We start from the raw sequence: 72089 nt of genomic DNA, 5'->3' as shown, positions 1-72089 counted from the left end.
TTGCCTGGAGAATCCCAGGGTCGGGGGAGCCTCATGGGCTGCTGTCTATGGGGTCGCACAGAGTCGGACATGACTGAAGCGACTTAGCAGCAGCAGCAGCAGTATGAATTCTAAGATGAAACATTTAATAATAGATAAGAGAAGGTTTGTCCAAGACTTCTGAAAATAGTTACTAGCCCACTGATGTTCTCTAAGACTTTAAATGGTTCTTCCAGGAACTCTAATCCCCCAAAGCTCATTGCAGATTCTCTAACACTGGCTATAGAGTGAGGAGAGAGAAAGTAATACTAATGTACATGAATTCAATGATGGCAGTGGGAAATAGTTATTCATGGGGATACATCAGATGCCCAAAGAAATATTTGTGGAAAGAATACAAGCACCACTGGTTTAAACTTCTGTGTGAATAGGAAGTATGAAGGGAAAAGTTATTATATATGATTGTGGAGTTCTATATGGGATAGGATATATATTTGGTCTGCATGCATGACTTCTGAATCAGAAATAGAAGAATGAATCTTAAGAGAAAGAAAACCTGAGTTTCTTGATCTTTTCTGAAATGTAGAAACTTCAAAGCCCATTTTCTGTCTCCAGTCTGTTTCATTGCTAATTGTCTAGTGACAGTCTGGACAGGACAGGAATCTGAGAGGCTGAAAGGGAGGGAAACTGTTCAGAGACCAGGGTCAGTTCTAAACCCTGGCCTCCAGGTCAGAAACAATTCATTTTTCTTTGACAAGTATAAAGCTTAGTCATTGGTAATGTGAAAAACTAAAGTGCTGCAGCTGAATGTCTTTATAGCCAATGAGCTTAGAAAAGGAAAATTAGATTCTGGGAGCATTCATGAGCTGGACCAAGCTGGCTTAAGCATCTCTGCAGATGGCATACTTGCTGCTGGTGGGAATGTGAAAGTCTGTGAAAAGGTCTTTGAAAGGCTCCAGGAGAGCTCTGTGTTTTGCTTCTAGAGAAGTCCCCAGCCAGGCAAACTTGGAGGGTCTAGAATTTACTGGAAACCAAGGTCTTGCCATGACTCAAAGAAGCTTTTGCAGTTGCTCGTTATGGAGTCTCCCCTTGAAAGGTCTCCATGTTTTTATTTAGCTTGATGTTTTAGTTGGCCTGGGGTCACTTTAGCTAGAGGATTTCTGTCTTTTCTTTAGGTTGTTTTCTGGAGAACAAAGTCACTCTTTCAGTTCCCTTTACAGAGGTCTCAGCAACCCCCAGGCTGTACTGGGCTCTGCAAATCTCTGTAGGCCTCCCAGTATTCACCTCTCTTTTTGAAAGGAGATGGTCAGAATGGCCAAGGATTTACTTACTACCCTTGCAAAGATATTTATCTGAATAAATGAGTGATTTTCTGCTTGCATTAAAAGGAGTAAGTAGAAATCCTCCTAGGAGGGCACCTTCTAAATTATCTGCCTCTTGTCTTTTTACAATTCTTGATCCCCTGGACTTTATCCATTACCCAGTACTATGTCATCATATGATTTTGTGACAGCTAGTATGTCTGGTCTCCGTAGTAAAATGGGTGCTGATTGGGAAGCAGAGTTACTCTGATGGAGATGGAGACATTACTGGCCACAGCCAGACACCAAAGACACCCAAGCCCTCTCATTTAAATGCAATCATACTTTTTTCTTTTCTTTTTTTTTCTTCCAGTTTTAGTGAGATATGACTGACATACAACTTTGTGTAAGTTTAAGGTATGCAGCATAATGATGTGACTTACATATATCATGATGTGATTATCACAATAATTTAGAAGACATTCATCATCTCATATGGATACAAAATTAAAGTTTTTTCCTTGTGATGAGGACTTTTAGGATTTATTCTTTTATCAAATTTCATATATATATGTATATATATTAATTATATTTATGATTAACTTACAAAACTATGTTAGTTTCTGTTATACTACATAGTAAATTGATATTTCTGTATATTTCAAAATGCTCACCCTGATAAGTCTGGTTATAATATGTCTCCATTTGCTATTGTTGTTCAGTCACTAAGTCATGTCCAACTCTGTGATACCCCATGGACTGTAGCATGCCAGGCTTCTCTGTCCTTCATGTCTGTTGAGTCAGTGATACTATCCAACCATCTTATGCTCTGCCATGCTCTTCTCTTTTTGCCTTCAATCTTTCCTAGCATCAGGGCCTTTTCCATGTGTCGATGCTTCTCAACAGGTGGCCAAAGTATTGCAGTGCCAGCATCAGTCCTTTCAGTGAATATTCAGGGTTCATTTCCTTTATGATTGACTAGTTTGACCTGCATACTGTCCAAGGGACTCTTGAGAGTCTTCTCCAGTACCATAATTCAAAAGCATCCATTCTTTGGTATTCAGCCTTCTTTATGGTCCAGCTCTCACATCTGTATATGACTGCTGGAAAAACAATACTTTGACTATATGGACCTTTGTCAGCAAAGTAACATCTTTGCTTTTTAAAATGCTGTCTTAAGTTGGTCATAGCTTTCCTTCCAAGGAGCAGGTGTCTTTTAATTTCATGGCTGCAGTCACTGTCTGCAGTGATTTTGGAGCCCAAGAAAATAAAAAAATCTGTCACTGTTTCCACTTTTTCCCCTTCTATTTGCCATAAAGTGATAGAACCAGATGTTATGATTTTAATTTTTTGAATATTGACTTTTAAGCCATCCTTATCACCCTCCTCTTTCACCCTGAAGAGGGTTCCTCTTCACCTTCTGCCATTAGAATAGTATCATCTGCATGTCTAAAGTTGTTGATATTTCTCCTGGCAATCTTGATTCCAGCCTGTGTTCATCCAGCCCAGCATTTTGCATGATGTACTCTGCATATAAGTTAAATAAGCAGGGTGACAATATATGTATAGCCTTGTCTTACTTCTTCCTCAATTTTAAACCAATCAGTTGTTCCTTGAAATTTCTAACTGTTGCTTCTTGATCTGCATATAGATTTCTCAGGAGACAGGTAAGATGGTCTGGTATTCCCATCTCTTTAAGAATTTCTACAGTTTGTTCTGATCCATTCAGTCAAAGGCTTTTGTGTAGTCAATGAAGCAGAAGTAGTTTGCTACTTGTTTCTCAGTTTTTCTGAAATTCTCTTGCTTTCTCTATGATCCAACAAATTTTGGTAATTTGATCTTGGTTCCTCTGCCTTTTCTAAACCCAGCTTGTACATCTGGAAGTTCACCATACAGAGATATTATTTAGTTATTGACTATATTCTCCTTACTGCATATTTCATATCCATGACTCATTTATTTTGCAACTGGAAGTATGTACCTCTTAATTTCCCTCATCCATGTCTTTCCTCTCCTCACCTCTGGCAACCACCTGCTTGTCTTCTGTATCTATAATTGTTTCTCGTTTGTTATATTTGTTCATTTATTTTTTCAGATTCCATATATAAGTGAAAACATACATTCTCTTTCTCTGACTTATTTTACCTAGCATAATACCCTCTAGATCCACTCACGCTGTCACAAGTAGCAAGATTTCATTCTTTTTATTACTGAGTAATATTCCATTATATATCATATCATTAACATATTGTTATATATTATTAATATAGGTATATTATTAATATTATATATTATACACATACCACATCTTTATCCACTCATCTATTGATGGGCACCTGTTGTTTCCATATCTTGCCTATTGTAAATAATACTATAATGAACATAGGGGTGCATATATCTTTTTGAATTATATTTTTGTTTTCTTTGGATAAATACCCAGGAGTGGAATTGCTGGATCATATGGTAGTTCTCTTTTTAATCTTTTTGAGGAATCACTGTACTGTTTTCCACTGTAGTTGCTATAGTTTCCATTCCCACCAACGGTGCGCAGGATTCCTTTTTCTCCACATTCTCATCAACACCTGTTATTTGTTGTCTCTTTGATAATAGCCTTTCTGACAGATGTGAGGTAATATTTTATTGTGGTTTTGATTTGCATTTCCCTGACGATTAGTGATGTTGAGCATCCTTTTATGTGCCTGGTGGCCATCTGTATGTCTTTGGGAAGATGTCTATTCAGTTCCTCCGCTCAATTTTTAATTATTTTCTAATGTTGAGTTGTATGAGTTCTTTGTCTACTCTGGACATTAACCTTTTACTGAATGTACTGTTTGAAAATATCTTCTCCCATTCAGTAGGTGGCCTTTTCAATTTGTTGATAAAGCAGTCGTGCTTTTGAGCATCATCCTGTTCCAGTCTAAACTGCTGAGTTTTCATCAGTTCTCTAGACTCTAAACTTGGGAATTTTGAACTTAACTCTGAAATTTCACATTTCCTCTGTTTCTGTTCATTGTGGTGTTATCCCAGAACCTATTTTTCCTGTTTCTCACTCTAGACTTCAGAGCTGATTTCCAATTTTGATCTGCCTGGAGATGGTGTTTCAACAGGATTTTTTTTCCTCAATACCAACAATCTTTGTGAGATAACTTATTTTTAGCTGTTGTGGGGAGATATTTTAAATAGAAAGAAAGAGAAAATGGCATTTTTAAAGGAATATTATGTGTTAAAGAAAAACTATAAAGATTTTCTTTCCTTTGGCATGCTGTAAAAACAGAATAACAAACACCACTATGGAATGTAGACTGGTACAGATTTCCTGAAGGGCAATATAGAAAAAATATTTTAGGAACCTTATAAATGTGCTTATCTGAAAATCCCCCTTCTAGAAACTTTGTCCATATAAAACTGTTTAAGAGGCACTAAATATTTATTTAAACTAATTTCATCATGAGTAATTAATATACTCATGATTTTCTAAATTAGTTAGATATTAAGTTGAATCATATGAAGTTTCTGATAGCTGACCAATGTTGACCTACAAAACAACTTTTTGTATGGTTCAACCTAATGAATTATGGGAGGTTCACATGATAGACTTCTATATGGCTATTGAAAATTGCATTTTAAAGGAATATTTAATGCTCATGAATAAACATACCAGACCACCTGACCTGCCTCTTGAGAAACCTGTATGCAGGTCAGGAAGCAACGGTTAGAACAACAGACTGGTTCCAAATAGGAAAAGGAGTACATCAAGGCTGTATATTGTCACCTGTTTATTTAACTTATATGCAGAGTACATCATGAGAAACTCTGGGCTGGAGGAAGCACAAGCTGGAATCAAGATTGCCGGGAGAAATATCAATAACCTCAGATATGCAGATGACACCACCCTTATGGCAGAAAGTGAAGAAGAACTAAAGAGCCTCTTGATGAAAATGAAAGAGGAGAGTGAAAACGTTGGCTTAAAGCTCAACATTCAGAAAAATAAGATCGTGGCATCTAATCCCATCACTTCATGGCAAATAGATAGGGAAACAGTGGAAACAGTGGCTGACTTTATTTTTTGGGGGCTCCAAAATCACTGCAGATGGTGATTGCAGCCATGAAATTAAAAGACGCTTACTCCTTGGAAGGAAAGTTATGACCAACCTAGATGGCATATTCAAAAGCAGAGACATTACTTTGCCAACAAAGGTCCATCTAGTCAAGGCTATGGTTTTTCCTGTGGTCATGTATGGATGTGAGAGTTGGACTGTAAAGAAAGCTGAGTGCTGAAGAATTGATGCTTTTGATCTGTGGTGTTGGAGAAGACTCTTGAGAGCCTCTTGGACTGCAAGGGATCCAACTCGTCCATCCTAAAGGAGATCGGTCCTCAGTGTTCATTGAAAGGACTGATGTTGAAGCTGAAACTCCAGTACTTTGGCCACATGATGTGAAGAGCTGACTCATTTGAAAAGACACTGCTGCTGGGAAAGATTGAGGGCAGGAGGAGAAGGGGACGACAGAGGATGAGATGGTTGGATGACATCACTGACTCAATGGACATGAGTTTGGGTGGACTCCAGGAGTTGGTGGTGGATAGGGAGGCCTGGTGTGCTGCGATTCATAGGGTCCCAAAGAGTCGGACATGACTGAGCGACTGAACTGAACTAAATAAAGGTAGGGCGTGAAAATAAGTATATAGCATGAAATCTCCATTTTATTTGATTAAAATACAGATTTGTGTATATGTGTATATACATGGTCAGAAAGATCATTTAAATTTCTTCATATTATTAGTAGTTCTATGATTGATTGAATTATATTAATCTTTTGATTTACTTTTGTCTTATACTTTACTATCGTCTCCAAATTTGTATGGTATGATAACACTAATATTCTGCATTTCCTTCAAAAGTCATATAGTTAGCATTTTCCACAGTATTGCATTTCTCAAAAATCATTTTTTTCCAAACTGTAAACTTTTAATTATTTATTGGGATATAGGTGGTGTCTAGTGGTAAGGAACCCACCTGCCAATGTAGGAGACATAAGACACATGGGTTTGATCCCTGGGTTTGGAAGCTCCCCTGGAGGAGGGCATGACAACCCATTACAGTATTCTTGCTCGGAGAATCCCATCGATAGAGGAGCCAGGCGGGCTATAGTCCAAAGTGTTGCAAAGAACTGGGCAAAACTGTAGTGACTTAGCACACATGCATAGCCAATTAACAATGATGTGGCAGTTTCAGGTGAACAGAGAAGGGACTCAGTCATACACATACATGTGTCCATTCTCCCCCAAATTCCTCTCCCATTCAGGCTGGCACACAACACTGAGTAGAGTTCCCTGTGCTATACAATAGGTCCTTTTTGGTTATCCATTTTGAATATAGCAGTGTATACATGATGTTCACAAATTCCCTAACTATCCCTTCCCCTGGCAACCATAAATTTGTTTTCTAAGTCTATGAGTCTTTCTGTTTTGTAAATAAGTTCATTTGTATAATTTATTTTTATATTCCGCATGTAAGGGATGCCATATGACATTTCTTATTCTCTGTATGACTTACTTCACTCAGTATGACACTCTCTAGCTCCACCCATGTTGCTGCAAATGGCATTATTTCATTCTTCTTAATGGCTGAGTAGTATTCCATTGTATATATGTATCATATCTTTTTTATCCACTCATCTGTTGATGGACATTTACATTGCTTCCATGTCTTGGTTGTTGTAAATAACACTGCAATGAACATTGGGGTGCATGTATTCTTTTGGATCATGTTTTTCTCTGGACATATGCCCAGGAGTGGGATTGCAGGGTCATATGGCAGCTCCAATTTTAGTTTTTTAAGGAATCTCCATACTGTTCTCCATAGTGGTTGTACCAGTTTACATTCACACCAATAGTGTAGGAGGGATCCCTTCTGTCCACACCCTCTTCAACACTTGTTGTTTGTGGACTTTTTTTTATAATAGCCATTCTGACCCCTGTGAGGTGATATCTCATTGTAGTTTTGATTCTCTAAAATCATTTTAATGTATTCACAATAATCTCTGTAAAATTTCATCAATTATTTAATTATCTCTTAATAATGGGCTTTAGGCCCTCCCTTCCTTCCTACCTCCGTCTTTTCTTTCCTTCCTTCCTTATATAAATAAGGCAAAACTCCCCTTCCCACATTTTGGATTATTTCCATAAATTATAGACCCAGAATTAAAGTATGGGCTTCCCAGGTGGCGCTAGTGGTCAAGAATCCATCTGCCAATGCAGAAGATGCAAGAGATCAGGGTTTGATCAGGGTTCAACCCCTCGCTCTAGTATTCTTGCCTTGAAAATTCCATGGACAGAGGAGCTGAAAAGTCCACGGGGCTGAAAAGAGTTGGACATGACTGAGTGACTGAACATATACACATGAAGAATTAAAGTGTCTGTTAGGCATGGAAGAGAGAGGTGGAGAGAATATACTAGATGCTGAATATCACCCGTGTACTTCTTGAGAACCTTACCCGAATCCTGTTAGCCTTTTGAAGCACTGGAAAGACACTGTTGTACAATGACACTGCTCTTGTTAGTGCAAATGTGATCATTTCCCACAGCTCTGATTCCAAGGCAGCAACTTTTAAAAGCTCAGCTCAGGTGGAACAGCTTAGTGTTTGCATTCCTGCTGAACCTCGAGAAAAACTCACAGAACTGGATAAAAACATTTCCAATCTGTCGGCACACATAACTTTCCAGTTTTTTCTATTAGGCTTTGTTCAAGTGACACTTATATACGTTTTGCTGCCCAGTGACATGAACCTGCCTGGTAGTCTGTGGCTGAGGGATTTGGAGGGACACTGTGGCAATGCTAGGTTGCACAGAGGCCTTGTGTGTGTGTGAGGAAGTTCTGCTGTGTGGTGAGGATCCATGTGATGAAAGAGGCATTGTATTCTCCACGCACTGGTAAAACGTGGGTTGGAGGAATACTGTCTCCCCATCAGACAGTGCCAGGACACATGACTCTCAACTGGTAGTGCATCTTGTTTCTGTTGAACACAGGAGGGTGTAAGGAAGCCACAGGACACACAAAGGAGCGTCCTATAGCCTTCATTGTATTTGGGAGATAAACCACCTCCATCCCTCAAACCTGGCTGGCACAGGTGAATGGGTATCTGCTGAGGGCCTGACACAGCTGGGGGACTGCTAGGCCGACTGAGCTGCAAGAGAACTTAGGGGTGTGGAAGCTTTCTTAGGGGAAAGTTAACAGCTGTATGGCAAAGCCTGGGAGATGGCAGCTGCTGTCTGCTGGTTTGTTTACAAGCATATATTGAATTTTTTTTTTCTTTCTTTTTTTTTTTTTTAGCTTTTAATTAATTTTATTTTATTTTTAAACCTTACATAATTGTATTAGTTTTGCCAAATATCAAAATGAATCCACCACAGGTATACATGTGTTCCCCATCCTGAACCCTCCTCCCTCCTCCCTCCCCATACCATCCCTCTGGGTCATCCCAGTGCACCAGCCCCAAGCATCCAGCATCGTGCATTGAACCTGGACTGGCATCTCGTTTGCTATGTATTAATATCAGATGATATTCTGGGTCTGGAAAGAGCAGTTGAATGAAACATGCTTCCTGCTTTCCAGGAGGTTGTGTGAATGGATGAGACAGGCAAGTAAATGGAACATTTAGAGCCCAGGAGAGGACACAAGAGAAATAAGAAAGTATCATGGGGAACACACAGGAAAAACACCAGGATTGGGATGTTTTCAGGGGAGGTAAGCAATAGAGGACAGAAATGGTATGGACCTAACAGAAGCAGAAGATATTAAGAAGAGATGGCAAGAATACACAGAAGAACTGTATAAAAAAGATCTTCACGACCCAGATAATCATGATGGTGTGATCACTGACCTAGAGCCAGACATCCTGGAATGTGAAGTCAAGTGGGCCTTAGAAAGCATCACTACGAACAAAGCTAGTGGAGGTGATGGAATTCCAGTTGAGCTATTTCAAATCCTAACAGTTGATTCTGTGAAAGTGCTGCACTCAATATGCCAGCAAATTTGGAAAACTCAGCAGTGGCCACAGGACTGGAAAAGGTCAGTTTTCATTCCAATCCCAAAGAAAGGCAATGCTCAAACTACCACACAATTGCACTCATCTCACATGCTAGTAAAGTAATGCTCAAAATTCTCCAAGCCAGGCTTCAGCAGTACGTGAACCGTGAACTTCCAGATGTTCAATATGGATTTAGAAAAGGCAGAGGAACCAGAGATCAAATTGCCAACATCCGCTGGATCATCGAAAAAGCAAAAGAGTTCCAGAAAAACATCTATTTCTACTTTATTGAGTATGCCAAAGCCTTTGACTGTGTGGATCACAATAAACTGTGGAAAATTCTGAAAGAGATGTGAATACCAGACCACCTGACCTGCCTCTTGAAAAACCTATATGCAGGTCAGGAAGCAACAGTTAGGACTGAACGTGGAACAACAGACTGGTTCCAAATAGGAAAAGGAGTATGTCAAGGCTATATATTGTCACCCTACTTATTTAACTTATATGCAGAGTACATCATGAGAAACTCTGGGCTGGAAGAAGCACAAGCTGGAATCAAGATTGCTGGGAGAAATCTCAATAACCTCAGATATGCAGATGACACCACCATTATGGCAGAAAGTGAAGAAGAACTAAAGAGCCTCTTTATGAAAGTGAAAGAGGAGAGTGAAAAAGTTGGCTTAAAGCTCAACATTCAGAAAACTAAGATCATGGCATCCAGTCCTATCACTTCATGGGAAATAGATGGGGAAACAGTGGAAACAGTGTCAGACTTTATTTTTCTGGGCTCCAAAATCACTGCAGATGGTGATTGCAGCCATGAAATTAAAATACACTTACTCCTTGGAAGGAAAGTTATGACCAACCTAGATGGCATATTCAAAAGCAGAGACATTACTTTGTTCTATGTTCAACAGTCCAGAACTGTTGCTTCTTGACCTAAATATAGCTTTCTCAGGAGGCAGGTAAGGTGGTCTGGTATTCCCATCTCTTGAAGAATTTTCCACAGTTTGTTGTGATCCACACAGTCAAAGGCTTAAGTGTAGTCAATAAAGCAGAAGTAGATGTGAAGGTGGGAGGAGAAGGGGATGACAGAGAATGAGATGGTTGGATGGCATCACTGACTCGACAGATATGAGTTTGAGTAAGCTCCAGGAGTTGGTGATGGACAGGGAGCCTGACGTGCTGCAGTCCATGGGGTCACAAGGAGTCAGACAGCAACTGAACTGATACTGACTGAGAGTTTCCTTCATTGTGCAAAAGCTTTTAAGCTTAATTAGGCCCCATTTATTTATTTTAGTTTTTATTTCCATTACTCTGGGAGGGGGATCATAGAGGATATTGCTGTGATTTATGTCAGAGAGTGTTCTGCCTATGTTTTCCTCTAAGTTTTATAGTTTCTGGTCTTACATTTAGATCTCTAATCCATTTTGAATTTATTTTTGTGTATGGTGTTAGAAAGTGTTCTAGTTTCATTCTTTCACATGTGGTTGAACAGTTTTCCCAGCACCACTTGTTAAAGAGACTGTCTTTTCTCCATTGTATATTTTTGCCTCCTTTGTTAAAGATAAGTTGTCCATCAGTGTGTGGATTTACCTCTGGACTTTCTGTTTTGTTCCATTGATCTATATTTCTGTCATTGTGCCCATACCATACTGTCTTGATGATTGTAACTTTGTAGTCTGAAGTCAGGATGGTTGATTCCTCCAGTTCAATTCTTCTTTCTCAAGATTGCTTTGGCTACTTGAGATTTTTGTGTTTCCATACAAATTGTGGAGTGATTTGTTTTAGTTCTGTAAAAAATACCATTGGTAGTTCGATAGGGGTTGCATTGAATTTATAGATTGCTTTAGGTAGTGTACTCATTTTCACTATATTGATTTTTCCAATCACAAACATGGTATATTTCTGCATCTATTTGTGTCATCTTTGATTTCTTTCATCAGTGTTTTATAGTTTTCTATATACAGGTCTTTTGTTTCTTTGGTCAATTTATTCCTAAGTATTTTATTCTTTTCTTTGTAATGGTGAATGGGATTGTTGCCTTAATTTCTCTGATTTTTCATTGTTAGTGTATAGGGATGCAAGGAATTTCTGTGTATTAATTTTATATCTTTCAATTTTACTATATTCATTGATTAGCTCTAGTAATTTTGAGTGGCAATAGTCTTGTTAGCTATCTTTAATTGTGAAAATGACTCTTGCTTATCATAAAATTTCAAACAATACATGAAAATATAAGGGAGAAAGTAGGTATCAACTCAGATCCTTCAACCTAGAGTATGCCACTTTAGCAAACATCCTTCTATGTAAACTTGCATATACCCACACTGAAACACTTTTGTAGGAATGGTATGCAGTTTAAGTTAACAGACACTTATTGTGCAAGGGCTATGCAAGGCATTTGGCATACATGAACAAGCAGTGAACAAGACAGGGAGGAGCCCTGCCTAATGGAGTTTCACTCTCAGCCTTCATTTAAGGCAGGTTCCCAGAAAATTGATGCTGATTACAAAACCCCATGTGGGCCAGGAGCCCTGTGCTTGATAGTGGAGCCTTTGAACAAGCTGGCTTCTCTGCCTGGATTGCTTCTCTCCCTTCCCCCTACTGTGGAAGGATTTCCACATTAAAAGATATAATTCTGCTGTATATGAAATGGAAGTCTGTTTTCTTTTGTATGGATGAATCATTGATTCATTTTTACTTTTAACCAATGACTTTATTATTAGATTTTAGATTGTTTCAAATATTTTTTCTATTATAAATAGCTGTCTAACAAACATTCTTTTGTATACATCCTGACCATTTATTTTGGGGTACATTCCTTAAAGTGGAATTACTAGATCAAATGATATAGACTTGAAATTTTTAATACGTGTTGCCCTTCTGAAAATTCTAGCAATAGTATGTAAAGTCATTTTCCCATACCTTACCAATAGTTGGAATCCTCAGTTTATGAAACCTTTGACCATCTGATGAAAGTTACTTTTACTTGTTAGTAAGTTGATTGTTATCTGTCTATTCATTCTTTATATATCTTCTTTTGTGAACCTTCTGTTCATATCCTTTGCCTATTTTTTTCTATTGAGATTCTGGTCTTTTCACATTAATGATTTACAAGTGCTCTTTGTATATTAAGGGCATTGACACTTTGCTGCTGTTGCTGCTGCTAAGTTGCTTCAGTCGTGTCCGACTCTGTGCAACCCCATAGACGGCAACCCACTAGGCTCCTCTGTCCCTGGGAGTCTCCAGGCAAGAATACTGGAGTGGGTTGCCATTTCCTTCTCCAATGCATGAAAGTGAAAAGTGAAAGTGAAGTCGCTCAGTCGTGCCCAACTCTTAGTGACCCCATGGACTGGAGCCTACCAGGCTCCTCCGTTCATGGGATTTTCCAGGCAAGAGTACTGGAGTGGGGTGCCATTGCCTTCTCCGGAAACTTTGCTATACCTATTACTAATATCTTTTCTATATATTATTTCACATTTAATTTTTTATGTTGTCTTTGTCATTGAGAGGTTAAAACAAACAAACAGAAAAGCCATGGTCATATCTAGTCACCTTTTTTTTTCATGGTTTTGTATTTTTATGTTTTATCTTCATTTCTAATTATATTGTCTCACTGGTTGTACCCAACTGAATTTGAGGCTTGGGTGAGTACCAGATGGCTAAGAATTCATTCCAATAAGACAAGGGACCATGCAGGTAAAAATGGGAAAATAACTAGAAAATGTGTTTGAGATCACCTCTGTTCTCTCATATAAAGGCATGACCCCATGGATTGTAGGATTTTCATATGGTGGTTTCTGAACAGTCTGAGAGCAGGTGTGTGTAAGATGACCTTTGTACAAACACACAAAATGAAGAGAACCATCTCTTCTATAAGAATAGGGTCCTCTACCAGTCCCGGTGTGGGTATGCCAGTGTCAGTGTGGACGGGGCGGTGCTAAGGATTGTACTGAGCTTAACAGGGGAGTCTGAGGAAAATTGATATAGAAGGTAAAATTCATTCTGAAGAGTTAAAGTAGTCATGACTTGTGTTTCTACTCTTTGATCTCCACCTTCATACATGGTAGATAATCTTGTCCTCATTTTCCATATCTTAAAAACAAACCAACAAACAAGGCTTTTAGAGATGAATGATTGGCCCAAGGTACATAGCTAGTAAGTAGAAGAGCTGGGAGTTGAACTCTGAGTTGAGCTGAGTCCAAAGCTAGAAATAGCAACCAAAAGCTAATATTGTAAAATTGAGTACTCATCTGGACAAGTATTGTGCAAAGTGCTTCCTATCTATTAGCTCTTTTAATATAACAGTAACCATTTGAGGTAAGCATTTCTATCTTCAAGAGAAGAACACAGAAGCCCAGAGCAGCTAAGTAACATGCCCAAGGTCATGTAAGCTAGTAAGTTGCAGAATCAGGAACTGAACCAACACATTTTGACTTTGACACTTGTACTTTTTTCTTCATGCATATCTTTCTTTTTAAATTTTAATTTAAAAGAAAATAACTATTTTTTATAATTATGAAATGATCATTCTTGTTAAAATTGCAAAGAATTCATGAAATAAATCATTGTTGTTTCCATTGCTCCATGCTGCTTACTCCTGACATATGTTTTGAATCAGCAGTACCTCTGGGAGAATTTAGCACCCTATTTCCACTACCCATGCTTCAAAAGTTATCTTTTTTTCACGAAAATTTATTTTTAGAGTAACTACTGAATGGAGAAAAGGAATAATTTATATAATTACTAGGCAATCTTGGTGTTGTCAAGCGTGACCAAAGTACCTGGAAAAGTTAATAAGTGAGTGATTGTTTAATTACTTAACTACTAATGATTTTCCAGGAATTGAACCATTTGGTTTTGCACCTGAACATTTTTTATTAAGTCGATTAGAAACAACCTATGAGACAGCAGAGTTCTGAGCTCCAAAGGTCATTGCATTTGGGTCACCATTATTGATTCCACTTGGGGTTCCACTAAAATATTGATTGAGATTATTGACCAGTTATTTTAATACATTCTCTCCTTCAGTGGGCATGAGTAACACATTGGATGATCAAAAAAAATTGTGCTTTCCAAATCTTGCTCCCTAGACTAGAGCCCTTTTCTTTGATGTGCTTACATTTTCTTTCAATTCATGATCTTACTAGAAAATATTTTCCTAAAGCTTAGTCATATATTACATTTGATTTTATAAATGATGAACACCAGATTTCAGAAAGCCTTTTGATGAACAGAGATCCTTTGTACTTGGACACTTTCCCCAACTCTTTTCCCAGCGCATACTCACACCCATATATATTATACATCCCTACCATTCCCTCATTTTTTCCCACCCTTCAACGAATTGATTTTTAACTATTCAGCAAGGACTGGAAGATAAATAGTTCAACGAGAGTTGTTAGGAAGAAACAAAGGGGACCAAATATGTATTCCTGGATACAAAGAGAGTGTCTTTTATCCTTACAGTTGGGCTTGTTATCAGGTGCCAGAATTACCTGTAGGGCTTGTTAAAACAGATTCCTGGGTCCCACTCCTGGAGAGTCTGGCTTGGTGGGTCTATAGTGGACCCTAAGAGTATGCATTTCCCATAAGGTCCATGCATGTGCTGCTGATTGTAGTGGTTTTTAAAAAATGGCCACAAATTATTCAGCCTTCCTCCCTCCTTCTGAACTACCCCATACCTCTACTCAGGCTTCCCAGGTGGCTTGGTGGTAAAGAATCCTTCTGCCAATGCAGGAGACACAGGTTTGATCCCTGGATTGGGGAGATCCACTGGAGAAAGAAATGGCAACCGACTCTAGTATTCTTCCCTAGGAAATCCCATGGATTGAGCAGCCTGGTGGGCAACAGTCCATGGAGTCACAAAGAATCAAACATGACTTAATGCCTGGGTACACACTCGTGCATACCTCTACTCTCCAACACCTCCATATTCAATAAGGCCAGTAGATTTTACCCTTTAAACGTTTCTCATGACTGCTGATTTCTTTGCCCTGACTTCCCACTGACCAAATTCCTTCCATCTTCATCTCTCACCTGGATTATTATAATCATCTGTTTGTACTTCTTCATGCCACAAACACTCCTGTTAAAACCGTCCACCACTCTGTAGACAGTGTAATCATTTAATTCTAAAATCAGTTCCTTCTTGTCTTTCTTTCCTGTAAAATTCTCATTTATCTTCTAAAACTTCAGAAATTATCTCCTCAAGGAAGCCTTCCTTGAAACCCTGCTGGTTAGATGGCTCTCTCTGTCTTTTTTTTTTCTTTTTAAACTTTACATAATTGTATTAGTTTTGCCAAATATAAAAATGAATCCGCCACAGGTATACATGTGTTCCCCATCCTGAACCCTGCATACTTTTAGCTTAGTATATTTTCCATTTATTGGAATTGTGTGTAGTAGTCTCTTCCATTAGAATGCAAATCCCTTCAACTAGAAACCATAGCTTATTCATCTTCCTACTACAACCACCTGAGATAGGAACACAATGGTTACTTAATAAATGTCAAACTGCACTAAACAGTGACACTGGATTAAACAGTGAAGACTTGTTGGGCAGCATGCAATTCATTCATTCAACAAATACTTATTGTCACCCTGCTTATTTAACTTATATGCAGAGTACATCATTAGAAACATTGGGCTGGAAGAAGCACGGGCTGGAAGAAGCACAAGCTGGAATTAAGATTGCTGGGAGAAATATCAATAACCTCAGATATACAGATGACACCACCCTTATGGCAGAAAGTGAAGAGGAACTAAAGAGCCTCTTGATGAAAATGAAAGAGGAGAGTGAAAAAGTTGGCTTAAAGCTCAACATTCAGAAAAAGAAGATCATGGCATCTGGTCCCATCACTTCATGGGAAATAGATGGGGAAACAGTGGAAACAGTGTCAGACTTTATTTTGGGGGGCTCCAAATCACTGCAGATGGTGATTGCAGCCATGAAATTAAAAGATGCCTACTCCTTGGAAGAAAAGTTATGACCAACCTAGATAGCATATTCAAAAGCAGAGACATTACTTTGCCGACAAAGGTCCGTCTAGTCAAGGCTATGGTTTTTCCAGTGGTCATGTATGGATGTGAGAGTTGGACTGTGAAGAAAGCTGAGCACCAAAGAATTGATGCTTTTGATATGTGGTGTTGGAGAAGACTCTTGAGAGCCCCTTGGACTGCAAGGAGGTCCAACCAGTCCATTCTAAAGGAGATAAGTCCTGGGTGTTCATTGGAAGGACTGATGCTAAAGCTGAAACTCCAATACTTTGGCCACCTTATGTGAAGAGTTGACTCATTGGAAAAGACTGATGCTAGGAGGGATTGGGGGCAGGAGGAGAAGCGGGTGACAGAGGATGAGATGGTTGGATGGCATCACCGACTCGATGGACATGAGTCTGAGTGAACTCCAGGAGTTGGTGATGGGCAGGGAAGCCTGGCGTGCTGCAATTTATGGGGTCACAAAGAGTTCGACATGACTGAGCGACTGAACTGAACTGAACTGAACTATGTAAGTTCTAGTGGTACTTAGATGAATCTTACACACTGGGCCCCTGCCCTCACAAGCTTGCAGTCTACTGGGTGTCTCTTATATGTGAATGAATATTCAACACACTAAGTGGGCTCTGAATGCATGACCATGTGTACACACAAGGGTGACACAATCAGATAACTGATCTCAGGGAATATGCAACAGAACTGCAAAGACAGTGCTTAACATCTCAGAAAAATGAAGAGACAATTCCAGATCAACTACTGCAGAGAAAACTGTCCTTAGAAATCCCAAACTGGGGATGAGTTGTTTTGGAGAGATTTTCTTAAAAGACTTAAAGGATGTAGAACTTCTGATAAGCAGGGCTTAGGCTGAGAGGAACAGGGTCTTTATCCAGAGAAAAGAATAGCAGGAGCAAAGATCCAGAAGTGGTTACCTGATGCTTTCAGTGGGTGGAGTGAAGACTGTAGCAAAACCATCTGTTAGAGAATAATGAGAGTTACTAACAGTAATTGCCACTGTTAATATTCTATATGCCAAGCACTATGATAATGCTTTGTAAATATTGCCTCATCTAGTTTTTAAGGCAAAGTTATAAGTAGATATTATTATCCTCATTTTACAGTTGAAGCCCAAGACTCCACACAGTTAAGTGTTTATCAATAATTATTACAGGTCATTTGTTAAAAGAGTAAATGAAAGAAGAGATGATATGTCCTTCCTGAGGCTGACCATGCCAGGAGATATTTGCAAGACTTACGATGTTTTTACTTTACTTCCTTACTTCCCTCTTCTCTGTTATGTAAAAGAAGCTGGCATCCAGACCCCAGTTTGTTGTTCAGTCACTTTGTTGTGTCTGAATCTTTGAGACCCCATGGGCTGCAGAACACCGGGCTTCCCTGCCCTTCAGTATCTCCCAGAGTTTGTTCAAACTCATGTCCACTGAGCTGATGATGCCATCCAATCGTCTCATTCTCTGTCATCCCCTTCTCCTCCTGCCCTCAATCTTTCCCAGCAGCAGGGGCTTTTCCAATGAGTCAGTTCTTCAAATCAGGTGGCCAAAGTATTGGAGCTTCAGCTTCAGCATCAGTCCTTCCAATGAATATTCAGGACTGATTTCCTTTAGGATGGACTGGTTGGATCTCCTTGCAGTCCAAGGTACTCTCAAGAGTCTTCTCCAACACCCCAGTTCAAAAGCATCAATTCTTCAGCGCTCAGCTTTCTTTGTGGTCCAACTCTCACATCCATACATGACTACTGGAAAAGCCATTGCTTTGACTATATGGACCTTTATCAGCAAAGTAATATCTCTGCTTTTAAATACACTGTCTAGGTTTGTCATAGCTTTTCTTCCAAGGAGCAAGCATCTTTTAATTTCATGGCTGCAGTCACCATCTGCAATGATTTTGGAGCCCAAGAAAATATAGTCTGTCACTGTTTCCATTTTTTCCCTATCTATTTGCCTTGAGGTGATGGGACTGGATGCCGTGATCTTAGTTTTTTCAATGCTGAGTTCTAAGTTAGCTTTTTCACTCTTCTCTTTCACCTTCATCAAGAGGCTCTTTAGTTCCTCTTTGCTTTCTGCTGTTAGGGTGGTGTCATCTGCATATCTGAGGTTATTGATATTTCTCCCAGCAATCTTAATTCCAGCTTGAGCTTCATCCAACCTGGCATTTTGCATGATGTACTCTGCATATAAGTTAAATAAGCAGGGTAACAATATACAGCCTTGACATACTCCTTTCCCAATTTTAAAGCAGTTCATTGTTCCATGTATGGTTCTAACTGTTGCTTCTTGACCTGCATTCAGGTTTCTCAGCAGGCAGATAAAGAGGTCTGGTCTTCTCATCTCTTTAAGAATTTTCCACAGTTTTTTGTGATTTACACAGTCAAAGGCTTTGGCATAGTCAATAAAGCAGAAGTAGATGTTTTTCTGACATTCCTTTGCTTTTTCTATGACCTAACAGATGTTGGCAATTTGATCTCTGGTTCCTCTGCCTTTTCTAAATCCAGCTTGTACATCTGGAAGTTCTCGGTTCACGTACTGTTGAAGCCTAGCTTGAAGGATTTTGAGCATAACCTTACTGGCTTGTGAAATGAGTGCAATTGTGTGGTAGTTTGAACATTCTTTGGCATTGCCTTTCTTTGGGATTGGAATGAAAACTGACCTTTTCCAGTGGTCACTGCTGAGTTCTCCAAATTTTTGGCATATTGAGTACAGCACTATAGCAGCAGCATCTTTTAGGATTTGAAAAAGCTCAGCTGGAATTCCATCCCCTCCACTAGCTTTGTTCATAGTAATGCTTCCAAAGACCCACTTGACTTCACACTCCAGGATGAAGTCTGGCTCTAGGTGAATGACCACACCATCCTGGTTATCTGGGTCATTAAGAGCTTTTTTGTATAGTTCTTCTGTGTGTTCTTATCACCTCTTCTTAATCTCTTGTGCTTCTGTTAGGTCCTTGCCTTTAATGTACCTATCTTTACATGAAATATTCCCTTGGTATCTCCAATTGTTAAAAAGAGATCTCTAGTCTTTCCATTTTATTGTTTTCCTCAGACTGGACGGGATGGTTATTTGGAGACATTAGTCTGCCATCTTCTCTGTTTGCTAGCTTTCTGAATAAAGTCATATTTCTTGCCTTAAAGGCTTTGTAGGTGGCTCAGTGGTAAAGAATCTGCTTACCAATACAGGAGATGCAGGGGATGAGGGTTCAGTCCTTAGGTTGGGAAGAATCCCCTGGAGAAGGGAATGGCAACCCACTTCAATATTCTTGCCTGGAAAATCCCACAGACAGAGGAGCCTGGTGGGTTTCAGTTCAGGAGGTCGCTAAGAGTTGGACACAACTGAGTATGCATGCATATGTACAACTTGCCTTTATAAAAAAAAGAGTGGGCAGGGAGATGGGAGGGGGTTCAGGATCAGGGGACACATATAACCCGTAGCTGATTCATGTCAATGTATGGCAAAACCCACCATGATATTGTGAAGTAATTAGCCTCCAATTAAAATAAATTAATTAATTTAAAAAAAAGAATAGATAATACCTACTGAATAATTGGGAAGGAAACAATGTGTGGTCTTTTAATAGAGGAAATAATAAAATGAAAATAGTTGAAAGCTTGATCTGATGGCCATTTTTAGGGTAGTAGAGGTAAGTGGTTCTGAGATTTGACTGATAGGATCATCTGAAGAGCTTTGAAAAATCCAGATTGTCCCTCAATACACAAATTCTTTACCAGAAATCTCTCTGCCAAATCTTCTTTGCCTGTCTTCTCCTCTCTCATATGCACTGCCCCTTCAGCCTGTTTTCTCACCTCTTCCATTTCCATTGTGGTTATTTTTATTTTGCCTACTCACCCTATCAGACTAGCTCTTTTAAAAATGTGGTCCCAGTACGCCCATTCCTCTTGTGGCAAATCTACTGAGTACTGACCATCTCTTCATTAGTATTACCAGATTCAGAAGAATCAAGTCATTGATCTCTTTAAATTTTCTCCCAGTTCCTGAGCAAATGTGGAGTCGGTGTCTGTCTTTCTGTCCATCCGTACATCTGTCGATCTCTTTCCTTCCTTCTATCCATCTATCCATCCACTCAACTTTGGCACTTGTAGGGTAGGGTAACTCTGGTAAAGATTATAAATATTTAATCCTCTCCTCTTAATTAATTGATGTCTCTTCATAGTTATCCTGTCTCCGGCTATAGACTTCTTTTTGTTTGTCTGCCTATTTTGCTTATTTTGCTGACAGAATCCTGCAAGTGGTAAGAGCCATGCCTTTTTTATTTATTTAAACAACAACTAGCACAAAGCAGCTTCATAGGTAGTAGTAAATATTTTTTCAAGAAAGATATCAATAGCCCTTTCTGAAAGGAAGGGTTGAGAGCTCGCATAGCCCAGCTGAGTGTATTAACTCTAGCTTCAGTGTGAATTTTAAATTAAGATGGAAGACACAGCTGGCAGGGTGAGAGCTTGTGTTTTCCTCTGCCCACCAAGGCAGGACATGACCAGATGCTCTGTGTTTGCAGGAGGAGCACGTGTACATGGGCAGGCTCAGAGAATCTTTTGATCTGGCTTGCAGCACAATGATTCTGCCTGATTGATTCATCTTCACTCTATTTTCCTACAGGCAATACAATCAATCCTCTTAAACAGTGGTTCTCAGATTCTTTACCCCAGGAGTTCATACAGGCTGAACATATAAACAGGTTCAAGAACAGTTTAGATAAATTAAAGAAAGGCAGGTCCATTGATTTGTGTTTCTGAAGGGAAAGGGAAGTTAGAGATGTGAATTACCCCTACCTCTGACATTATCATTCAGAGTAGCCCTCTCTTTGGGCCCTGCTCTCAGACTTGCCAGCCTTAATTTCCTATATGTTGGGAGTACAGACATACAGTGAGGTCACTTATTCTACATATATCTGGGAGAGTTTCAGTCTGAGACCCTCCCGTGTGAGTAAATGATGCTGTCATTCATGTCATCACAAAATCTCTGACAAGGAATGGAGATTTTAGAAAGTCCTGGAGGTGTTTTCTAATAGTCCTTAAATTTTTGTTTTGTTTTTGGCATAAAAAATAGAAATGTACCCTCTCATAGTCTTGGAGGCCAGAAGTCTGAAATCATTTTCCCTGGGCTGAAATCAAGGTGTGATCAGAGACACTCTACCTTGGGTGGGGCTAGGGCAGAAAGTGCCTATTTCTTCTAGCTTCTGGTGAGATCCAGCATTCCTTAGCTTGTAGTCACCTCACTCCAATCTTTGTTCCTGTCTTCACATCAACTTCTCCCCAGTGTGTCTAATTTCCTTCTGCTTCTCTCTTATAAGCACTTGATGGCAATTAAGATTCACCCAGATAATTCAGAATAACCTCATCTCAAGACCCTTAACTTAATCATACCTGCAGAATCTTTGTCACTTAAGGTAACGTTCATTAGGACCAAGGATTGAGGCATCTTAATATGGGGATTATGATAGACTTTTATTTCTTTCATAAAAGAAATCTGGAGTTAGGCAGCCAAAGGTAGCTGTGCAGTGTCAGCAGAGTGTTGCATGTGTGCACTTAGTCTCTCATGTCTGATTCTTTGCAACCTCAAGGACTGTAGCCTGCCAGGCTTCTCTGTCCATGGAATTCTCCAGGCAAGAATACTGGAGTGGGTTGCCGTTCCCTTTACCAGAGGATCTTCCTGACCCAGGGATCAAACCCGGGTTTCCTGCATCACAGACAGATTCTTTACCATCTGAGCCACTAGAGTGGCTAGTTCTTAAATAATTGGCCAAATGCATTATGAGATAAATTTCAAGTCAGATTGTACTAATACCTAACAAACTACTGAGCAAGCAATCTGTGGTTGATTCTATTAATACCAATGAGAAAATCATACAGGAGAACCTAAAGGAACATTCTGAAGAAGATGTCCAAGTTTGGGCTAATAAACCCATCCAAAAAGATTCTTAAAAGTGGAAACTTTAGTTTACCATCAGGTCACTTCAGTAACTCCCTTTCTGGTAAAATGGAGAGGACAATGTAAAGTTTCTTTTAAAAAGTGTGACTTTAGGCCTCATTATTTTACCTTTCAGAAATGTTCCAAACATTGCAAATAACATATGCAGAGTGAATGCTGACAGGTCAATTAGCTGCCAAATCAAGAATGAGGAGACTGGGGGACACTTGTACTGGAAAATTCCACTTACCTGAGCAGCCAGGGGAAGCTGACATTTAGGAGAAGAGAAACACAGACAGTGCTTGCCTAGTGCCTTTCATAATGTGGTAGCAGAAAGAACAAACTAAAGAAACTCGACCCAAACCAGACAACAGCAACTTCCTGTGGCTTTAAAAAATAATAATAACCACAACAAGCTACAAGATGAAACTCTAGCAGTAACAATAAACAGAAGACAGGAAATATGCCTTTGAGACTTGGGGTTCAAAATGGCAATACTCACTTGCCAGGGATTATTGTGTGACTGCTGACCGCAAACTATTTCCTTGGCCCAAAGTGAGAGCTGAAGAGCACGAGGGCACAGGGTACTCTTCCTGTGTGAGAGGTGGGGCTGCAGAGGCTCAGATGTTCACGCGGCCTCACATGCAAACGCAGAGAAACAGCCTTTATTTTCTTAGCAACTGAATTGTCAAATGGGTGGAGGGGCATAGGGGCTACTTTGTTAGGAGGAAGCATTCATAATCCTGGATTTAGTTAGAGAACAGTTCTTCATATTCTCTGAAATTAGAAAAGCAAAATGCTTGTTCTTTAAGGAAATAAACTCAAAACCAGGAATGGCAAATATCATTAGGATATTCAATTTAATATATTGGTTGTGAATGCTGGTATCATTGAACAGATGGGAATAGGCTGCAAAATTATATATTTTTCTCCAAGTTCTCATGGCCTAGTTCGTTTGTTTTATTGGAGTGAGTCATGGTGCTATAAGAATTTCCTGCTGCCTAAGCCTCCACCCCCCTAAAGCAGGGGTGTGCCCCCTAGCAGTCAGGGCCTGTTGCAGCCTTAAAGTTACTAGCTGTTCTTTGCTGCCAACTGGAGGGTGATTTTTCCCTGGATGTGGGATAAGCAGTGATAAAACTGCCCAGTCTGAGCTTTTATTGTGAATAAAAAGTGAAAACTACTTCTTCATGAGGTAACACAGCATCTTAATAGTGGATCCAGATGACTTTATAAAAATGATCCTGTGATGTAATGATAATGAAAAAGAGAGAACATGATGCTGTTGCTGATAATTGTGGTCCAGGAGGCGAAGTGGTAAATAGGCTGAAAGATGCTACAAGTAGAAGTTAGGGTGATAATTATTCTTTTGAATCATATTTATCTTTAAGACTTTTCTCTTTGGAAAAAGTTTTTTTTTTTTTTTTTAGTTTGCAACATCGATTTAAACTCTAGACATTTAAGCAAAATTTTATGAAGTCAAGCTCTGAAAAAAATCCCATGTATTTATTTTTACATATGCTAGGAAAGAATGGGGTAGAGTGTGGTTATTCTTAGGTCCTATTCAAGATGTCTGCTTGAAGTCAACTAAAATTGTAAAAGTTCACATGAATTTCCCTGATTTATTTTTAACTGCGTTGTCAAGGTTGACATATAATAACTGCACATATTTTAAATTGTGCAAGTTTGATACATTTTGACATATTCATACACCCATGAAATTATCACCACAATCAAGCTTGTGAACATAGCCATCACCCCTAAAAGTGTGGATCTGTTGGTAATCCCTCCTTCTCTCTCCTCCCTACCCCCACCCTTCATTCTAGGCAACCACTGATCTGTCATTATCGATTAAGTTTGCGTTTTCTAGAATTTTGTATAAATGGAGTCGTAAAATATATACTCTGTTTTGCCTGGTTTATTTCTCTCAGCATAATAGTTTTGAAATTCACCCATATGTGTGTATTTCTTTCTATTCCAGATAGTGTTACACTGTACAAATATACCACAGCTTGTTTATATTTTTTATATTACACGTAGTATTCTGTTATATGGATACAGCAACATTTACATATTTACCTTTTGATAGATACTTGGGTTGTTTTGAAATTTTGTCAATTACAAAAAATTTTAAGGACATTTGTATAAAAGTTATTGTATGGACACAGTTTTCTTCTTTCTCATGGCTAAATGAGAATGGACTATCTGGGTTGTATGGTAGGTGTATGTTTCTTAAACTTTGTTATATTTTTCATTTTATGAGTTCAGATTATTTGAAAATTTCTCTTGAGATGTCATTGATTCGTGGGTTATTTAGAAATTTGTTGTGTAATTTCCAAATATTTGTGAGTTTTCCAGATACTCTGATTATGATTTCTAGTTTAATTTCACTATGTTGTACAGTTGCTATTCTTATAAATTTGTTAGTGTTTGTTTTATGACACGGAACATGGTCTATCTTATGAATATTCCCTGTACACTTGAGAAGAATGTTCTCCTGTTGTTGGATGAGTGATCCATAAATGTCCATTAGGTCAGGTTGTGTTGTTAGTCTCTTCTCTATCCTTACTTATTTTCTTACCACTTTTTGTATTAATATCTAAACCCAAAATAGTAGAAATACATTGTGTGTTTTAAGCATATATAAAAGTAAATTGTATATTAATAATGACACAAAGGATGGGAGGAAGGAACCAAAAAGACACTTTTACAAGATCTTTATATGACATATAAGATTTTATAATATTATTTGACTTCTGATTAATCAAATACACCTGTTGTAAATCCTAGGGCAGAGACTATAAAGGATTTTTTTTTTGTTTAGAAGTAATAGAAATAAAAAAATCAGCGGTGGAGACGTGATCAGATCAGATCAGATCAGTTGCTCAGTCGTGTCCGACTCTTTGCTACCCCATGAATCGCAGCACGCCAGGCCTCTCTGTTCATCACCAACTCCCGGAGTTCACTCAGACTCACGTCCATCGAGTCAGTGATGCCATCCAGCCATCTCATCCTCTGTCGTCCCCTTCTCTTCCTGCCCCCAATCCCTCCCAGCATCAGAGTCTTTTCCAATGAGTCAACTCTTCGCATGAGGTGGCCAAAGTACTGGAGTTTCAGCTTTAGCATCATTCCCTCCAAAGAAATCCCAGGGCTGATCTCCTTCAAAATGGACTGGTTGGATCTCCTTGCAGTCCAAGGGACTCTCAAGAGTCTTCTCCAACACCACAGTTCAAAAGCATCAATTCTTTGGCGCTCAGCCTTATTCATAGTCCAAGTCTCACATCCATACATGACCACAGGAAAAACCATAGCCTTGACTAGACGAACCTTTGTTGGCAAAGTAATGTCTCTGCTTTTAAATGTGCTATCTAGGTTGGTCATAACTTTCCTTGCAAGGAGTAAGCGTCTTTTAATTTCATGGCTGCAGTCACCATCTGCAGTGATTTTGGAGCCCCCAAAAATAAAGTCTGACACTGTTTCCACTGTTTCCCCATCTATTTCCCATGAAGTGATGGGACCGGATGCCATGATCTTCGTTTTCTGAATGTTGAGCTTTAAGCCAACTTTTTAACTCTCCTCTTTCACTTTCATCAAGAGGCTTTTGAGTTCCTCTTCACTTTCTGCCAAAGAGTGGTGTCATCTGCATATCTGAGGTTATTGATATTTCTCCCGGTAATCTTGATTCCAGCTTAAGGCATAAAAATAGTCAATCAAAAAGAAGAAAAGAAAAGGAATAAATAATACAAATGGGAAACATTTAATAGGATGATAGATTTAAAACTTACCATATGAATAATATTAAATGCAAACTAAGCATCTCAGTAAAAAGACATAAATTATATAATTAGACAAAAATTAAATCAGACCCAACTGTATACTGTCTACAAAAATCAACTTTAAGCATAAACTAATAGCTACATTAAAAGTGAAAGAATGGAAACATATTACACACAAACACTAATAAAAAGGAACCTGGAAAACTAGATTCTTGGTGGTCAGCACGTTACTAGTATATTCAGAAGCCGAATTATAATTTTGTACAAGTGAAAGATACAATGTTATAAACCAATGCTGCTGCTGCTGCTGCTGCTGCTGCTGCTGCTAAGTCACTTCAGTCGTGTCTGACTCTGTGGGACCCCATTGACGGCAGCCCACCAGGCTCCTCCGTCCATGGGATTTTCCAGGTGAGAGTACTGGAGTGGGTTGCCATTGCCTTCTCCGATGCTACCTCAAGGAAAATAATTATTATTTGTGGGAAAAAAAAGCTATATTGATATCAGGAAAAACAGACTTAAGAATGAGAAATATTATAGTTACCTTCTAAAGCAATTTTTAAAAGATAAAAATTATTTTTGCCTTCATTTATTCCATTTACAATGCTGTTCATTTCTCAGTGTGGATTCAAATTTTTGTTTGATATTTTACATCTTCTACCATAAGAACTTCCTTTAACATATCCTGTAGTGAAGAGCTAGCGGCAAAGAATTAGTTGAGATTTTGTTTGTGTGAGAAAGTCACTATTTCGTCCTTCCTCTTTGAAAACTCTCTTCTCTGGGTTTTAGGGTTCTGAATTGACAGGTTTTTCTTTTTCCTTTCAGCACTTTAAAGGCATTACTGCATTGTCTTCTGGCTTGCATGGTTTCTAATGAAAAGTCTGCTCTCATTTTATTTTTGTTTTTCTGCATTTAATGTGACTTTTCCTTCTAGCTGCCTTTAAGGTTTTTCTCTTCATTGTTATTGTTTTCAGCAGTTGGCATATCTTCTTTGATGTTTTCTGGACTTCTTGAATCTGTGGTTTGGATTTTGTCATCAAGTTTATTAGACCATCTGACATTATTCTCTATCTCTTAGATGCTCTTTATTTTTCCACTATTTTTCTTTGTGCTTTTGTTTGAGTTATTTCTATTGATTTATCTTCAAGGTTACTGATTTTTTTCAACTATGTGACATCTACTGATAGGCATGTGAAAGGCATTTTTAATCTCTGATTTTGTTTCTAGCATTTCATTTGATTATTTTCTTACAGTTTTCATCTCTCCACTAATAGTACCCATCTGACCTGTTGTTTTCACCTCTTCTATTACCGTCTTTGACATCTTAGTCAGTATTTTATATTTTCTTGCTACTTGATTTCTGTTTATCCCATTTGTCTTTTTTCCTCTTTCTCCTCTTCACTGCTTTCTTTTAAAGTATATTTTACAATTTTACTCTGTCTCCTTTATTGGCGTATTAACTGTAACTCTTTGTTATGTTAGCAATTGCAATAGGATTAACAGCACACTTAAATACTTAACTTAGTACAGTTTACCTCAAGTAACATTTTATGTTTCACGTATAGTAAAAAAAAAAACTTCAGAGTAATATATGTCCAGTTCTCACCTTCTGGCTTTAATCTACAGTTGCCACATTTTTTATTTCTATATGTGTCATAAATCCCACAATATGTTATTATTATTTTTTTGCTTTAAATCAGGGATTGATATATAATATATTATATATATTATATAATATATTGATTTATATATTTACAATAAGGCCGAGGGTCAAACCAGCCTCCCACCTGTACTGGTAAGTAAAGTTTCACCATAACACACCCATGCCAATTTATTTACATGCCTTTTAATGGATGCTTTCATACTATAACAGCAGAGCTGAGTAGTTGCCACAGACTAAACATCTCACAATGCCTAAAATGTTTATTCCTTAACCCTTTCCAGAAAAGTTTTTCAATCCCTGTTCTAAACAGCCAGTTATCTTAAAGATATTCCACTAGTAATAAATAAATCATATTTACCCATGTAGTTACCATTCTGATGCTTTTCATTCCTTTTGGCAGAAACATATTTCTATCTGATATCATTTTCCTTGTGAGTGAAAGATTTTCTTTAATGTTTCCTATACTGCAGGTCTGATGCTGATGGATTTTTTTTCAGCTGTTGTATATCAGCAAACTTTTCTTTATTTCACCTTCATTTTTAACACATTATTGACCTGAGATGTATTAATGTCACAGGTGTTAGTTTCTGCAAAAATCCCCTAGTCAGTGATGTGTTAAAAGATTTTGCTGGGTATAGAATTCTATGCTGATAATTTTTTTTAATACCTTAACGATGTTCCACTATCTTCTCATTTGCATTGTTTTGATGAGAAATATGCTTTTATCCTTATTTTTGTTACTATGAACATATCATGACTTTTTTTTTCACTGCTTTAGGGTTTTCTTTTTATCACTGATTTTAAGCAACTGGATTATGATATGCTTGGAACAGTTTTCTCATACATCTTATGCTCGAGGTTGCATGAGGTTCTTGGATCTGTGGGTATATAGTTTTTTTTGTTTTTTTTTTTTTAATTTGAAAGTTTTTCAACCATTATTTCTTATATTTTTTTTCCTGTCCCTTCAAGGAGTCTAATTATATAAATGTTAGGCATTTGAAGTTGCCTACATCTCCTTTATTGTTCCCCAGAGATGAAACCCAAGTCTTTCACATTGCAGGTAGATTCTTTACCGTCTGAGCCACCAGGGAAGCCCTAAAACACATCTCATTTATGTTCTCTTAATTATTTATTTGTATGCACTTTTTCTCTGTGCTTTATTTTGGATAGTTTCTATTGATATCTTCCAGTTTTCTTTTGCAGTGTCTAATTTGACATCAATCCTACCTAATATATTTTTAATCTTTAAAAGATCATTATGAGTCTTTTAATAAATATATTTTATATTTCTACCTAATATGTTCTATCTGCCCTGCAGCTTTTTGGTCATGTAGAATATAGATGTAATCACTATGTTAAGATCTTTTTCTATAATTTTATTATTGCTGTCAGTGCTGAGTTGGTCTTGATTTATTATTTATTTCCTCATTATAAGTCAAACATTCCTGCTGCTTTGCATACTTGATAATTGTTTAGCCAGCACTTTAGGAATCAGTGAACTAAAATGGACTGGAATGGGTGAATTTAATTCAGATGACCATTATATCTACTACTGTGGACAAGAATCCCTTAGGAGAAATAGAGTAGCCCTAATAGTTAACATCAGAGTCTGAAATGCAGTACTTAGGTGCAATCTCGAAACTGACAGAATGATCTTGGTTCATTTCCAAGGCCAACCATTCAGTATCACAGTAATCCCAAGTCTATGCCCTAACCACTAATGCTGAAGAAGATGAATTTGAATGATTCTATGAAGACCTACAAGACCTTCAAGAACTAATGCCAAAAAATTATGTCCTTTTCATCATAGGGGACTGGAATGCAAAAGTAGGAAGTCAAGAGATCCTTGGAATAACGGACAAAATTGGCCTTGGAGTGCAAAATGAAGCAGGGCAAAGGCTAACAGCGTATTGCCAAGACAATGCACTGGTCATGGCAAACACCCTCTTCCAACAACACAAGAGAAGACTCTACACATGGACATCACCAGATGGTCAATACCGAAATCAGATTGATTATATTCTTTGCAGCTGAAGATAGAGAAGCTCTACACAGTCAGCAAAAACAAGACCAGGAACTGACTGTGTCTCAGATCAAGAACTTCTTATTGCCAAATTCAGACTTAAATTGAAGAAAGTAGGGAAAACCACTAGACCATTCAGGTATGACCTAAATCAAATCCCTTATGATTATACAGTGGAAGTGACAAATAGATTCAAGGGATTAGATCTGATAGAACATCTGAAGAACTATGGATGGAGGTTCATGATATTGTACAGGTGGCAGTGATCAAAACCATCCCCAAGAAAAAGAAATGTAAAAAAGCAAAATGGTTGTCTGAGAAGGCCTTATAAATAGCTGAGAAAAAAAGAGAAGCAAAAGGCAAAGGAGGAAAGGAAAGATATACCCATCTGAATGCAGAGTTCCAAATAATAGCAAGGAGAGATAAGAAAGATTCCTCAGTGATCAATGCAAAGAAATACAGGAAAGCAATAGAATGGGATACACTAGAGATCTCTTCAAGAAAATTAGATATATCAAGAGAAATTTTCATGCAAAGATGGGCTCAATAAAGGACAGAAATGGTATGGACCTAATAGAAGCAGAAGATATTAAGAAGAGGTGGCAAGAATACACATAAGAAATATACAAAAAAGATCTTCACAACCCAGATAACCATGATTGTGTGATCACTCACCTAGAGCCAGACATCCTGGAATGCAAAGTCAAGTGGGCCTTAGGAAACATCACTACGAATAAAGCTAGTGGAGGATATGGAACTCCAGCCGAGCTGTTTCACATCCTAAGATAATGCTGTTAAAGTGCACTCAATATGCCAGCAAATTTGGAAAACTCAGCAGTGGCCACAGGACTGGAAAAGGTCGGTTTTCATTCCAATCTCAAAGAAAGGCAACGCCAAAGAAGGTTCAAACTACCACACAATTGCACTCATCTCACATGCTAGCAAAGTAATGCTCAAAATTCTCCAAGCCAGGCTTCAACAATACATGAACTGAGAACTTCCAGATGTTCAAGCTGAATTTAGAAAGGAAGAGGAACCAGAGATCAAATTGCCAACATCTGTAGATGTTGGTATAGAACATCTATGTTAATAGAAAAAGCAAGAGAATTCCAGAAAAACATTTACTTCTGTTTCATTGACTACACCAAAGCCTTTGTGTGGATAACAACAAGCTGTGCAAAATTCTTAAAGAAATCAGAATACCAGGCCACCTTACTTGCTGCCTGAGAAATCTGTATGCAGGTCAAGAGGCAACAGTGAGAACCATACATGGAACAATGGACTGGTTCCAAATTGAGAAAGGAGTACGTCAAGGCTGTATATTGTCACCCTGCTTATTTAGCTTATGTGCACAGTACATCATGCGAAATCCTAGGCTGGATGAAGCACAAGCTGGAATCAAGATTGTGAGGAAAACTATCAATATCCTTAGATATCACGGATGATACCACCTAATGGCAGAAAGCAAAGAAGAACTAAAGAACCTCTTGATGAAAGTGAAAGAGGAGAGTGGAAAAGCTGGCTTAAAGTCAACATTTGGAAAACTAAGATCATGGTATCTGGTCCCATTAGTTCAGTTCCGCCATGATCTTCGCTTTCTGAATGTTGAGCTTAAGCCAACTTTTTCACTCTCCACTTCACTCAGTGTGGATTCAAATTTTTGTTTGATATTTTACATCTTCTACCATAAGAACTTCCTTTAACATATCCTGTAGTGAAGAGCTAGCGGCAAAGAATTAGTTGAGATTTTGTTTGTGTGAGAAAGTCACTATTTCGTCCTTCCTCTTTGAAAACTCTCTTCTCTGGGTTTTAGGGTTCTGAATTGACAGGTTTTTCTTTTTCCTTTCAGCACTTTAAAGGCATTACTGCATTGTCTTCTGGCTTGCATGGTTTCTAATGAAAAGTCTGCTCTCATTTTATTTTTGTTTTTCTGCATTTAATGTGACTTTTTCCTTCTAGCTGCCTTTAAGGTTTTCTCTTCATTGTTATTGTTTTCAGCAGTTGGCATATCTTCTTTGATGTTTTCTGGACTTCTTGAATCTGTGGTTTGGATTTTGTCATCAAGTTTATTAGACCATCTGACATTATTCTCTATCTCTTAGATGCTCTTTATTTTTCCACTATTTTTCTTTGTGCTTTTGTTTGAGTTATTTCTATTGATTTATCTTCAAGGTTACTGATTTTTTTCAACTATGTGACATCTACTGATAGGCATGTGAAAGGCATTTTTAATCTCTGATTTTGTTTCTAGCATTTCATTTGATTATTTTCTTACAGTTTTCATCTCTCCACTAATAGTACCCATCTGACCTGTTGTTTTCACCTCTTCTATTACCGCTTTGACATCTTAGTCAGTATTTTATATTTTCTTGCTACTTGATTTCTGTTTATCCCATTTGTCTTTTTTCCTCTTTCTCCTCTTCACTGCTTTCTTTTAAAGTATATTTTACAATTTTACTCTGTCTCCTTTATTGGCGTATTAACTGTAACTCTTTGTTAGCAATTGCAATAGGATTAACAGCACACTTAAATACTTAACTTAGTACAGTTTACCTCAAGTAACATTTTATGTTTCACGTATAGTAAAAAAAACACTTCAGAGTAATATATGTCCAGTTCTCACCTTCTGGCTTTAATCTACAGTTGCCACATTTTTTATTTCTATATGTGTCATAAATCCCACAATATGTTATTATTATTTTTGCTTTAAATCAGGGATTGATATATAATATATTATATATATTATATAATATATTGATTTATATATTTACAATAAGGCCGAGGGTCAAACCAGCCTCCCACCTGTACTGGTAAGTAAAGTTTCACCATAACACACCCATGCCAATTTATTTACATGCCTTTTAATGGATGCTTTCATACTATAACAGCAGAGCTGAGTAGTTGCCACAGACTAAACATCTCACAATGCCTAAAATGTTTATTCCTTAACCCTTTCCAGAAAAGTTTTCAATCCTGTTCTAAACAGCCAGTTATCTTAAAGATATTCCACTAGTAATAAATAAATCATATTTACCCATGTAGTTACCATTCTGATGCTTTTCATTCCTTTTGGCAGAAACATATTTCTATCTGATATCATTTTCCTTGTGAGTGAAAGATTTTCTTTAATGTTTCCTATACTGCAGGTCTGATGCTGATGGATTTTTTTTCAGCTGTTGTATATCAGCAAACTTTTCTTTATTTCACCTTCATTTTTAACACATTATTGACCTGAGATGTATTAATGTCACAGGTGTTAGTTTCTGCAAAAATCCCCTAGTCAGTGATGTGTTAAAAGATTTTGCTGGGTATAGAATTCTATGCTGATAATTTTTTTTTAATACCTTAACGATGTTCCACTATCTTCTCATTTGCATTGTTTTGATGAGAAATATGCTTTTATCCTTATTTTTGTTACTATGAACATATCATGACTTTTTTCACTGCTTTAGGGTTTTCTTTTTTATCACTGATTTTAAGCAACTGGATTATGATATGCTTGGAACAGTTTTCTCATACATCTTATGCTCGAGGTTGCATGAGGTTCTTGGATCTGTGGGTATATAGTTTTTTTGTTGTTTTTTTAATTTGAAAGTTTTTCAACCATTATTTCTTATATTTTTTTTCCTGTCCCTTCAAGGAGTCTAATTATATAAATGTTAGGCATTTGAAGTTGCCTACATCTCCTTTATTGTTCCCAGAGATGAAACCCAAGTCTTTCACATTGCAGGTAGATTCTTTACCGTCTGAGCCACCAGGGAAGCCCTAAAACACATCTCATTTATGTTCTCTTAATTATTTATTTGTATGCACTTTTCTCTGTGCTTTATTTTGGATAGTTTCTATTGATATCTTCCAGTTTTCTTTTGCAGTGTCTAATTTGACATCAATCCTACCTAATATATTTTTAATCTTTAAAAGATCATTATGAGTCTTTTAATAAATATATTTTATATTTCTACCTAATATGTTCTATCTGCCCTGCAGCTTTTTGGTCATGTAGAATATAGATGTAATCACTATGTTAAGATCTTTTTCTATAATTTTATTATTGCTGTCAGTGCTGAGTTGGTCTTGATTTATTATTTATTTCCTCATTATAAGTCAAACATTCCTGCTGCTTTGCATACTTGATAATTGTTTAGCCAGCACTTTAGGAATCAGTGAACTAAAATGGACCGGAATGGGTGAATTTAATTCAGATGACCATTATATCTACTACTGTGGACAAGAATCCCTTAGGAGAAATAGAGTAGCCCTAATAGTTAACATCAGAGTCTGAAATGCAGTACTTAGGTGCAATCTCAAACTGACAGAATGATCTTGGTTCATTTCAAGGCCAACCATTCAGTATCACAGTAATCCCAAGTCTATGCCCTAACCACTAATGCTGAAGAAGATGAATTTGAATGATTCTATGAAGACCTACAAGACCTTCAAGAACTAATGCCAAAAAAATTATGTCCTTTTCATCATAGGGGACTGGAATGCAAAAGTAGGAAGTCAAGAGATCCTTGGAATAACGGACAAAATTGGCCTTGGAGTGCAAAATGAAGCAGGGCAAAGGCTAACAGCGTATTGCCAAGACAATGCACTGGTCATGGCAAACACCCTCTTCCAACAACACAAGAGAAGACTCTACACATGGACATCACCAGATGGTCAATACCAAATCAGATTGATTATATTCTTTGCAGCTGAAGATAGAGAAGCTCTACACAGTCAGCAAAAACAAGACCAGGAACTGACTGTGTCTCAGATCAAGAACTTCTTATTGCCAAATTCAGACTTAAATTGAAGAAAGTAGGGAAAACCACTAGACCATTCAGGTATGACCTAAATCAAATCCCTTATGATTATACAGTGGAAGTGACAAATAGATTCAAGGGATTAGATCTGATAGAACATCTGAAGAACTATGGATGGAGGTTCATGATATTGTACAGGTGGCAGTGATCAAAACCATCCCCAAGAAAAAGAAATGTAAAAAAGCAAAATGGTTGTCTGAGAAGGCCTTATAAATAGCTGAGAAAAGAAGAGAAGCAAAAGGCAAAGGAGGAAAGGAAAGATATACCCATCTGAATGCAGAGTTCCAAATAATAGCAAGGAGAGATAAGAAAGATTCCTCAGTGATCAATGCAAAGAAATACAGGAAAGCAATAGAATGGGATACACTAGAGATCTCTTCAAGAAAATTAGATATATCAAGAGAAATTTTCATGCAAAGATGGGCTCAATAAAGGACAGAAATGGTATGGACCTAATAGAAGCAGAAGATATTAAGAAGAGGTGGCAAGAATACACATAAGAAATATACAAAAAAGATCTTCACAACCCAGATAACCATGATTGTGTGATCACTCACCTAGACCCAGACATCCTGGAATGCAAAGTCAAGTGGGCCTTAGGAAACATCACTACGAATAAAGCTAGTGGAGGATATGGAACTCCAGCCGAGCTGTTTCACATCCTAAGATAATGCTGTTAAAGTGCACTCAATATGCCAGCAAATTTGGAAAACTCAGCAGTGGCCACAGGACTGGAAAAGGTCGGTTTTCATTCAATCTCAAAGAAAGGCAACGCCAAAGAAGGTTCAAACTACCACACAATTGCACTCATCTCACATGCTAGCAAAGTAATGCTCAAAATTCTCAAGCCAGGCTTCAACAATACATGAACTGAGAACTTCCAGATGTTCAAGCTGAATTTAGAAAGGAAGAGGAACCAGAGATCAAATTGCCAACATCTGTAGATGTTGGTATAGAACATCTATGTTAATAGAAAAAGCAAGAGAATTCCAGAAAAACATTTACTTCTGTTTCATTGACTACACCAAAGCCTTTGTGTGGATAACAACAAGCTGTGCAAAATTCTTAAAGAAATCAGAATACCAGGCCACCTTACTTGCTGCCTGAGAAATCTGTATGCAGGTCAAGAGGCAACAGTGAGAACCATACATGGAACAATGGACTGGTTCCAAATTGAGAAAGGAGTACGTCAAGGCTGTATATTGTCACCCTGCTTATTTAGCTTATGTGCACAGTACATCATGCGAAATCCTAGGCTGGATGAAGCACAAGCTGGAATCAAGATTGTGAGGAAAACTATCAATATCCTTAGATATGCGGATGATACCACCCTAATGGCAGAAAGCAAAGAAGAACTAAAGAACCTCTTGATGAAAGTGAAAGAGGAGAGTGGAAAAGCTGGCTTAAAAGTCAACATTTGGAAAACTAAGATCATGGTATCTGGTCCCATTAGTTCAGTTCCGTTCAGTCGCTCAGTCGTGTCTGACTCTTTGCGACCCCATGAATCACAGCACGCCAGACCTCCCTGTCCATCACCAACTCCCGGAGTTCACTCAAACTGATGTCCAACGAGTTGGTGATACCATCAGTTATCTCATCCTCAGTCGTCCCCTTCCCCTCCTGCCCCCAATCCCTCCCAGCATCAGGGTCTTTTTCAATGAGTCAACTCTTCACATGAGGTGGCCAAAGTATTGGAGTTTCAACTTTAGCATCAGTCCTTCCAAAGAACACCCAGGACTGATCCCCTTTAGAATGGACTGGCTGGACCTCCTTGCAGTCCAAGGGACTCTCAAGAGTCTTCTCCAACACCACAGTTCAAAAGCATCAATTCTTCGGTGCTCAGCTTTCTTCACAGTCCAACTCTCACATCCATACATGACCACTGGAAAAACCATAGCCTTGACTAGACGGACCTTTGTTGGCAAAGTAATCTCTGCTTTTGAATATGCTGTCTAGGTTGGTCATAACTTTCCTTCCAAGAAGTAAGTGTCTTTTAATTTCATGGCTGCAGTCACCATCTGCAGTGATTTTGGAGCCCCCAAAAATAAAGTCAGCTACTGTTTTCACTGTTTCCCCGTTTATTTCCCATGAAGTGATGGGACCGGATGCCATGATCTTTGTTTTCTGAATGTTGAGCTTTAAGCCAACTTTTTCACTCTCCTCTTTCACTTTCATCAAGAGGCTCTTTAGTTCCTCTTCACTTTCTGCCATAAGGGTGGTGTCATCTGCATATCTGAGGTTATTGAAATTTCTCCCCGTAATCTTGATTCCAGCTTGTGTTTCTTCCAGTCCAGCGTTTCTCATGATGTAGTCAGAGTATAAGTTAAATAAGCAGGGTGTCAGTATACAGCCTTGACGTACTCCTTTCCCTATTTGGAACCAGTCTGTTGTTCCATGTCCAGTTCTAACTGTTGCTTTCTGACCTGCCTTCTCAAGAGGCAGGTCAGGTGGTCTGGTATTCCCATCTCTTGAAGAATTTTCCACAGTTTATTGTGATCCACACAGTCAAAGGCTTTGGCATAGTCAATAAAGCAGAGATAGATGTTTTTCTGGAACTCTCTTGCTTTTTCGATGATCCAGCAGATGTTGGCAATTTGATCTGTGGTTCCTCTGCCTTTTCTAAAACCAGCTTGAACATCTGGAAGTTCATGGTTCACATACTGCCGAAGAACCATAGAACCATAAATGTCCATCTAATCAAAGCTATGACTTGGAGAATTTTGAGCATTACTTTACTAGGGTGTGAGATGAGTGCAATTGTGTGGTAGTTTGAGCATTCTTTGGCACTGCCCTTCTTTGAGATTGGAATGAAAACTGACCTTTTCCAGTCCTGTGGCCACTGCTGAGTTTCCAAATTTGCTGAGATATTGAGTGCAGCACTTTCACAGCATCATCTTTCAGGATTTGAAATAGCTCAACTGGAATTCCATCACCTCCACTAGCTTTGTTCATAGTGATGATTTCTAAGGCCTACTTGACTTCGCATTCCAGGATGTCTAGGTGAGTGATCACACCATCGAGATTATCTGGGTCGATCACTTCATGGCAAATAGATGGGGAAATAATACAAACAGTGACAGACTTTATTTTCTTGGGCTCCAAAATCACTGCAGATGGTGTTACAGCCATGAAATTTAAAGACTCTTGCTCCATGGAAGAAAATTTAAAGACTCTTGCTCCATGGAAGAGAAGCTATGAGAAACCTACATGGCATATTAAAAAGCAGAGATATTACTTTGCCTGCAAATGTCCATGTAATCAAAGCTATGGTTTTTCCAATAGTCTTGTATGAATGTGAGAGTTGGACTATAAAGAAAGCTGATTGCTGAAGAATTGATGCTTTTGAACTGTGGTGTTGGAGAAGACTCTTGAGAGTTCCTTGGACTGCAAGGAGATCCAACCAGTCAATCCTAAAGGAAATCAGTCCTGAATATTCATTTGAAGGACTGATCTGAAGCTGAAGCTCCAATACTTTGGTCACCTGATGCAAAGAACTGACTCATTTGAAAAGATCCTGATGCTGAGAAAGATAGAAGGTGGGAGGAGAAGAGCATGACAGAGGATCAGATGGTTGGATGGCATCACCGATTTGATGAATATGAGTTTGAACAAACTCCAGGATTTGGTGATGGACGGGGACACCTGGCGTGCCACAGTCCCTGGTGTTGCAGAGGGACAACTGAGTGACTGAACTGAACTGAATTTTTTACTATATATTAAACATTGTGAGTTTTATATTTTGGCTGCTAGATATTTTTGTGTTCCTATAGATATTCTAGAGTTTTATTTTTGGATATGGTTAAGTAGGGCTCCCAGGTGGTATTAGTGCCAATGCAGGAGACATAAGAGACATGGGTTCAATCTCTGGGCTGGGCAGATCCCTTGGAGGAGGCCATGACAACCCACTCCAGTATTCTTGCCTGGAGAATCCCATGGACAGAGGAGCTAGTCAGGTAACAGACCATAGGGTCACAAAGTGTCAGATACAACTGAAGCAATTGAGAACAAGGTTAAGTAACTTGAAAACAGTTGAATCCTTTTGGGTCTTGCTTTTAAACAAATCAACCTGATTTCCAGTTTCAAGAGTGGGGATCCACAGTTATCTGCTTTCCCTTCATGCTGAGTAAGGACTTCCTTTTCATTATTCTTGTGCTGATATCATCTCTTAGTTTAGAAAGAGATGCCTCGATCTTGGGATCACAAAATGCCCTTTAGATTCTCTAGAATGCATTGCCTTGGATGTTCTATATCAATACCTTCTTTATTCACAAGTTTCCACCGTCAGGTTTCACAGCAGCTGCAGAGGAGTATGCAAAGATAAAATGTGCTGTTATGAAACCCTCCTGATGGTTGAGACATATGAGCTACTTTAGAGGCTTAATGGTCTGTCCTGGTGATTACCAGCTTTCTTCTCATACCAGGCTGTGAGTCCTTGCTCCACCTGAGTTGCTGCTTTCTTCAGCACACCTGCAGTTGTAGCCTGAGGAAGCTAATCCCTGTGTGTGTGGTGGGGGGACTGGGCAGGAGAGATTCTTGTGCGCTTGCTTTGAAGCGAAATACAAAAGTCAAAAATTAGCTACTAGTGTTTCCCTTGAGTCACTTGGCTCATCTCTCAAAGAAACCACTACTTACAAAGAAATAGCTCTTGTGGAGCTGACCAAATCATAGAACCTTGGGATGGGACTGGAGAGGCCAGAGTGAAGGCATTCAAGTGTGTGAGCAGGTGAGAGAGCCGTGTGGATATCGTGGGATAAGTTTGTAAATTTACACACATACTTTAAAATATGCTTTTCAAACTTTAATGTGTGGGTGAGTCATGTGGGAAACTTACTGACACAGTAGATCTGGGATAGGTCCTGGGATTCTGCATTTCTCACAATGTTCCAGGTGGTGCCTATGCTGGGAGCTATACTTTGAGTAATAAGATTTTGAAGGTATACATTCAGGAGTAAATATATGAAAAAGGAAGAGAAATACAGTCACAATCAATATTCATTATTTATTCAGTGTTTAAAGGCCTAGTATGTATATCACACTACACTTAGTTATATGGGGGGGGAGAGGGGAATCAGAATAAAACCTGTTATTACAAAGTAGAAAGAGGTTTGATAAAGGTAAATAAAGATAAATACAGAATAATGTAATACTGTAATGGTGGTGCATAAATCACTTTGAACCTCAGGATAACAATTTAAAAGCAAAAGTATTAAAAATAACTATAACTGGACGTCCCTGGTGGCACAGTGGATAAGAATCCACCTGCCAACGCAGGGGACACAGTTTCAATCTTTACATTCTGCAGAGCAACTAAGCCCGTGTGCGGCAACCACTGAGCCCGTGTGCCTAGAGCCTGCGCTCTGCCATAAGAGAAGCTGCCACAATGAGAAACATGAGCACCGCAATGAAGAGTAGCCCCCACTCACCACAACCAAAGTCCATGCAAAACAACGAATACCTACTGCAGCAAAAATACATAAAATAAATGAAATTTAAAAATAACTATAACCATAAACAGTTGTTAATGGAAACACAATATAAAAGAAGTAAATTATGAGATTAATAACATAAAGTGTAAAAAACAATAACATAAAGTGTGTCTGTGTGGGAAGTAAAAATGTAGAGCTTTTATATATGAAAAAAAAAAAGTATATAAGCATTAGATTATGAATAGTATAGTGCAGAACCTAATGGTTAAAGATGCCTGGGCTTGAATCTGGTCTGTGAAAGTGACCAAATTACTTAACCACCATATGATTAAGTAACGATTCAATTTTCTCATTTGTGAAAAGAAAAAATAAGAATAATGATAACATCAACAGCATAGGGAGGTCAAATTGATTAGATGAGTTGATACATACAAAAACATACAGAACAGTAGCTGACACAGAAAAGACTAAAAAATTGTTTTTATAATAAAAATTGAAAGATGAGAAAAGTCATAAAATAGGTTTAGATAAAATATGAAGTTCAGTTCAGTTCAGTCACTCAGTCATGTCCGAGTCTTTGCGACCCCATGAATTGCAGCACGCCAGGCCTCCTGGTCCATCACCAACACCCGGAGTTCACTCAGACTCACATCTATCAAGTTGGTGATGCCATCCAGCCATTTCATCCTCTGTCATCCCCTTCTCCTCCTGCCCCCAATCTCTTCCAGCATCAGAGTCTTTTCCAATGAGTCAACTCTTCACATGAGGTGGCCAAAGTACTGGAGTTTCAGCTTTAGCATTATTCCTTCCAAAGAAATCCCAGGGCTAATCTCCTTCAGAATGGACTGGTTGGATCTCCTTGTAGTCCAAGGAACTCTCAAGAGTCTTCTCCAGCACCATAGTTCAAAAGCATCAATTCTTTGGCACTCAGCCTTCTTTGCAGTCCAACTCTCACATCCATACATGACCACAGGAAAAACCATAGCCTTGACTAGATGGACCTTTGTTGGTAAAGTAATGTCTCTGCTTTCGAATATGGTATCTAGGTTGGTCACAACTTTCCTTCCAAGGAGTAAGCGTCTTTTAATTTCATGGCTGCAGTCACCATCTGCAGTGGTTCGGGAGTCCAAAAAATAAAGTCTGACACTGTTTCCACTGTTTCCCCATCTACGTCCCATGAAGTGATGGGACCAGATGCCATGATCTTCGTTTTCTGAATTTTGAGTTTTAAGCCAACTTTTTCACTCTCCACTTCACTTTCATCAAGAGGCTTTTTAGTTCCTCTTCACTTTCTGCCATAAGGGTGGTGTCATCTGCATATCTGAGCTTATTGATATTACTCCTGGCAATCTTGATTCCAGCTTGTGCTTGTTCCAGCCCAGCGTTTCTCATGATGTACTCTGCATATAAATTAAATAAGCAGGGTGACAATATGAAATTCAGTGTCCATCAGTTGCCAGTGACCATTCCCTTCCAACTGTATGTTTGAAAATGGAGAGTTTGTTGTTGTTGTTGTTTTTCTGCCAACGCCAGGCAGAACTTATGTTTCCCTGCTATATAAGGAGAAAATACAGAGGGAATTTGAGAAAAAGATTTGAAAAAGTTGTCATAAGTGTTTCCTTGTATCTCTGATATTTGTTCTTTCCTTCCATAAGTCTAGATGAATTGGCTCTGCTGCTCATTACCTATAATAATGATACATTTCTCAATCTGTCTCTACATCAGGAGCCTTATCTTTAGAATGGAGATAATAATGTTTATGTGATTGTGTAGTTGTGAAAATGAAAAACATTTGTAGGAGGTTTATTAATAATGGCAAAACTCTAATTAGCCTTTGCCCTGCTTCATTCTGTACTCCAAAGCAAATTTGCCTGTTACTCCAAGTGTTTCTTGACTTCCTACTTTTGCATTCCAGTCGCCTATAATGAAAAGGACATCTTTTTTGGGTGTTAGTTCTAACAGGTCTTGTAGGTCTTCATAGAACTGTTCTAATTCTTCAGTGTTACTGGTTGGGCGTAAGCTTGGATTACTGTGATTTTGATTGGTTTGCCTTGGAAACGAACAGAGATCATTCTGTCGTTTTCGAGACTGCATCCAAGTACTACATTTCAGACTCTTTTGTTGACCATGATGGCTACTCCATTTCTTCAAAGGCATTCTTGCCCACAGTAGTAGATATAATGGTCATCTGAGTTAAATTCACCCATTCCAGTCCATTTCAGTTCACTGATTCCTAGAATGTCGACATTCACTCTTGCCATCTCCTGTTTGACCACTTCCAATTTGCCTTGATTCATGGACCTAACATTCCTGGTTCCTATGCAATATTGCTCTTTACAGCACCAGACCTTACTTCTATCGCAAGTCACATCCACAGCTGGGTATTGTTTTTGCTTTGGCTCCCTCGCTTCATTCTTTCTGGAGTTATTTCTCCACTGATCTCCAGTAGCATACTGGACACCTACTGATATCTGGAGTTCCTCTTTCAGTATCCTATCATTTTGCCTTTTCGTACTGTTCATGGGGTTCTAAAGGCAAGAATACTGAAGTGGTTTGCCATTCCCTTCTCCAGTGGTCCACCTCTTCCAACAACACAAGAGAAGACTCTACACATGGACATCACCAGATGGTTAACACCAAAAACAGATTGATTATATTCTTTGCAGCCAAAGATGGAGAAGCTCTATATAGTCACCAAAAACAAGACTGGGAGCTGACTGTGGCTCAGATCATGAACTCCTTATTGCCAAATTCAGACTTAAATGGAAGAAAGTAGGGAAAACCACTAGACCATTCAGGTATGACCTAAATCAAATCCCTTATGATTATACAGTGGAAGTGAGAAATAGATTTAAGGGACTAGATCTGATAGACTGAGTGCCTGATGAACCGTGGACGAAGGTTCGTAACATTGTACAGGAGACAGGGATCAAGACCATCCCCATAGAAAAGAAATGAAAAAAAGCAAAATGGTTGTCTGAGGAGGCCTTACAAATAGCTGTGAAAAAAAAATGAAAAGCAAAGGAGAAAAGAAAAGATATAATCATCTGAATGCAGAGTTCCAAAGAATAGCAAGGAGAGATAAGAAAGATTCCTCAGTGATCAGTGCAAAGAAATAGAGGAAAACACCAGAATGGGAAAGACTAGAGATCTCTTCAAGAAAATTAGAGATACCAAGGGAACATTTCATGCAAAGATGGGCTCAATAAAGGACAGAAATGGTATAGACCTAATAGAAGCAGAAGATATTAAGAAGAGGTGGCATGAATACACAGAAGAACTGTACAAAAAAGATCTTCACAATGCAGATAATCACGATGGAGTGATCACTGACCTAGAGCCAGACATCCTGGAATGTGAAGTCAAGTGGGCCTTAGAAAGCATCATTATGAACAAAGCTAGTAGAGGTGATGAAATTTCTGTTGAGCTGTTTCAAATCCGGGCGCAGGAGGGCCTAGAGGAGCTATCTCACGTTGAAGGTCAGGAAGGGCAATAGTGAGGAGATACCCCTCGTCCAAGGTAAGGAGCAATGGCTGCACTTTGCTGGAGCAGCCGTGAAGAGATACCCCACACCCAAGGTAAGAGAAACCCAAGTAAGACAGTAGGTGTTGCAAGAGGGCATCAGAGGGCAAACACACTGAAACCATACTCACAGAAAACTAGTCAATCTAATCACACTAGGACCACAGCCTTGTCTAACTCAATGAAACTAAGCCATTCCCATGGGGCAACCCAAGATGGGCAGGTCATGGTGGAGAGATCTGACAGAATTTGGTCCACTGGAGAAGGGAATGGCAAACCACTTCAGTATTCTTGCCTTGAGAACCCCATGAACAGTATGAAAAGACAAAATGATAGGATACTGAAAGAGGAACTCCCCAGGTCAGTAGGTGCCCAATATGCTACTGGAGATCAGTGGAGAAATAACTCCAGAAAGAATGAAGGGATGGAGCCAAAGCAAAAAGAACACCCAGCTGTGTATGTGACTGGTGATAGAAACAAGGTCCGAGGCTGTAAAGAGCAATATTGCATGGGAACCTGGAATGTCAGGTCCATGAATTAAGGCAATTTGGAGGTGGTCAAACAAGAGATGGCAAGAGTGAATGTCGACGTTCTAGGAATTAGCGAACTGAAATGGACTGGAATGGGTGAATTTAACTCAGATGACCATTATATCTACTACTGTGGGCAAGAATGCCTTTGAAGAAATGGAGTAGCCATCATGGTCAACAAAAGAGTCCGAAATGCAGTACTTGGATGCACTCTCAAAAATGACAGAATGATCTCTGTTCATTTCCAAGGCAACAATTCAATATCACAGTAATCCAAGTCTTTGCCCCAACCAGTAATGCTGAAGAAGCTGAAGTTGAATGGTTCTATGAAGACCTACAAGACCTGTTAGAACTAACACCCAAAAAAGATGTCCTTTTCATTATAGGGGACTGGAATGCAAAAGTAGAAAGTTATGTAAAGTTTAAAAATAAAATAAAATTAAAAAAAAAAAAAAAGAAACACCTGGAGTAACAGGCAAATTTGGCCTTGGAATACAGAATGAAGCAGGGCAAAGACTAATAGAGTTTTGCCAAGAAAATGCACCGGTCATAACAAACACCCTCTTCCAACAACACAAGAGAAGACTCTATACATGGACATCACCAGGTGGTCAACACCGAAATCAGATTGATTATATTCTTTGCAGCCAAAGATGGAGAAGCTCTATACAGTCAGCAAAAACAAGACCAGGAGCTGACTGTGGTTCAGACCATGACTCCTTATTGCCAAATTCAGACTTAAATTGAAGAAAGTAAGGAAAACCAGTAGACCATTCAGGTATGACCTAAATCAAATCCCTTATGATTATACACTGGAAGTGAGAAATAGATTTAAGGGCCTAGATCTGATAGATAGAGTGCCTGATGAACTATGGAATGAGGTTCGTGACATTGTACAGGAGACAGGGATCAAGACCATCCCCATGGAAAAGAAATGCAAAAAAGCAAAATGGCTGTCTGGGGAGGCCTTACAAATAGCTGTGGAAAGAAGAGAAGCAAAAAGCAAAGGAGAAAAGGAAAGATATAAGCATCTGAATGCAGAGTTCCAAAGAATAGCAAGAAGAGATAAGAAAGCCTTCTTCAGCGATCAATGCAAAGAAATAGAGGAAAACAACAGAATGGGAAAGACTAGGGATCTCTTCAAAAAAATCAGAGATACCAAAGGAACATTTCATGCAAAGATGAGCTCGATAAAGGACAGAAATGGTATGGACCTAACAGAAGCAGAAGATATTAAGAAGAGGTGGCAAGAATACACAGAAGAACTGTACAAAAAAGATCTTCATGACCCAGATAATCACGATGGTGTGATCACTGACCTAGAGCCAGACATCCTGGAATGTGAAGTCAAGTGGGCCTTAGAAAGCATCACTACAAACAAGGCTAGTGGAGGTAACGGAATTCGAGTTGAGCTATTCCAAATCCTGAAAGATGATGCTGTAAAAGTGCTGCACTCAATATGCCAGCAAATTTGGAAAACTCAGCAGTGGCCACAGGACTGGAAAGGTGAGTTTTCATTCCAATCCCAAAGAAAGGCAATGCCAAAAAATGCTCAAACTACTGCACAATTGCACTCATCTCACACTCTAATAAAGTAATGCTCAAAATTCTCCAAGCCAGGCTTCAGCAATATGTGAACTGTGAACTTCCAGATGTTCAAGCTGGTTTTAGAAAAGGCAGAGGAACCAGAGATCAAATTGCCAACATCCGCTGGGTCATCGATAAAGCAAGAGAGTTCCAGAAAAGCATCTGTTTCTGCTTTACTGACTATGCCAAAGCCTTTGACTGTGTGGATCACAATAAACTGTGAAAAATTCTGAAAGAGATGGGAATACCAGACCACCTGACCTGCCTCTTGAAAAACCTATATGCAGGTCAGAAAGCAACAGTTAGAACTGGACATGGAACAACAGACTGGTTTCAAAGAGGAAAAGGAGTACGTTAAGGCTGTATATTGTCACCCTGTTTATTAAACTTATATGCAGAGTACATCATGAGAAATGCTGGGCTGGAAGAAGCACAAGCTGGAATCAAGATTGCTGGGAGAAATATCAATGAGCTCAGATATGCAGATGACACCACCCTTATGGCAGAAAGTGAAGAGGAACTAAAAAGCCTCTTGGTGAAAGTGAAGTGGAGAGTGAAAAAGTTGGCTTAAAGCTCAACATTCAGAAAACGAAGATCATGGCATCTGGTCCCATCACTTCATGGGAAATAGATGGGGAAACAGTGAAACAGTGTCAGACTTTATTTTGGGGGGCTCCAAAATCACTGCAGATGGTGATTGCAGCCATGAAATTAAAATACACTTACTCCTTGGAAGGAAAGTTATGACCAACCTAGATGGCATATTCAAAAGCAGAGACATTACTTTGCCAACAAGGTCCATCTAGTCAAGGCTATGGTTTTTCCAGTGGTCATGTATGGATGTGAGAGTTGGACTGTGAAGAAAGCTGAGCACCAAAGAATTGATGCTTTTGAACTGTAGTGTTGGAGAAGACTCTTGAGAGTCCCTTAGACTGCAAGGAGATCCAACCAGTCCATCCTAAAGGAGATCAGTCCTGGGTGTTCATTGGAAGGACTGATGCTAAAGCTGAAACTCCAATACTTTGCCCACTTCATGAGAAGAGTTGATTCATTGAAAAAGACCCTGATGCTGGGAGGGATTGGAGGGAGGAGGAAAAGGGGATAACAGAGGATGAGATGGCTGGATGGTATCACTGACCTGATGGACATGAGTTTGAGTAAACTCCAGGAGTTGTTGATGGAAAGGGATGCCTGGCATGCTAAGATTCATGGGGTTGCAAAGAGTCGGACACACTGAGTGACTGCACTGAACTGAACTGATTAATAATGGCCCTGAAGATATCCAGGACCAACCCCTGGAAACTGTGAATGTTACTTTATATGGAAAGAAAGACTTTGCAGATGTAATTAAGCCAAGGATCTTGAGATAAAGAAGTTATCCTGGATTATCTGGGTGGTGTTCTTATAAGAGGGAAGCAGAGCAAGATTTGACACAGAAGGCAGCAATGTGACCACTGAAGCAAGATGCCATATGGCTTACTTTAAAGAAGAGTCATGAGCCAAGAAATGCAAGAAAAACAGCTCTAAAAGGTAGAAAAGTCAAGAAAACAATTTCTCCTCTAGAGCCTGCAGAAACGAGCATGGCCCTGCTGACACCTTGATTTTGGCCAAGCGAAACTGATTTCAGACTTCTGAACTCTAGAACTCTACGAGAGTAAATGTACATTTTTTTAAAGCCATCAACTTTGTGGTCATTTTTTGTAGCAGGAACAGGAAACAAATACAAAAATTATGAAAAGAAGCCATGGAGCATTCACAAATATTATTTTTCATCCATTCCCTAAGTGGCGAGCAGTCATGAGTATGAAAGATCTTTTAAGTTAAGGCCACTGTAACAGTTCTAATTTTTCCCGAAGAAGCCTAAGGCCATGAAGTATTCTCTTCTGGCCTGTAAGATTGAGATGTAAGTGAAACAGTCCTCCAGATTCTACAGAAGGATATTTATAAATTTAGGGACTACACTACTCTTACAGAGAAGTCAAAAGACTAGGTGACCAGATGTCCCAAATGAAATAACACTTCTGGTTTCAGTTTGCTTCAGTAGGGCGTTTGTCCTGTGGTCTAAATTGAATCTTATGGATCCTGCCAGAAACTTCAGAAGCTTCAGAACACAAAAATATAGTTATTTCAGAAGAGAACTTCAGAAGGGAGGGAAAAGGAAGGGATAACCCTGGTGGTTCAGTGGTAAAGAATCTGCATGTCAGTGCAGGAGATGCAAGTTTGATCCCTGGGTCCAGAAGATCCTCTGGAGAAGGAAATGAAAACCCACTCCATTCTTGCCTAGAGAATCCCATGGACAGAGGAACCTGATGGGCTTAGTCCATGGGGTCACAAAAGAGTTGGATGTGACTTAGTAACTAAACAGCAACAAAACAAATGATCTGTGAAGTAATTGAAAAGCATTGTTTATGTTTAGGATTTCTTATCCTTTTCAAGTTTCAATTTGGGGCCTAAATTACATTTTGTTTAGTTCTGTTACTCTAAGTTGATATTGACAAACCTTTGGTGTTTGAGTTAAGAAGGAGAAAGATTTTGTGAAAAAGTTAATTTTTAATATGCTTGGTATAAACAAATCACTAGTTCAGTAACACAAGATTAAACTTGTGTGCCTTTAAATCTTTAAATAAGGAAAAATGTTCAGTAAAGGTTAGTTAATCCATTAGTTATAAAGTGAAAGGATCTTTTTATTCCTCCCTGAATATGTCTTCCTCACTTTCCCCCTTAGACACAGGAGCACACCCAGACCAGTCTGACACATAAAGAGAGCAAAGATAGGTGGGTCAACAGTCAAGACTAGCCTTCTTACCTTCTTACACTTCCTACTCTCTTTTAATCTTCTGTTCTCCACTAGCTGATTTTCTTAAAGAGATGATCTAAGTTCTCAGCAGAAAGGTTTGTGATTATTCATTCATTTAAATATTTTTGAGACTCTATTGTGTTATCATATTAATTTCAAGTAACTCCCAGTTAAACACACTAGTTTTGCCAAGAGTTAATAGGGTTCAAATGCTCCACCAAAATATAGTATTTGATAATCATTTTAGTTAACCTAGCAAAGTTAGCCTAGGCATCCTTTGAAAACTGTCCTTTAATTTGGAGAGCCCAGAATCTGATCCTCAAGTGAGATATTTATGGCAACCTTTGGGAAACTGAAATATGTACTATGCAATATGATATAATCATCACAATAAGTGCAACAGAAGTTTCAGGAAAGGGGACACCTCCCAGGGCCTAGAGTGGGCTCTTGTCTAATACTCAGAAATAAATTGAGGAGACACATATGCTGACATAGCAAGAGACTTTATTGTAAAGGGATGCCCAGGGTAAGGGAACCCAAGAGAATTGCTCTGCCACACGGCTTGCAGTCTTGGGTTTTATGATGATGGGATTAGTTTCCGGGTTGTCTCTGGCCAATCATTGTGGCTCAGGGTCCTTCCTGGTGGTATGTGCATTACTCAGCCAAGATGCATTCCAGTGAGAAGGATTCTGGGAGGTTGGCAGGACATAAGGACTGGTGTCTCCTATCTTCTTTTGAGCTTTCCCAAATTCTTCAAGTTGGTGGTAGCTTGTTAGTTCTGTATGCCTAACCAGAACCTCCTGTTGTAGGATAGTTAACTCATGCACGTGGTTACTATCTTGCCTAGCCAGGGAGGGTGGTTTCAGTCATTGGTTCCCCTAACACAATCACATCCAAACATAAAACATTTGGAGAACATTATGTATAGTGGAGCATCGTATGGAAAAGTAAATCTTCCTCTCCAGTGGAGTTTTCTTCCATAGAGAGATTCAGAGTTCCCGACTTTGGCCTTCACATAGAGAGGAATCTTGTCTGTATGGTCACAGTATTAAGAGCCTTCCCTGCTGAATCCTCTGGTAACTGATAATCAGCTTGAGTCCTGACTCCTACATCCAATCTTATGTAAGCCAGATGTCTCCAACAGCAGATTTTATCTTTCTACTCCCCTCTTATTATACTTTTCACCCTTTATTCTCTCCAGCTAGCTCTTTTGCTCCCCAGGCCACCAATCTCCATATTCTAATCCTATTTTAAGGACTTAAACTTAACCTTAAACTATCATGAACTATAAATAGGGTTAAAATAGGTGTAAAAAAGTTCATGAATGAAGGCACATTCCATGTAAATCAACGTTAGAAAAGATAACAGGCGAAATCGTGCAAGACTTTGTATACTAAATGAATGCATTTCAGCTTCATCCTGAAATTAGAGGTGGTTTTTCTTATTTCTTTTTTTTAATTGGAGGATAATTGCTTTACAATATTGTGTTGGCTTCTGCCATTAACAACGTGAATGAGCCACAGTACACATATGTCGCTTCTCTCCTGAAGCTCCCCCCTCACCCATCTCAACCATCTAGGTTGTCACAGAACCCCGGGCTGAGCTCCCTGTGCTATGCAGCAGCTTCCCACTGGCTGTCTGTTTCACACATGGTAATGTATATATGTCAGTGCTAGTCTCTCAATTTGTCCCACCCTCTCCTTCCCCTGCTGTGTCCAAAGTCTGTTCTCTAGGTTTGCATTAGAGGTTGTTGTTTGAAAGAATTTTAAATAAGCTATTTTGTGACTAGATTTGCATTTTAAGTAGATTATTCTGAGAGCAGCAGTGATAGATGAACCTTATATGAGGTTATGTGTTGGGTGGGGTGAATTGGGGCAAGCTTGTGGGCAGATAGATTGATGTGGAAGGTATTCCAGTGGAGCAAGCAAATGGTAATAATACTCTGAACTAAAACAGTTACAAATGGAATGGAAAAAAAAGGAATCAGATGGGTAACTGATGACATTTATTCAGTGGCATCTATAGGACATGGTGAATACATGAAAGTCGAAGAGCAGGTATCAAGTAGCATACCTAAGCAGATGAGAGAGCTGGGTCAAAAAGCCCTTTCTGTAATAATTGCTCCAGATGGAAATAACAGCCCCACCCCAGACTAAATTGTCATTGTTTATATTTCCTTATGGCTCTTATGACATTCTACTTTGTATTTTATATCAATTCAATACCAAAGTAATCCAAGTCTATGCCCGAACCAGTAACACTGAAGAAGCTGAAGTTGAATGGTTCTATGAAGACCTACAAGACTTTTTAGAACTAACACCCAAAAAAGATGTCCTTTTCATTATAGGGGACTGGAATGCAAAAGTAGGAAGTCAAGAAACACCTGGAGTAACAGGCAAATTTGGCCTTGGAATATGGAATGAAGCAGGGCAAAGACTCATAGAGTTTTGCCAATAAAATGCACTGGTCATAAAAAACACCTTCTTCCAACAACATAAGAGAAAACTCTGCACATGGACATCACCAGATGGTAAACTCTGAAATCAGATTGATTATGTTCTTTGCAGCCAAAGATGGAGAAGCTCTACACAGTCAACAAAAACAAGACCAGGAGCTGACTGTGGCTCAGATCATGAATTCCTTATTACCAAATTCAGACTTAAATTGAAGAAAGTAGGGAAAACCAGTAGACCATTCAGGTATGACCTAAATCAAATCCCTTATGATTATACACTGGAAGTGAGAATTAGATTTAAGGGCCTAGATCTGATAGATAGAGTGCCTGATGAACTATGGAATGAGGTTCGTGACATTGTACAGGAGACAGGGATCAAGACCATCCCCATGGAAAAGAAATGCAAAAAAGCAAAATGGCTGTCTGGGGAGGCCTTACAAATAGCTGTGGAAAGAAGAGAAGCGAAAAGCAAAGGAGAAAAGGAAAGATATAAACATCTGAATGCAGAGTTCCAAAGAATAGCAAGAAGAGATAAGAAAGCCTTCTTCAGCGATCAATGCAAAGAAATAGAGGAAAACAACAGAATGGGAAAGACTAGAGATCTCTTCAAGAAAATTAGAGATACCAAGGGAACATTTCATGCAAAGATGGGCTCGATAAAGGACAGAAATGGTATGGACCTAACAGAAGGAAAAGATATCAAGAAGAGGTGGCAAGAATACACAGAAGAACTGTACAAAAAAGATCTTCATGACCCAGATAATCACGATGTTGTGATCACTGACCTAGAGCCAGACATCCTGGAATGTGAAGTCAAGTGGGCCTTAGAAAGCATCACTACAAACAAAGCTAGTGGAGGTGATGGAATTCGAGTTGAGCTATTCCAAATCCTGAAAGATGATGCTGTGAAAGTGCTGCACTCAATATGCCAGCAAATTTGGAAAACTCAGCAGTGGCCACAGGACTGGAAAGGTGAGTTTTCATTCCAATCTCAAAGAAAGGCAATGTCAAAGAAGGTTCAAACTACCACACAATTGCACTAATCTCACATGCTAGTAAAGTAATGCTCAAAGTTCTCCAAGCCAGGCTTCAGCAATACGTGAACCGTGAACTTCTGATGTTCAAGCTGGTTTTAGAAAAGGCAGAGGAACCAGAGATCAAATTGCCAACATTCGCTGGATCATGGAAAAAGCAAGAGAGTTCCAGAAAAACACCTATTTCTGCTTTATTGACTATGCCAAAGCTTTTGACTGTGTGGATCACAATAAACTGTGGAAAATTCTGAAAGAGATGGGAATACCAGACCACCTGACCTGCCTCTTGAGAAATCTGTATGCAGGTCAGGAAGCAACAGTTAGAACTGGACATGGAACAACAGACTGGTTGCAAAGAGGAAAAGGAGTTCATCAAGGCTGTATATTGTCACCCTGCTTATTTAACTTATATGCAGAGTACAACATGAGAAACGCTGGACTGGAAGAAACACAAGCTGGAACCAAGATTGCCAGGAGAAATATCAATAACCTCAGATATGCAAACGACACCACCGTTATGGCAGAAAGTGAAGAGGAACTAAAAAGCCTCTTGATGAAAGTGAAAGTGGGGAGTGAAAAAGTTGGCTTAAAGCTCAACATTCAGAAAACGAAGATCATGGCATCCGGTCCCATCACTTCATGGGAAATAGATGGAAAAACACTGGAAACAGTGTCAGACTTTATTTTTCTGGACTCGAAAATCACTGCAGACGGTGACTGCAGCCATGAAATTAAAAGACGCTTACTCCTTGGAAGGAAAGTTATGTCCAATTAGATAGCATATTCAAAAGCAGAGACATTACTTTGCCAACAAAGGTTCATCTAGTCATGGCTATGGTTTTTCCAGTGGTCATGTATGGATGTGAGAGTTGGACTGTGAAGAAAGCTGAGTGCGGAAGAATTGATGCTTTTGAACTGTTGGTGTTGGAGAAGACTCTTGAGAGTCCCTTGGACTGCAAAGAGATCCAACTAGTCCATTTTGAAGGAGATCAGCCCTGGGATTTCTTTGGAAGGAATGATGCTAAAGCTGAAAGTCCAGTATTTTGGCCACCTCATGCGAAGAGTTGGCTCATTGGAAAATACTCTGATGCTGGGAGGGATTGGGGGCAGGAGGAGAAGGGGACGACAGAAGATGAGATGGCTGGATGGCATCACTGACTTGATGGATGTGAGTCTGAGTGAACTCCGGGAGTTGGTGATGGACAGGGAGGCCTGGCGTGCTGCAATTCATGGGGTAGCAAAGAGTCGGACACGACTGAGCAACTGAACTGAACTGAACTGAACTGATTCTGCTTCTGACTGATAAATTTCTAGGAGTATTATCCTTCTGTCATACTCCTGAAATATCTAAGTCTTTGCCTTAGACTGAGCACTAAATAAATGTGTTGAATGAATGACTGAGAGCATGAATTAGATTACTCTATACTCTGTGAAGTGCTTTCATGTGTATAAATCTTTTGATACTTTCAACATCTTTGGGAAAAAGTGAGTATAGCAGGTGGTATTATTCCCATTTTTCAGAGAAGAAATGGTCAGAAACATGAATATAACGTAGCTAGTAGTTGACAGAGGTAGGCTTGATACTTTTGACCCAGCACCCACCACTCAGCTATGCTGTTTTTTCATTATAAAAGTTCTCAGTGTTCTCACTCAGGATAGTTTATTCTTAATAAATTATCAGATTTTCTACTCAATACCATGTTAAGTGCCACAAAAATAAAAGATGGAAAAGAATGGAGTGGGATGACGAGGACAAACACACATAGTAGGTGGTAGAGTGCTCAGCAGCAGGCAAAGAAGTCAGGAAAACCATATGTACAATTGATGTCTATTCACGTCATTCCCTCCTGGAGTGTCTCCTATGGGCAGACACTGGGAGTCTGGAATCTGCATTTCCTTTTACTAGGAGGATTCAGGTTTTGGTTTTACCAAAGAGAGATGTTTGCACAAGACATAGAATGTGAAAAAGAAGAGGCTATTTTCTAGCTATAGCTTTAGTGGGTATGTGGACATGAGCATTAGCGAAAGAAAGTTTTACAAGGACTTCCGGATAACCCTCTGAGAATCACCTACTTTTGCACCACAATTAAAAGGTCATGAAGAGCAGCCTCTGATGAAACCTTCATTTTCTGAATTATTAAGTGCTAGAACTGATTTCCCTGATCTTCCCATCACCCAGCCTTTTCAATGATTGAATATGTTGCTAACATTCCTATATTACATTCCATCATGCTTTAAATACCTAGAGTGATTCTGTTTTCCTAATTCACACACCATATGGAGAAAATACAAGTATTTAAAAAGCATTGCACACTTGAAACTAACACACTGTTTAAACCAACTATCAGATCAGATCATATTAGTCGCTCAGTCGTGTCCAACTCTTTGCAACCCCATGAATCGCAGCACGCCAGGCCTCCCTGTCCATCACCAACTCCTGGAGTTCACTCAGACTCACGTCCATTGAGTCAGTGATGCCATCCAGCCATCTCATCCTCTGTCGTCCCCTTCTCCTCCTGCCCCCAATCCCTCCCAGCATCAGGGTCTTTTCCAATGAATCAACTCCTCACATGAGGTGGCCAAAGTACTGGAGTTGCAGCTTTAGCATCATTCCTTCCAAGGAAATCCCAGGGCTGACTCCTTCAGAATGGACTGGTTAGATCTCCTTGCAGTCCAAGGGACTCTCAAGGGTCTTCTCCAACACCACAGTTCAAAAGCATCAATTCTTCGGTGCTCAGCCTTCTTCACAGTCCAACTCTCACATCCATACATGACCGCAGGAAAAACCATAGCCTTGACTAGACGGACCTTTGTTGGCAAAGTAACGTCTCTGCTTTTGAATATGCTATCTAGGTTGGACATAACTTTCCTTCCAAGGAGTAAGCGTCTTTTAATTTCATGACTGCAGTCACCATCTGTAGTGATTTTGGAGCCCAGAAAAAGAAAGTCAGCCACTGTTTCCACTGTTTCCCCATCTATTTCCCATGAAGTGGTGGGACTGGATGCCATGATCTTCGTTTTCTGAATGTTGAGCTTTAAGCCAACTTTTTCACTCTCCACTTTCACTTTCATCCAGAGCCTTTTTAGTTCCTCTTCACTTTCTGCCATAAGGGTGGTGTCATCTGCATATCTGAGGTTATTGATATTTCTCCCGGCAAATTTGATTCCAGCTTGTGTTTCTTCCAGTCCAGCGTTTCTCATGATGTACTCTGCATATAAGTTAAATAAACAGGGTGACAATATACAGCCTTGATGAACTCCTTTTCCTCTTTGAAACCAGTCTGTTGTTCCATGTCCAGTTCTAAGTGTCGCTTCCTGACCTGCATACAAATTTCTGAAGAGGGAGATCAGGTGGTCTGGTATTCCCATCTCTTTCAGAATTTTCCACAGTTTATTGTGATCCACACAGTCAAAGGCTTTAGCATAGTCAGTAAAGCAGAAACAGATGTTTTTCTGGAACTCTTTTGCTTTTTCGATGATCCAGCGGATGTTGGCAATTTGATCTCTGGTTCCTCTGCCTTTTCTAAAACCAGCTTGAACATCAGGAAGTTCACGGTTCACATATTGCTGAAGCCTGGCTTGGAGAATTTTGAGCATTACTTTACTAGCGTGTGAGATGAGTGCAATTGTGCAGTAGTTTGAGCATTCTTTGGCATTGCCTTTCTTTGGGATTGGAATGAAAACTGACTTTTTCCAGTCCTGTGGCCACTGCTGAGTTTTCCAAATTTGCTGGCATATTGAGTGCAGCACTTTCACAGCATCATCTTTCAGGATTTGGAATAGTTCAACTGGAATTCCATCACCTCCACTAGCTTTGTTCGTAGTGATGCTTTCTAAGGCCCACTTGACTTCACATTCCAGGATGTCTGGCTCTAGGTCAGTGATCACACCATCGTGATTATCTGGGTCGTGAAGATCTTTTTTGTACAGTTCTTCTGTGTATTCTTGCCATCTCTTCTTAATATCTTCTGCTTCTGTTAGGTCCATACCATTTCTGTCCTTTATCGAGCTCATCTTTGCATGATATGTACCTTTGGTCTCTGATTTTCTTGAAGAGATCCCTAGTCTTTCCCATTCTGTTGTTTTCCTCTATTTCTTTGCATTGATCGCTGAAGAAGGCTTTCTTATCTCTTCTTGCGATTCTTTGGAACTCTGCATTCAGATGTTTATATCTTTCCTTTTCTCCTTTGCTTTTCGCTTCTCTTCTTTCCACAGCTATTTGTAAGGCCTCCCCAGACAGCCATTTTGCTTTTTTGCATTTCTTTTCCATGGGAATGGTCTTGATCCCTGTCTCCTGTACAATGTCACGAACCTCATTCCATAGTTCATCAGGCACTCTATCTATCAGATCTAGGCCCTTAAATCTATTTCTCACTTCCACTGTATAATCATAAGGGATTTGATTTAGGTCATACCTGAATGGTCTACTGGTTTTCCCTACTTTCTTCAATTTAAGTCTGAATTTGGCAATAAGCAGTTCATGGTCTGAGCCACAGTCAGCTCCTGGTCTTGTTTTTGCTGACTGTGTAGAGCTTCTCCATCTTTGGCTGCAAAGAATATAATCAATCTGATTTTGGTGTTGACCATCTGGTGATGTCCATATATAGCGTCTTCTCTTGTGTTGTTGGAAGAGGGTGTTTGTTATGACCAGTGCATTTTCTTGGCAAAACTCTATTAGTCTTTGCCCTGCTTCATTCCATATTCCAAGGCCAAATTTGCCTGTTACTCCAGGTGTTTCTTGACTTTCTACTTTTGCATTCCAGTCCCCTATAATGAAAAGGACATCTTTTTTGGGTGTTAGTTCTAAAAGGTCTTGTAGGTCTTCATAGAACCATTCAACTTCAGCTTCTTCAGCATTACTGGTTGGGGCATAGACTTGGATTACTGTAATATTGAATTGTTGCCTTGGAAGCGAACAGAGATCATTCTGTCATTTTTGAGAGTGCATCCAAGTACTGCATTTCGGACTCTTTTGTTGACTATGATGGCCACTCCATTTCTTCTGAGGGATTCCTGCCCGCAGTAGTAGATATAATGGTCATCTGAGTTAAATTCACCCATTCCAGTTCCTTTCAGTTCGCTGATTCCTAGAACATTGACATTCACTCTTGCCATCTCTTGTTTGACCACTTCCAATTTGCCTTGATTCATGGACCTGACATTCCAGGTTCCTATGCAATATTGCTCTTTACAGCATCAGACCTTGGTTCTATCACCAGTCACATCCACAGCTGGGTATTCTTTTTGCTTTGGCTCCATCCCTTCATTCTTTCTGGAGTTATTTCTCCACTGATCTCCAGTAGCATACTGGGCACCTACTGACCTGGGGAGTTCCTCTTTCAGTATCCTATCATTTTGTCTTTTCATACTGTTCATGGGGTTCTCAAGGCAAGAATACTGAAGTGGTTTGCCATTCCCTTCTCCAGTGGACCACATTCTGTCAGATCTCTCCACCATGATCTACCCATCTTGGGTTGCCCCACGGGCATGGCTTAGTTTCATTGAGTTAGACAAGGCTGTGGTCCTAGTGTGATTAGGTTGACTAGTTTTCTGTGAGTATGGTTTCAGTGTGTTTGCCCTCTGATGCCCTCTTGCAACACCTACTGTCTTACTTGGGTTTCTCTTACCTTGGGTGTGGGGTATCTCTTCACGGCTGCTCCAGCAAAGTGCAGCCATTGCTCCTTACCTTGGATGAGGGGTATCTCCTCACCGCTGCCCTTCCTGATCTTCAATGTGGGATAGCTCCTCTAGGCCCTCCTGCGCCCACACAGCCACGGGTCTGGGTAACTCCTCTCGTCACTGCCCCTGGCCTCGGGTGTGGGTTGCTCCTCCTGGTCACCACCCCTGGCCTTGGGCATGGGGGCGTGGAGTAGCTCCTCCCGGCCACCGCCCCTGACCTTGGAAGCTATAAACCAACTATCACATGAGATCAGATCAGATCCATTGCTCAGTCGTGTCCGACTCTTTGCGACCCCATGAATTGCAGCACGCCAGGCCTCCCTGTCCATCACAAGTTCACGGAGTTCACTCAGACTCAATGTCCATCGAGTCAGTGATGCCATCCAGCCATCTCATCCTCTGTCATCCCCTTCTCCTCCTGCCCCCAATCCCTCTCAGCATCAGAGTCTTTTCCAATGAGTCAACTCTTCGCATGAGGTGGCCAAAGTACTGGACTTTCAGCTTCAGCATCATTCCCTCCAAAGAAATCCCAGGGCTTATCTCCTTCAGAATGGACTGGTTGGATCTCCTTGCAGTCCAAGAGACTCTCAAGAGTCTTCTCCAACACCACAGTTCAAAAGCATCAATTACAAAATAGTATCCCAAGCTTAGATCCTGTGAAGTCAAACAGTCCTATTTGCCTCAATCACCTTTAGAACATTCTTGCAATAAAATGTGGTCCTTTAAGAAGAAGGAGTAGATCATAGATTGACAAATACTTCTATTCAAATTGGTTTAAATATGAATCTCCACTAATTTAATGCTGAGGCTCAATACTTAAAGCATTTAGTTGCCTAGAAAACCTGGCTCTTCAGTTGACCTCATTCCCCTAAAACACTGGCAAGAAAACTAAAGTTTTACCATGGGTAGAATGGCATTTCATAATTGCCACATGCAAGAATTAAAGATTGCTAAACTTGAAATTTCATGTATAGTCATGTTCAGATGGGTTGCTGATAGATGGATTTAAATTGTTTTTTTCCAGTAACCCATAGGTTGATGGAAAGATATTTCAATGGACCGGCGTTACAGTGCAAAAATTTCCATGCATTCCTTTGGAATTTTTTTTCAAAATAATAAAATTAAGTACTTAATGCCTGAAAAAAACTTCTTAACAATATTGCCTCACCTTTCATAAATACTTTTATTGTCCGTTACTTTTCTAAATTCTTCTGGTCAATGCAGATAATATAAGCCCCCTGTCAGCAATCCAGCTATGGTGATGACCTCCCTTTCAAATGAGCACTTCCTATTCATTTGCTGCTTTGTGCTAATTTTCTAGGCTAGACCAGCACGCTGGCTTTGGTTCAGTTCTTAGTATCTTGGTGAGGGAGGAGGGGAGCAAGTCACCTTTTTCTCAGGTCAGTGGATTGCTGCCCTTTGTGGTGCTGGGGCAGACTGAGTTACTCTATAACTATTGAGCATTTCCACTGCACTCCCAAGGCATGTAGGCAGTTTTGGTGCTTCAGAAACTTCTTTCCCCACAAAGACATTTGACATTGAATCAAACCTTGATGAGCCAAATTTCATTTTTCCAAACTCCAGGGATGGGTAAACCTGGCTTTGTGTTCAGTTCACTGAATATCTCAAAGCTATTTTTCAAATGTCCTGGGTTTGGCCAAAGCCAAATCTACTTTGCCAAACATTTTACTTAATTTAATAATAACAATAAAAAAAAAAAACCCATCTGTGTTTTAATGAAAATTTAATCCATATGTTTGATTCACTTTTTGCACTCAATCCATCAAAATATTTTGTAAGAGTTATCTGAAGTCCAAGAGGCCTTCTATGCCATTAAAAAAAAAAAAGCCAGTGTAAGCCTTTCTTCCCTCACAGTTTTTTCCTCTGCTAATAGGGAATTGTTGTCTTCTCAGTCCCTATCTGACTCAAGCTTTATTGTACCCTTCCATGCCAATTCTACTCTGATATGATCGCTGATGAGTTTCCTGGTGGCTCAGAGGGTAAAGAGTCTGCCTGCAATGCAGGAGAACTGGGTTCAATTCTTGGGTTGGGACGATCCCCTGGAGAAGGGAATGGCAACCCACTCCAGTATTCTTGCCTGAAAATCCCATGGACAGAGGAGCCTGGTGGGCTAAGTCCATGGGGTTGCAAAGAGTTGGACATGACTGAGTGACTAACACACGTACATGATCACTAATTGAAGTGGCTCATTGAGACTATCCATTTTGTTTTCTTGTGCTACCTGAAGGAGGAAATAAGTAAAAGAGAGGAAAGAATGAAGAAAAAGACCCTAACTTTTCCTTTGGGTAGAAGTATTATTCCTATAGTAATTCGCATCTTCTTTGGTCAGGGTTATTGTTCAGTAGCTCAGATGAGTTGCTCAGTCCGACTCCTTGTGACCCTGTGGACTGCAGCATGCCAGGCTTCCTTGTCCTTCACTATCTCTGGGAGGTTGCTCAAACCCATGTCCATTGAGTCAGTGATGCCATCCAACCATCTCATCGTCTGCCATCCCCTTCTCCTCCTGCCCTCAATCTTTCCTAGCATCAGGGTCTTTTCTAATGAGGTGGCTCTTCACATCAGTTGGTCAAAGTATTGGAGCTTCACCTTCAGCATCAGTCCTTCCAATGAATTTTCAGTCAGGGAGTGGAATGAAAAGAGAATTTTGGTGGGGGGGGGGCAGGTAGGAAGACCAACCATTTGAGAGCAGACACGGACAGGATTGACAGATTGAGAGCTCTTTCTTGATTCTGTGGGTGGTGGTGCACTTGTACTGGTTTAAAGTTTAAGATAGATCGGGACAGGAAGACACCTAGTTGGTTGATTGGAAAAGAGACTGTAGATTCAGTATATTGACATATTTACTTCTCAGGTTAGCTGTGCTTCACTGGGCAACTGGCAGTCCATTGGTGATGGAGAGGAGGTAAGGCAGGCTCAGAGAGGGAGGGTCAGAAAGGGAGGTGGGGAGTCTCAGCTGCTCTCTTCAATGAGGTAATCCTTCCACAGCGCCGCACCGCCGTCCCTGTGTCTGCTGCCAGTGCCCCAAGAGCTCCAGATACAATTGATCTCATTAGAGATCAGAACAGAACTGGCCTGGACAGCCTGTTCTTTTCTAGTGATTAGGACATGGCATAGTTTTGTTACCCCTCTCCCTCAGCTCTATCTTCATCTTCTGGCTGAAGGTTCTTTTGTCTTTGGATTAATCTAGGGTTAATCTAAGTTTATTTACTCACTGCAAGTCTTGGGCTGACCAGGTAGACACAGTCTTCAAATACCTCTGAAAACCTGCTCCATCATCAATGTGTGCTCTAGTTTAATCTCTGTCTCTACCAGACTCAAACTAACCCAAAGAAACTGGCCACAGGACTTAGTAGGATTAAATCAAAGGTTAGTTTTGCTCTTATCTGAGATGACATATTCATTTTGATGTTGACTTGCTGGGAGGCCTCTCAAAACTTTATGTTTCTCCTAGAGAACATTGAATAAAAGTATGATGTGACATGAAAGGAATTTCAGCAGTCCTCCAGTAAGTACTGCGTATCAAATAGTCCTTAATAGAGAACTCCTTCTCCTTCTTCAAACTGTCTAGAGAGAGACCCACCAACTCCTTGCTAATGTGTTCTGTGTCTGTCTAACGTAAGGCAGTCCCTAGGAAAGCTGATTATGAGATTTGGGGAGCACAGAAGGTAGGTCATGAGCTGCCTCTCTTAAGAAAACGAAGGATCAAAAAGCAAGAGCTGAAAACAATCTTGTGGTCTGCAAGTTTGAGGAACATTTTTCCTTACTTGGACCTTGAAGCTAGTTTGACTCTGAGTTAGTGACATAACCTGTTTTGGCTTTGGTTTCCTTGTGTGTGTAATGAAGATCGCTCAAGTCTCTTACAGCTCTAAGATTGTTGTAGCTTGTGATTTAATTCACTTGGGAAATCAGTTGCTAGGTTCAGAAGAAAAATGTAATCAGTGACCACTGGTTGTCTCACATCTGTCTTGGAATCTTCCTTACTCACACACCCAGAAATTTACCTACCTAAACAGGATACAGATTTTTCTTTTTTTGGAACATACCAAAGTTTCATGCTTAGAGTTACTAATAGAGTCTCCTAAATGTTTTGCCACTAAGGCACAAATATTGACCCTTGGGAAACTGGGGTATGAAGCTGAGAATCCACATGTCCTCACATTCAGCCATTGCTATGATATGTCAGCATCTAAAGACAGGCCTTTGTCTACAAACTTCAGGCTTTTTCTTAATGGACCTTCATTATTGAGGGAGTTAGGCACTATATGGGTTTCCTAGGTAGCGCTAGGGTAAAGAACGTGCCTGCCAATGCAGGAGACCTAAGCACCGCGTGTTCGATTCCTGGCCTGGGAAGATCCCCTGGAGGAGGGCATGGCGACCCATTCCAGTCTTCTTGCCTGGAGAATCCATGATCAGAGGAACCTGGCGGGCTATAGTCCGTTGGGTCTCAAAAGGTCGGACACAACCAAAGTGACTTAGCACGCATGCACGCAGATACTGTATGCTTTTTCTCTTTGTATTCCTCATCTCTTATTTTTTTGTTTCTCTATAGATAAGAAACTTCTAATAGACTCTAGATTCCAAGGGAAAAGATATAATAACCAGAAAAGACATGGTTTTTAAGTAAAGAAAATCCCCAATGTTTCAGGATTATTGATTTTAATGTTCTAGTGATATTACCATTGCTTGGCAGCATTAACTCAGGGTAAGACAGAGTTCCCACTTGGGCTTGAGTAATGCTGAGCAAGCCACTTACAAAGCAATTTTGAAGTTATGAACGGAAAGTATAGATACGATGTAATTTGAAACAGAGAAGGCTTAGTAAGACAGGACTCTGTAAGGCACAGTTTTTAAAGTTTGACATCTGGAAACCACTTAAGGAATAGATTACTGATGTCCAACAAGTGAAAAAAATTCATCATGATGTTTTAAAAAGAAAACATATTTTAAAATTAATCTGAATAAGAATAACCTTGTCTCAACCTCCGTCTGAGTTTTAGGCCAGAGTCCACATCCAGGTGGCTTACCTTTTACTTTTTCTTTGTATTTAATTGCAAAAATCTTAGCAGAATTATAGTTCGTTAGAAATGGCAGTGAGTGCTAGGTATTAAGATTGAGAAATTATGGAGCAATTTCTCACTGTAGATTGCTTTGGGTTTTTTATCATATGTTGAGTCGATACGTCGGTTACATTCAAAAGTAGGACACTTGAATGCTGAGTGACTCAGCTTGGAAGATGAGGGTGAATGGGTTCCAAATTCCCTCTTTGGTAGTATTGGCCTCTGTAGTTTTCCATGTTCTTTGTTACAATGTGGATATGATTTTTAAAAAATATGCTCAATAATAATATTCCTAGATTTATTTTTCAGCTGAGTGAAGACATTCATCTAATGCTGAAAAGAGACAAGCTCAGAGAATGAGCTGTTTGGGTCACAGTTTGGTCATAAGAAATGCCAATATTTTGTGCACAGCACTAAAATCTGTGTGATGATTTTATCCTAAGGCAACAGGTCCAACCTATTTAAAATACTGTATGCATCACTGATAAATACCACTCAAGATCAGTGTCATGAAGAAATCTTTTCATCTTTCATCTCAAAAATGCCTGTAAGCACCCTTATTTTTCATGGATAGAGCACTGCAGGTGGAAACACGGAATATCCAACATCCAGTCCATTTCATGCCTCAAGTCATGACTTGATTGTATTAACAATTTTCACTGCTTCCCTCAGCACTGAATCAGAAGTCAAAGGTGTATTGCTGACCAGGAGCTGCTGTCTGTAAATAAGCTAACATGTGGACTTATATTCAAGTGTAACATCTTTTATTCATATAGTAAAACCATCTCTTGCTCTGTCCAGTCAGTTGGTATTTAACAGCTGTTATGGACACGACTCAAGCGACTTAGCAGTAGCAGTAGCAGCAGCAGCCCAAATGCAACCAAATGGTATTTGTCTATACCTTTTAACTCCCCAAATAATTGGCATTGAAAAGAAAAATAAAACAAGCAAACATATTCTCTAGTAGTGTGTGCTTTCAGTGATAAAATCTACATGTTTACCAAATGTTCACCAACATACCACATATATGCCAAGAGTTGATTTGTTAGGTTCACCAGTAGTTTCATTTCACAAAATAATTTATGTATATATGAAAGAATTGCATGTCCACATATAATTGATAATATGATACATTTGATAATATGCACTATTATCCACATAATTTGATAATATCCACATATATTTGATAATATGCACTATCCAGCAATATTATTTGACACAGGAATTTAAGAAATCTTTGCTACCAACTTTGTAGCTGGCTGTAAAATTTCTTGGAAATATTATGACTTTGAACTTCTTTTTGTTACAAACAGTGCACTTTTTGAATGATACAGCTGAGATTTTCATCTCTTCTTTGCTCTAGAAAATAAAATTAATCAATTTTGGTTTGAAAGCATAATTTTCTCTCATCATAGGAAGACTCAGTTGCTTACTGTGCTTGTTATTTGTCTATAAAAGATACTGTTCTAAGACTTCATGGCAGTCCAGTCGCTTAGACTTTGCCTTCCGATGCAGTGAGGGTGGGTTCCATCCCTGGTCAAGATCCCACATGCCTCAGGCCACATAGCCAGAAGATAAACAACAGAAGGAATATTATAACAAATGTAATAAAGACTTTAAAAAAAGGTACTTTTATGTTATTGGTCTTCCATCCTTCCTCAACAAGGAAATAAAAATAGGCTTTAACCAATGTGACTTAAAAAATAGACCTTGAGCTTCTTATTTGTAATGTTCAAGATATGTTGGGAACTTATTAAATTGATTGGGCCCAGATGGTGCAGCAATTTGATCTATGTGATAAAGAATTTGGGAAAGGATTCTATACACTATATGATTGACTGGTGTATTTAACTGGGAAAGTAACTGCTATAGGAATATTTATTTGACATTAGTGTGATAAACATCTTCTAAGTGTAGAATATAAGAGGCAGGGAGGCTATGTAGGAACAATTATAATTAATCAAGAGCCTTAAAAATATTCATAGCCTTTTATGAAGTAAATTTACTCCATATTCGGAAATTTCCTAATATGGATAATGGTTTATACATGAAGATGTTCAGGATTCCCCACATATAACTTGCTATTCCACCTCCTTGTTTTTATTGAATTCTCATCTCTAAAGCTGGAGAAGTATGCCCTCCATTTGCACCAAAGCTATTTAATGTGAAAATAACTTCATAGATTCTGGAACTAGACAACTTGACTTTCTAAACCGTGGCTGCAAATGTGTGAACTCCTTAGCCTTCTTCCTATGGAACCTCCCTGAATCCCCAAATTCAGCATCCTCTTCTTTTTTTTCCAAAACATTTTCTATAGTACCTTGTAAAAATATCCCACATAATACATGCGTATGTGTCCACTGGAAAAATAGTCAAATAGTTCACGAAATGTAAAGTGAACATGCCCCAGTTAACAGTTTGGTGTCTATCTTTGTGGACTTGTATCTGTGACACATAAATATGGAAGTACTTTTCTTTTAAACCATCTGAATACTCTTCTACCTCATAGCAAGTTTCACATTTTATTCTTTAGTTATTTTTGTATCTATTTCTCTATAAAGCCAGATTCTGAATTTCCTTCCCATTAGGAAAGGTGCTTTTCACTTTTGCATCAAGATCTTGGCAAACAAGGGGAGTTCAAGCACAGATGTTGAATGAATGGTGACTGTCTTCCCCCAACTCCCTGTCCCCATTACAAACAAAATATTGAATTTAAGCTCCCTTACATCTCATTTTTTCCATAATGTTTCTCCAGACCATTTATTAGATCAATATTCTACTTATAACCCACAACAGTTATCTGTTTCTGAGACTTTAGTCCTGCCTGGTATCATGATTCATCTGTTCCGTGTGGATTTAAAATCTTGTCTGTCTCATCAGATAGGAAGCTCCTTGATGATGTGAATCATATCTACAAGGACAGGGCCCTACACATAATAGACACTCCATGAATGCTTCTAGAATTAAAGAATTGAAGAGCTGAACCATGTGTAACTAGGAGCAAGCTGAAGAAAGGAGAAAGAAACCCTATCCATGTTCTTTACTGCATGAACAATTTAGATTCCCCATTTTAAACGTCTAATGACATAAACATGAAGAACACAGACACTTGAAGCTTCTAAGAAAATCCCCTTTCCTTTGCCCTCAAAGGCTCACAGGGAGACAAACAACACATGGAGGAGATAAAATTAGAGGGAATTACAAAGTACAAATTCACAGGTGCTTGTTTGCATTATTTCAGTTTGCACATGCTGCGCTCGTGTTTGTCAACTCCCATTATACTGAACCAAGTGTGACTCTGGAAAACAGTGACTGATGGTGAAGTCACACATTTCCATGAAGTTTCTATTGCAAGAAGCCTGTTTGTTTCTTTCAGAGGAGTCACATTAGACAGACAGTGCTTATTTTAAGTGTGCTGCCATTATTTAAGACATTTTTTAAAAGTCCACTTTATTAGCCTACAAAAATAAAAGATACTTCTTGTGTTGTTGCCTCCTCTTGCTGCTGACATAAAACTGCTATTCATTTGTATCGCCCATCTAATTTAAGACCTATTTTCAAAAGGCTTTCAACACTCTGAAAAACACACATCCTCCAGGAACTGTGACAATGGTAATTATAGTACTAATAATACTAATAGCATTTACTGAATGCTTGATAGGTGCCAAGCACTGTGCTAAGTACTATTTGTGGATTTTCTCATATAACCTGCACAGAAAACTGGTGAGGTAGATTCCATCATTATCGCTATTTTACTGTGAGTCAACTTGGGTACAAAGAAATTATATCACTTGCCTAAAGTGATTTATCACCTTTGAGGTTGTTTAAGAGAAAATGTTTCAGACTCTGGAGGGCAATTCCAAAAGTATTTCTTGGCCATCTTTGACCAATGGCATCATTATGACAATGTTTGTAGCTTTGTGGGTGTCATCTGTGAAGGAAAAGAATAGTTGTTTGAATCCAAAATATTGGGACTCTGTTTAAAAATCAGGTTCATTAGTTTATAGCCTCACTCCTTGAGCTGCTTCTCTGTTGCTATTTCTCTTCAGAAACTAGTGCATTCTTTTAAAGAAAGTGGAAACACAGTTGATGTTTCTTGTCTGGTAATATGCAAGCTAAATCTTTAAGGATTGAGGTTTTCTAATGACAATTGTGATAGCATAAAAAGTCATCTTTATTTTAAATTGCAATAATAATAATAATAACAACCTCAGAGGAAACACCTCTTTGTCCAGTGAGTGAAGAGTAAGGGGCCTTCAACTCCTGATGGAGTAGGGGTAGTGCAGGCTGGGGGCAGGAAGGAACGGAGCTGGCCAGCTAGGCCGGCCAGGCCTGTTTAATGGTTATAACCCCTACTAGTTCTTCCCATAGCTTTCCTGCTCTGCTGTTGGGCTGGGCCTCCTCTGCCTCATGCAGGGTCTTGCACACATCTCCACTAGGTAAATATTTGACAACAGAATGATCCTTCTGTTTCTGAGGCTGAGTAAATGCCGAAACTTCAAGTTAATCTTCAGCAGACTTGAAACCATCTCCGTGTCAGTTATGTTCCAGAATATTATTTATTTAATACCTTTGAAGCCTCATTCCTTCCAGGCCGTACATAACCCCAAACTATGAAACTCCAGCTTCCTGAAGTACCTATAAGCTCAAATATCTGTTGGTTGCTGTTTTGAAATGAATGGAGACAAGCCAATTCCTATTGTTTCTCATTTAACTCTTTATTTAATAGGAAACCTTCATATTTTACGTTTCTTTGAGACACCTCAATAAATTATGCCTAGGTTCATCCATGCTGCTGCAAATGGCATTATTTCATGCTGTTTATGGCTGAGTAATATTTCATTGTATATATGTACCACGTCTGCTTTATCTGCTCATCTGTCAGTGGACATTTAGATTGCTTCCATGTCTTGGCCATTGTAAACAGTGCTGCTGTGAACATTGGGGTACATGTATCTTTTCTTTTCGGGAGGGCATGCATTAAAATTTTTGCTCAAGTATTTGCAATATTGTGCCAATCTCTGCTATACAGTAAAGTGACTCAGTTATACACATATAGACATCTTTTTATAAAATATTCTTTTCCATTTTGCTTTATCACAGGATATTGAATATAGTTTCCTGTGCTGCACAGTAGGACCTGTTTTCAGGACCTGGTCCTTGTTTTTGCATCATATGGAAAATATATATATGTAAGAGTTTACATCCGCCACTCCCACACTCCCAGTCCTTCCCTTCCCTATCTCTCTACCTGTATATTTTCTAATTAGAGTTTTTTCTTGATATATGCCCAGGAATGGGGTTGATGGATCATAGGATAACTCTTGGAGAAGGCACTGGCACCCCACTCCAGTACTCTTGCCTGGAAAATCCCATGGGTGGAGGAGCCTGGTAGGCTGCAGTCCATGGGGTCGCTGAGGGTCGGACATGACTGAGCGACTTCACTTTCACTTTTCACTTGCATGCATTGGAGAAGGAAATGGTAACCCACTCCAGTGTTCTTGCCTGGAGAATCCCAGGGACGGGGGAGCCTGGTGGGCTACCGTCTATGGGGTTGCACAGAGTCGGACACGACTGAAGTGACTTAGCAGCAGCAGCAGGATAACTCTACTTTTAGTTTTTTAAGGAGTCTCCATACTGTTTTCCACAGTGGCTGCATCAATATACATTCCCCCACCAACAGTGTAGGAGGGTTTCCTTTTCTCCACACTCTCAGGTTTTATTATTTGTAGACTTTTTATGATGGCCATTCTGACTAGTGTGAGGTGATACCTTGTTGTAGTCTTTCTTTGCGTTTCTCCAATAATTAGTGTTGAGCATCTTTTCATGTGCCTATTTGGATGTCTTCTTTATATAAATGTCTATTCAGATATTCTACTTTTTTTATTGGGTTGGTTGGTTTTTTTGTTATTGAGTTGTGTGAGCTGTTTGTATATTTTTGAAAGTAAGTCCTTTACTTGACTCCTCTATCCATTTCCTCAGCTATTTGGTTTGAAAAAAATTTTTTTTCATTATGTAGACAGACAAAATAACAAAAATGGGGAAGGTACTGGATTAGTTTGCTAGGGATCCAATAACAGTGTCACAAACTGGAAGTCCAAGATCAAGGTATTGACAGGGGTGGTTTACTCTGAGAAGTATGGGAGAGAACCATTTCTATGTCTTTCTTCTAGCTTTTTGGTAGTTTGCTGGACATCTCCTTCATACCTTGGCTTGTAGAAGAACTGCCCCATTTCTGCCTTTATCTTCACATGGTATCTCTCTGTGTGACTCCAAATTTTCTCCTTTTATAAAGACAACAGTCATATTCCATTAGAGTGCTCCCTAATGACTTTATTCTAACTTTATTACATCTGCAATGATCCAGCCTCCAAAAAAGGTCATATTCTGAGCTGTTGGGGGTTAGGACTTTAAGGTATGAATTTAATTTCCCACCTTAAGTGTCCTAATGATCAATTCCTTTCTTAAGGAATACATGGCAAGGAACTGAAATTTACACATCACTGTGTCATTCATAGGTTGTTTTAAAGTTCAATTCATCCTGCTTATCCAGAAACTCTCCCTCTCTACTGCCATAGAGACCACTCTCTTACTTCTAGGCTGTGAATCCATGTGAGCAAATTCATCACTTACTAGCTAAGTGACATTGGGTAAGTCATCTAACTTCTTTGTACCTGAGTTTTCCCATCTATAAAATGAGAATGATGATACCACATGCCTCATGGAGCTGTTGTGAATATTCAATGAATTAATAAATGTTGAGCACTTAGGGCTAAACCTAAGGTAAGCACTTGAAATAGTTAAATTGTTGAGTCTTATTCATATTAAAAATGATTACACAGCCACAGAAATCTACCATAGACATACTACCAGGAGTGTACTCTTAGGGAAGGCCGAGACAATCTAGCCTGTTTAGTCTTTGCACAGTTTAGTGCAGAGTTGACCTGTAGGAGTTCACCAACATGCTGTAGATATTCCTAAACCTATGATAATCTGGGCAGCAGACATTAGCCTTCTTTCCTCTGTAGAAGGGGTGTCATGAGAAGCTGATCATAGTGGTAAGAGACCCTCCATTTGCTTTCTTGTCCTAAGCTAATTGCCTCTCCACCAGCTCACTGAGTCTAGGCAGAATCCAAGTTTGACAGAAAGACACACTTAAGTCTAAGTTTCCTACAGCCCAGAAGTAAGAGAGTGGTCTCTATGGCAGTGGAGAGGGAGAGTTTCTGGATGAGCCAGATGAATCATGCTTTAAAATAACCTAAGAATGACATGAACAACAGACTGGTTCCAAATAGGAAAAGGAATATGTCAAGGCTGTATATTGTCACCCTGCTCATTTAACTTATATGCTGAGTACATTATGAGAAACGCTGGGCTGGAAGAAGCACAAGCTGGAATCAAGATTGCCGGAAGAAATATCAATAACCTCAGATATGCAGATGACACCACCCTTATGGCAGAAAGTGAAGAGGAACTCAAAAGCCTCTTGATGAAAGTAAAAGAAGAGAGTGAAAAAGTTGGCTTAAAGCTCAACATCCAGAAAAAGAAGATCATGGCATCGGGTCCCATCACTTCATGGGAAATAGATGGGGAAACACTGGAAACAGTGTCAGACTTTATTTTTCTGGGCTCCAAGATCACTGCAGATGGTGACTGCAGCCATGAAATTAAAAGACGCTTACTCCTTGGAAGAAAAGTTATGACCAAACTAGATAGCATATGAAAAGCAGAGACGTTACTTTGCCAACAAAGGTCCGTCCAGTCAAGGCTATGGTTTTTCCTGTGGTCATGTATGGATGTGAGAGTTGGACTGTGAAGAAAGCTGAGCACTGAAGAATTGATGCTTTTGAACTGTGGTGTTGAAGACTCTTGAGAGTCCCTTGGACTGCAAGGAGATCCAACCAGTCCATTCTGAAGGAGATCAGCCCTGGGATTTCTTTGGAAGGAATGATGCGAAAGCTGAAAGTCCAGTACTTTGGCCACCTCATGCGAAGAGTTGACTCATTGGAAAAGACTCTGATGCTGGGAAGGATTGGGGGCAGGAGGAGAAGGGTACGACAGAGGATGAGATGGCTGGATGGCATCACTGACTCGATGGACGTGAGTCTGAGTGAACTCTGGGAGTTGGTGATGGACAGGGAGGCCTGGCATGCTGCGATTCATGGGCTTGCGAAGAGTTGGATACAACTGAGCAACTGAACTGAACTAAAGAATGACACGGTGCTGTGTTAACTGCAGTCCCTGCTGTGTTTTCACTAAGAAAGGAATTGATCATTAGGACATTTAAGGTGGGAAGCTGTCATGATCAAAGATTTTTTTGAAGGGAATGAAGAGGGTTAACCTTACGATTTTACCATTTAAATGACAATTCTTGCTAATTGGATATTGTACTCTACTCAATGTTTTGCATATTTCTTCTAATTATAGAATAATCATTTTCCTATTAAGTTTCTTTTTAACTGTATTTTAACAGCCACATAAAATTCCTCAAATGATGCATTGTGATTTACTTTAGTATCCCCTTGTTGGAAATTTGGATAATTTTAATTTTTTCATAATTACAAATAGTGCTGTGATAAACATCTTGGTAAATGAACCTTTCCCCATATTTTGGATTGTTTCCTTAGGACAGGTTCCCAGAAGTGAAATTATTGGATCAAAAAGTAACTACATTTTTATGCTTCTTTATACATATTACCAAATTGCTTTCCTAAAGAGCTGTACCAATTTCACAAACATAGCAGCTATTGATAAAAGTGCAACTATTCTCCAATTAAAATAAATACATTTATATTTTAAAAAGTGCAACTATTACAAATCTCTCCAGCATTGGATTTCATACATTTTTGTTTATTTCTCCAGTAAAGGGGTATCTTTACTTTTAATTTGGATTTTATTACTAGTGAGACTGACCACCTTTCTAATTTTTAAAAGTTTTTCCTGTCTTAAATTGTCCTTCCTTTGCTCATTCAGAGATCTTGGTAACTCAGTAAATTAAGTTCTTTTTTAACTTTGAAGATATTATCCATTTGTATATTATATATAGTACAAGTAATTTCTTTAGTCTGTGACTTCTTTTAATATATTGATTTGTTTTTATTCATTTATGGACATTTAGGATTTTGTAGTAAGCCTGTTGACTTTTCCCTTCTAAAATAACTTCTGTTGTTTCTAAGCTTACAAAGTCATTCTCTCTTCAGATGTTTGATAGTTACCTGATTCCATTTTCTCCTATGATTTGAATTTTTTAAGCAATTTAATCCATCTGGAATTTATTTTGGTCTATGGTATAAGAAAGCATTTTTTTCCATTTATTTAAAGTGATTCTTAATTTAGAATTTCCTTTTGGAAAAAATAACTTTAAGGTAAAGAACTTAATTTGACAGTACTTATAGAAAGTCACTAATGGGATGAGATCTCTGGTTGGGAGAAGTGGAGCAGGGAGTTGAGGGAATAAATGAATTGAGGGAGTAC

The sequence above is a fragment of the Bos mutus genome, chromosome 20, assembly GCF_027580195.1.
Source record: "Bos mutus isolate GX-2022 chromosome 20, NWIPB_WYAK_1.1, whole genome shotgun sequence".
NCBI lineage: Eukaryota > Metazoa > Chordata > Mammalia > Artiodactyla > Bovidae > Bos > Bos mutus.
The sequence above is the reverse complement of the archived record's forward strand: the minus strand, read 5'-3'. Positions refer to the sequence as shown.